The following is a 72,089-nucleotide window of genomic DNA, read 5'->3' as shown; positions in this document are numbered from 1 at the left end:
TGGTGAATCTACTGAAGAGGAGATTGAGAATCATAGGAAATGGGTAAAAGCAGATGAGATGGCGTGGTATTACATTTTGGCTTCAATGTCAAATATGCTGCAACATCAACATCAGGATTTACCAACAGCTTATGATATAATGAACAATCTCAAGGATCTCTTTGGTCACCAGGATCGGACCGCTAGGAAAGAAGCTATGAGAAAGTTAATGACAGCCACCATGTCAGAAGGTACTCCCGTAAGGGATCATATCCTAAAGATGATGACTTATTTGAACAAAATACAAATCCTTGGAGGTGAAATCGATGGGGAAACCCAGATCGATATTATTCTCCAAACGTTACCCAGAAATTTTGAGCATTTCTGCCAGAACTATAATATGAATAAAAGGATGTATTCATTGGCGGAACTACTGACATAACTTCAGGCAACAGAAGGGCTATTTCATCAAAATTCTCAGATTCACTATGCTGAAAATAGTACTTCATCTAAGTCGAAAGGCAAGAAGAAGAAGAAATGGGTTGTTTCAGCAAAGAAGGTGAATAAACCTCTGGGTACAAGACCAAAATCTGGAATGAAGAAGCCGAGGGGCAAGTGCTTCATCTGCAAGCAGGCTGGACATTGGAAGGCTGACTTTCCTCATAGGAAAGAGAACAATAAAGGTATATCTCATTCTCTAGTAGTTGAAACATGTTTAGCGGTGTTATCTACCAGCACCTGGTGTGTAGATATGGAAGCCACTGATCATGTCTGCAACTCTTTGCAGGGGTTCTTGGAAACCCGACGACTATTTGAAGGAGAAATAACCGTCTACATGGGTAATGCTACTAAGGTGGCGGTTGTTGCAGTGGGAGATGTCTACTTGTCTTTTGATAGGAATAGAAGTTTGGTTTTAAGAAATTGTCTTTATGTACCCAGTTTTAGAAAGAATTTAATTTCAGTTTCTAAATTATATTTGGATGGATATTCTGTTTCTTTTAGTAACAATGTGGTTATAAAGAGAAATAGGGTTATCTGTTTTGGTGCATTGGTTGGCAATTTAAATACTTTAAATCCAATTTCTCCCACAAAGTAACAAATGAAAATTAATAACACATCTTCTAACTCTAATAAGAGAAAAGAACCTTCGAAAATGAACCAAACATATCTTTGGCATCTAAGGCTTGGTCATATTAACTTAAGCAGGATTCAAATGCTTATAGCCGATGGACTCTTGGGTTCATTAGAGTTGGAAAACTTTCCAACCTGTGAATCTTGTTTGGAAGGTAAAATGACCAAGAGACCTTTTAAGGCCAAGGGGTATAGAGCCAAAGATGTGTTAGAACTAGTTCATTCTGATTTGTGTTGTCCTATGTTTATCCAGGCAAGAGGTGGTTATGAATATTTCGTCTCCTTTATAGACGATTATTCAAGATACGGATATATTTACTTGATGTGTCGCAAGTCTGAATGCTTTGATAAGTTCAAAGAATATAGGGTTGATGTGGAGAAACGTCTTGGTAAAAGCATCAAGACACTATGGTCTGACCGTGGTGGCGAATACCTCTTTGGAGAGTTTAGGAATTACTTATCAGAAGCTGGGATCCAATCCCAATTATCTACACCTGGTACACCCCAACAGAATGGTGAGGCAGAACGAAGGAATAGGACTCTTATGAAAATGGTTAGATCGATGATGAGTTATTTAGAATTACCAAATTCGTTTTGGGGATATGCTCTAGAAATAATAGTGTACAATCTGAATATGGTACCTTCGAAAATAGTTCCTTCTACTCCCATGGAGATGTGGAATGGGCATAAGCCTAGTCTGAATCATATCCGGATATGGGGTAGTCCAGCACATGTGCTGAAGGGAGATACTAACAAGTTGGAATCACGTACAGAAGTTTGTCTGTTTGTGGGATATCCTAAGGGAACGAAAGGTGGTTTGTTTTATAATCCTAAAAATTAGAAGATCATTGTTAGTACCAATGCTCGATTTTTAGAGGAAGATTATGTAATGAACCATAAGCCCATGAGTGAAATTGTTCTAGAAGAAATAAGAGAGGACACGTCTACTTTAGTACCAACAGTACAAGATGAAGTACCACAAAAGACTGCAACACGTGTCACAGATGATGCATAGTTAAAGACAGTGCCTCGTCATAGTGGGAGGGTTATGACGTAACCTAAGAGATTCATGTTTTTGGGAGAATCTTTAGATTTGATCCCAGGTAAACATGAACTTGATCCCCGGACATATGACGAAACACTCCAAGATAAAGATGCAGTATCTTGGCAAAAGGCAATGGATTCTGAAATAGAATCTATGTATTCTAATAAGGTCTGGGAGCTTGTAGAACCACCAAATGGTGTAAAAGTCATTGGATGCAAGTGGATCTACAAAAGGAAAAGAGGGGCAGACGGGAAGGTAGAAACCTTCAAAGCAAGGCTTGTTGCGAAAGGGTATACTCAGAAAGAGGGAATCGATTATGAGGAAACTTTTTCGTCGGTAATCATGCTTAAGTCTATCCGGATACTCTTGTCTATTGCCGCTTATATGGATTATGAGGTTTGGCAAATAGATGTCAAGACAGCTTTCCTTAATGGAAGTCTTGAGGAAAACATCTATATGAAGCAACCAGTGGGGTTCATTGAAAAAGGCAAAGAGCATCTAGTGTGCAAGCTCAATCGATCCATTTATGGATTAAAGCAAGCTTCAAGATCTTGGAACATCCAGTTTAATGAAGTAATCCAGTCATATGGATTTATTCAGTGCCCGAATGAGTCTTGTGTATACAAGAAATGTAACGGAAATGTGGTGGTATTTCTTGTACTATACGTAGATGATATTTTGTTAATTGGCAACAATGTCAAAATATTATCAGACATAAGGGTATGGTTGTCCAAATAATTTGATATGAAGGACTTAGGAGAATGTGCACACATTCATGGGATCAAAGTCATAAGGGATCGCAAGAAAAGGATGTTGTGTCTATCTCAAGCTTCATATATAGATACAATCCTTGCTCATTTTAGCATGCAAAACTCCAAGAAAGGTTTCTTACCTTTTAGGCATGGAGTAGCTTTATCTAAAGAGATGTCTCCGAAGACATCAAAGGAGATAGAGGACATGAAGGCAGTTCCTTATGCTTCGGCTGTAGGAAGTCTAATGTATGCAATACTGTGTACGAGACCAGATATCTGTTTTATCGTGGGCATGGTTAGCAGATATCAAAGTAACCCTGGATAAGGACATTGGACTGCGGTAAAGCATATATTAAAGTACCTGAGAAGGACTAGAGATTATATGCTAGTATACCAAGCAGATGATTTGCTCCCTATGCGTTACACGGATTCAGATTTCCAATCAGATAGGGACAATAGTAAGTCTACATTAGGCTATGTATTTACTCTAGGAGGTGGAACCATTGCATGGAGGAGTGTTAAGCAGAAATGCATTTCAAACTCAACCATGGAAGCTGAGTATGTGACAGCCTCTGAGACAGCCAAAGAAGTTGTATAGCTTAGGAACTTCCTAATGGACTTAGATGTGATTCCTGGTTTACCCAAAATCATCACAAACCATTGTGATAATAGCAGTGCAGTTGCAAATTCGAAGGAACCACGAGCCCATAAGGCGAGTAAGCATATAGAGCGCAAGTACCACCTGATACGAGACATCGTCAAGCGAGGAGAAGTTGTCGTCGCCAAGATTGCATCAGCAGATAACCTGACAGATCCTTTCACTAAGGCCCTTCCGGCGAAAACTTTTGATCGGCATGTGGAGGGGATGGGAATCGGATGTATGGCAGCAAATATGGCAGCTTAGCCTTTTAGTATAAGTGAGAGATTGTTAGAGTGTATACTAAAAGCCTAGCTTTTTATAAACATCTATTTTTGAAATAATAGAATCACATTGGTCAAATGTCTATATATATTTATTAAGTGTAGTTGTTCAATTAATTTATATTGTAGATAACATGTTGTGTGGTGTCACACACAGAAGATCATGTTATCAGTTCTTTATAAATTATAAGCAGTTGCTCATGACTAAGATGGAAAGGAACAAACTGTTGGAATAGTCATAGTATAATTAGGTATTAGTTTATCTTGACTAATAAATTACACTAGTACACTCTAAGTGTATTGAGTATGATCATTTAAGGTAAGTTTTTTTGTACTGACTAAATAAAAGAATAAGACCTTAGTTATTATGGAAGTGTATGCTCTTAATCCTAATATGATAACAAACATATATATTTAGTATTTATTTCTTTGACTTATCAAAAGGTGAGATTTAGCTCGATAAATCAAAATGCCCGATAAGTTGAGAAATGATATTACTTATAGTGTGTGTTGTTGATAATAGAAGAAAATTGTGTCCTAGAAATCTAGGTTGATAATGTCCCCAAGAGGAGCTCATAAGGATTGTCATGTTAAACCCTGCAGGTGGACTTAGTCCGACATGACGATAAGGTTGAGTGGTACTACTCTTGGACTAAGATATTAATTAAAATGAGTTGTCAGTAACTCAATTAATTAGTGGGCATTCGACATCTTAAACACATGGAGATTAACACACTCATAATAAGAAGGAGCCCAAAATATAATTTGGGATTGGTGCGGTAGTTCAATAATAATTCTTTAGTGGTATGAACTATAATTGATGAAATTAAGTTGGGTGTTCGGGGTGAACACGGGAAGCATAATTTCATCGGGAGACCAAAACCAATTCCTCCTATCAGTCCCTATCATAGCCACTTGTATATAGAGAATTATACCCATCTATACCCACCTTCTTACCCACTCTTTGGTGGTCGGCCAAGCTAGCTTGGAGCCCAAGCTAGGGTCAGCCAAGACCCAAAGATTGAGCCAAGTAGGGGTCGACCTATGCTTGGAGCCCAAGCATGGTGTGGCCGGCCCTAAGAAAAATAAAAGGATTTTTATTTTAAAATTTTTCTTATGTGGATTCCATGGTTTTAAAAAAGAGTTTAAAATTTAAATCTTTCCTTCTACAAAAGATTAAGAAAAGATTTGATATCTTTCCTTATTTGTAGATTGAGAGAAAGATTTTAATTTTGATAAAACTTTCCTTTTTGTAACCATGTTTATGATTTAAAAATAGAGTTTTAAAATTAAATATTTCCTTTTATAGTCTTCTACAAAAGATTAAGAGAAAGATTAAATATCTTTCCTTATTTGTAGATTGAAAGGAGATTTTAATTTTAGAGATAACTTTCCTTTTTGAAAATCAACTACATGTTTAAAAGAAAGATTTTAATTTATAAAATTTCCTTTTATAACCAACCATGAAGGGATAAATTATTAGAGAAATTTTAATTTTAAAATTTCCAGAAACAAATAAGGAAGTTTTAATTTTGTGTTTAAAACTTTCCTTATTTGGAGCATGGGTATGTGGTCGGCCATAGCATGGTTAAAAGGAAAATTTAATTAATTTTTCCTTAATAACCAAAGGCATGGAATATAAGGGAATTTTAATAACAATTAAATTTCCTTATTTGCCAAGACCAAGGAATATAAAAGGGGTAGAGGTGCCTTCACCTAAGAACATCTATTCTATAGTTCCTCCTCTTTTCTTTGGTGTGTGGCCAACCCTATTCCTTCCTTTTCTCTTCTTCTTTAGTGGTCAGATTATCCTTCCCTTGGAGCACTTATTGGTGGCCAGTTCTAGCTAGGATAAGAAGGAGAGAAAGGAGGCTTTGCTCTTGCATCCCTTGGAGCTTGGTGGTGGTGGTCGGACCTCTACTTCTCTTAGAGAATTGGTGGTGGCCGAATCTAGCTTGGAGAAGAAGGAGCTTGGTGGTTCTCGTCTCGGAAGATCGTTGCCCACACAACGTCCGAGATTAGAAGAGGAATACGGTAGAAGATCAAGAGGTTATTTGCTTACAAAGGAAGGTATAACTAGTAATTGTTTTCCGCATCATACTAGTTTTTCTTTGTATGAATTTCAAACACAAGAGGCATATGATTCTAGAGTTTCGAATTTGTGATTCGAGTTTGTGTTTTTTTTGTTTTTCGAATTTGTGATTCGATTGTTCTTTTTGGTTAAACCTAAAGTTATATAAGAAAATTAAATATTAAATTTCTTTAAAAGGCTTTGTCTAGGAAGTGGTGGTTGCTCCCATATCCAAGAAGGCATAGTGCCTCGTCATGTTTAACCTGGAAGCCAATTTTAGAAATTAATATTTAATTGAATTTATAACATAGGTGGATTTGGATCAATAATATTAAGCATCGTTTGCGATCCTAATCTAAACCATTAAGAACAGATAAGTTAAATTTGGAATCAATAATGTTAAGTTCTGTTTGTGATTCCTAATTTAATTTCTAAATAACACAATAGGTTGTTTAGGAAAGGTTCGACACTTGTACAAAATTTTTGTACAGTGGAACCGGTACGATCTTCCTAGGACCAACCAACAAGAAAACAACCTGCTGGTTTCTTAACTACACAACACATTGGAGGACATCTTTCAGCTGAGTGAGAAACAAGTGCTAAAGGAAAATGAAGAAATAGATTTTAAAAACTATTGTTGGAAGCTATATTCACAAAGCAATAAGGGTAGCAATAAACAAAACAGAATTCAATTTAAATTGTGTATCAAGTGTGTACCAATCTTTCATCACTAGTCCTTAAGATCATTGGAAAATTAAGTGAAACTCATGTATTCTCATAAGGAAATGTTGTTTACTTCCTTTCCATTTCTTCACAAACTTGTTGGACAAAACTTTAATAGAATCAGATTGCTGGAAATGCTCCAAGCAGTGAGGAGAATACAGGAATAGTGGGTTTTTATGGCTGCTAGAATTTATCTATCATGAATCCAGCTAGGATTTCTTTGAATTCCTGGTTCTGAAACTAAGAACTGAGTTACAAATTTTGGAATCCATTCATGCATTCTGAAATTAATCTATGAAGTTGTTGGTCTTTGATTGTTATTTGATGTTCTTCCCTTTTCAAGTCTTTTGTGTGCCAAATGTTGGGGCTGTAAGGAATCAAATTGCTGGATATTTTTGAAGCTGGTAACTGAGTATGCAGTTTTTGAAGTTTTCAGAAACTGAATCTGAATTCCTATTGCAAATCTCAAGCAGTGAGGAACCTGACAAGCCTGAGTTTGAATCTGCAAAACAGAAATAGAAGAAGTGGTTGATTTGAACTTGTTTTTAGTGCAGGAAATGCAGAATTGATCTGAATAAATGTCCTTCCAATTAATCAACATTTTTGGAAGGGGAAAACTATTTTAACAGTAAGAGCATAACTCATTTTTGTGCCAATTGTAGATGAAATTTCTATTAAGTATTGTTTAGAACTCAATCTATTGTTTATTCAGTGTTAAATGAAATGCATGGACAAGCTTAACTTTTCAATTCTCAAACCAAGATTACTTTGAATTCCAAGGTTTGATACATTATCAGAAGTTGAATGTTGGGTGGAAGTGTATCAAACATGCATTTCTTTGACCAATGTAGCTCCTTAGTTTGCTGTGGAATCTTGTTATGCAGAGCATTATTTTAGATGCTGATTGTGATCAGTGATTATTGGAAGTTAGCCTCCTATTATTCTAGTTCCAGATGAGAATCTGAAGTGATGAATTTACAGGTGTCTCTGGACTATGGAGATGTGTCACCTACTTCCTATTTCTAGGCAGAAACAAAATCAAGCTTTGTTGTAAAGAAAACCAGCTATTAGTGGAAGTTGTATCTGCTTAATTGAATTTTGTAGGATCTAAATGAAGTTACTTTGAAATTCTAGAATACTAGTTCCTGAGTTCTTAAAATTACAGAATACATTTTGTAAGAAAACAGAATCTGATTTCTGAATCTGTGAATTCTGGAGCAAGAGGAGCAGGAGCAGATATTAGAATAGGTTGACATGTTGTTCTGAAATTTTGGACAGAAAATGATAGGAACAATGATTTTGTGTTGTTATGACCTGCACCAATTTGAATTCATCTTCCTATCATCTCAGTGCTTAATGATTCCTACTTTCCAGTTGAAGTTGTATTGAATTGAGTTGAAGTTATATTGGAATTTCAATTTTGAAATTGCCCAATGATATGATGGCTATGTATTCCTATGCAGAGTTCTAAATTTGTTTTGGAGCTTATGATTTGCAAGAACACTTTAGAATTATGCTGATGAGAAAATTTGAGTGAATCACATTAGTGTGATCATTGCCCGAGACGCCCAATGTTTTAAATGTAGGAGAGGGAATTCTTCTTCACAATTTGAGATTGTTTTAGCTTCCAAGTGATGGAATTAAAAAAAAACACAGTGAAAAGAAAGAAAAAAAAAAAGGAAAAACAAGTGGCAAGCAAAAAAGTATCAAGTGGGAGGCAAAGTATCAAGATTTTTGGATAGTCATCAAATTGAAGGAGAGGTTAGCTTGATATTTGGAATTGCTAATAACAAATGGTATTCTTCACTTAACACATTCAAAATGGTCAACTCATCAAGTATATTCTTCCAATACTCTCATCTTCTCATTTTCTTCACTAAATTCTTTTCTTTTGCCTATTTTATCCACTTCACTTGTTTCTCTTGATTCCATTTCAATTATTGTTGATAAAATCCTTTTGATTCATGTATGCTATGTTTTATAGTGGTGGAGAATTAGAAAATAAGCAAGCTTATGGTAGTGAAATGTTGTGAGTGACATTGAGTTAGCTCCACTTATATGCATTTTTGAGTGTGAGAGTTAGAATAGGTAAAAACCTTGTGAGATTGCATCTTGCTAATTTTTCAATTGGATTGAAATTATCATATCTACTGATTATTGTTTGGATTGTATTCATAATTGTTAGTGATCTTTTAGATGGTCTTAGTTAAATTTCTTTTACTATCTTCTAGGTATTGCTAAGAAATTTGTGTGGAGATGATTTTTAGTTTTCTTTACATTCACGGGACGTTCAAGAGTAAGTGTGGGGGATTTGATAATCATGATTTTGCTATATTCTTTTGATTCATAATGCATATTTTTTATGGTCTATTCATAGTTTAAACTCACATTTACATTACATTTCATAAATTGCATTTGATCTTGGACTTAATTGTAAATTAGCCAATTATCATGGTATTTGATGCTAATATTTTGATTATTATTTTGTAGGCATCAAAAGGGGCATGGGCCCGATTAGATCAGACCACACTTGGATTCAAATCTAGGGCTAAACAAGACGATCAAGCTTCAGAGCGTTATGGGCCGTTCATCCAAAATCAAGTAGATCTGAGTCATCCATTGAAGATCCGACCCATCCAACCTAATGAGGAGTAGATCTTGTCCATTGATGAAGATGCAGAAGATTTGATCCAGATCTGAGATGTTCTAACCGTTGATCAAGCCCAAAAATAATTTGGGTCGTCCGATCAATTTTGAGGTTGATTTAAATCGTTTGAGAAGCTACAGTGTCTTCGAGCTCGGTTTCTCCTCGCAACATCGCCACTGTGCTTTATCTTCTGGCCAACGCTCCCGTTCCACAAACCAGATCTAAGAGCAACCCTTTCCACCGACAGTGATCAATTAGCTACTGGTGATCAGCATCCAAGGTTTAGAGTGCCGCAGAGGGCGTTCCCCAGCCGCGATTTGGATTCATGCATTCATCTATGAGACAAAAAATCAGTGGTTGTTCCCCGATTTGAGTTTCCGACATCCAACGGATGTGCCAGAGGGCGTTCCCCAGCATTTCCGACTCCACTTCATCTTCGCGATTCCTCATCGACTGATCAATCGATTTGGATAAGCAAGTAGGACTTCAATTCCTCTGATCTTCAAGTGCTGAGTGTTTCAGTTGGTTGCGTGCTTTAAGGGTGTTCCCAGGAGCATTGAGCATCCTCTGTAAGCAGCAAGGAGCTCAGATCGTCTTCGTCGATTGCTTAACGGGCATTCCCAGATGCAGCTCTGTTTCACAGCAGAGAGGAGATGTTTGGACCTGGATTTGATTGTGGAATGCCATTTAGGTTTAGTTTCTTTTATCTTTGTCTTTGAATTGTTCATATTCCTGCTCAGATCCTCAGATCTGATTCATTTCTTTGCCATTTCATTTTGTTTGAATCTCTTTTGTAATTTCATTTCTGTTTGAGTTCTACAATCCGAACATTGTCTTAATTGTTTGCAATTTATGTTCATTTAGAACGTACAATTCTGTTTAAGTTAGATTGATAGTTTTGGTTATTAGTTGGCAATTCCTTAATCTTTACATTCTTATTTGCTTTTTATCCATTCCTATATCAAAATCCCTTGAACTTTATATTTGATCTTTATGACTGTGAACATGTTTGAATGATAAATGTTTTAATTGAGATTTAAATTGCTACTGTGATCTTGTTTAAGAGTTGAATGCTAAACTCGAGTTTTTTATTGTTACTTCTATTCAACATTATTGCATTTGAGCTTTTAATGTTTAATTGTTGAACTAGATTATGATAGTGAATTGAATGCAAATTCGGTTTCTAAAAGTTGTTGAGCTTGAGTTTAATTGCTACTGTAATTGTTAGTTGAAGAAATTGATTCATTGATGCATGATTGATGGAAATGCCTAAAAAACTTTGTTGATATAATAATTCAATTTGAATAAATTCTAGGATTCACACACTCACTAGTTGTCCTTGGAAAAAATACGACTCGTTGCTACAACACTTGTCTTAATTTTAGTTGAGTTCCGATCTTAATTAATTTGATGTGCCAGGTGACATGCAAAAAGGTCAACACCAAATTTTTTGAATTAAAAATTTGTAAAATGGTAGCAGAACTAGCATTTAACTGCAGCACATGCAAATTTCAAATGCATTTCTCATCTTTCTACAGATTCTTGTTTGTGTATCCTACTCTAAACGAGTCTTTTCTTTGACACCAGCAATGTGCAGATGCAATCATATCCACTATCATTCCTTCAGTCTTCCATTACTCCATAGTTGTAGTATCTATTTCTGTAGAATTCAGCACAGCAGCATTTTCTTTGCACTGTCCTCAGTAACCTACACTAACCCAACTTCCTTGCTTCAACTCTCTTATCTCACTTGAGGATTACTAATAACCAAATTCTCCAAAGGCTATAGCAAAGCTCCTGATCAGCAACTCCAATAGAATTTTCAAATTTCAGCATTTTCAACACCTTCTTCCAACATATATCTCTTAAAGTTTTGAATGTTTCAACATAGTATCAAGTCTTAAAATTCAAAGCAATTGGAGTTTACTATTTGACATGATAAAACTCAAGATATGGATACATTTAGCACAGAACATTTAGAGACATTCATTCACAACCAAATTTTCAAAATTTTACACCTTAAACATCTCCTAAAATCAGCCCTTGCTCAAACATTTTCCAAACCTTGATCCATTTCCGGATTGTACAGAATTCATACACCTCCCTCACACTTTATCCTTTGTCCATCTAGTCAATCACTCATCAAGATAATCACCCAAAACTCTCAATAAAAGAAAAATGACAAGCAAAGAAGATCAAGAATAAGAATGTTAGATGAAAATGTTTCAAGAAAATTGTGGAGAAGGAAATGGAAAATATGTTGGAACAAAATGACAAATATCCTTTATCACCATGCACGCAAATGCTATTGTGACCTTGAAAAAAAACTAAGCAAGTTCTAGAGTTCAATTGTTGTGAATACATGCCACACAAAAGTATAATAGAAATTAGGCTTGTGGTGGCCCTCACTAGGTAATTTTCATGCAATCCAACTCAATTAATCAATTTGGAATCCACCACCAAACTAACCAACATCATGTAAGTAGAGAATCCAATCATGTCAACTGATCTAAAATTAATAGTCAAATTTAAAAAATAATTACCATTTTAAAAATATTACTAGAAAATTCCCATAGAGGCTTTTATTCAAATGGCATGCTATATATTAAACAAAATTCAAAGTATGGAAACAAAGTGCAAAATGTAAGAAAGTGCAACTAACGAAATGTATAAAGAAAAAATAATTTATTAATGAAAATACTAAACACAATGCATGAATTAAAATGCAAAAGCAAGCAAAATTGAAATCAACTCCCCTTTAATTTCCGGTGGTTAAAGAAGATTTAAAAGAAGAAGCTACCCCGGAAGTGGAGTAATCTTGGTTGCAATCAACTTCTTTTTATTAATCTTTTTTCCCTTGAAAAATTTTTCTGGAGGTCGGAGGCGGTTCAGTTTAAGCACCCACTCCAGGAGCTTATGTTCTCCTACAACATCAATCGAAGAAAACTTATCATGTTGATAGGTACATGAAGTGGTGATTGTTACCTCCTTTTCATCAAGTACATGCTCAAGCTCTTGTTCTGGTGAATGTTCAGGTTCATGTAATGATTCTTGGGTGCTTGGCTCCATAGCACAAGTCCCTACACTTACATTCTCTATTCTTGGTGATTCTTGATGTAATGCTTCCAGTAAGCATTCCCCTACACTTAAATCATCTTCTGCATCAATACCTGCATCATTCCCAACATTTAAAGCAACAACATTAGTAGAATCAGAAATTTGAACAACTACATCATCATCACAAACAATACTAGATAAATCTTGTGAAGAAATGGAAGTAGGGTCAGGCCTGACAGAATCTCTACTTTCCATCTCCCTACTAGAGTTTTGTGCTTGTAACTAATTAATGGATGATGCAATTTCATCTAATTGAATCTATATGTTCTGTATTCTCACGTATTGTTGCTCTTGATACTCACTCATTTGTTGCATAATTTCATTGAATTTCCATGTTGACTCTTCAATTTGTTTTTGTGCCTCCTCATACTGATAAAACTGAGTCTGAGCCTGATAATAATGTCTCTCCCTCTAATCTCCAAAATACTGATAATATAGATCTATGATAAAAAGAATTTCCTATTCTTACACTGAAATACTAGCAAATAAAATCAGAAGACTCAGAAATCAAACACATGGATATATAATCATGAAAGCAATCAAAACAACAAAATTTTTAAAGTTTTCCAAAATAAAGAACAATCCTAAAATTATCAAACACCGCTACAAATGTTCCCCGGCAACGGCGCCAAAATTTGGTGTTGACCTTTTTGCATGTCATATGGCACATCAAATTAATTAAGATTGGAACTTAACTAAAATTAAGACAAGTGTTGTAGCAACGAGTCATATTTTTTCCAAGGACAACTAGTGAGTGTGTGAATCCTAGAATTGATTCAAATTGAATTATTATATCAACAAAGTTTATTAGGCATTTTCATCAATCATGCATCAATTAATCAATTTCTTCAACTAACAATTACAGTAGCAATTAAACTCAAGCTCAACAACTTTTAGAAACGAATTTGCATTCAATTCACTATCATAATCTAGTTCAACAATTAAACATTAAAAGCTCAAATGCAATAATGTTGAATAGAAGTAATAATCAAAAACTCGAGTTTAGCATTCAACTCTTAAACAAGATCACAGTAGCAATTTAAATCTCAATTAAAACATTAATCATTCAAACATGTTCACAGTCACAAAGATCAAATATAAAGTTCAAGGGATTTTGATATAGGAATGGATAAAATGCAAATAAGAATGTAAAGATTAAGGAATTACCAACTAATGACCGAAACTATCAATCTAACTTAAACAGATTTGTAAGTTCTAAATTAACATAAATTGCAAACAATTAAGACAAGGTTTGGATTGTAGAACTCAAACAGAAATGAAATTGCAAAAGAGATTCAAACAAAACAAAATGGCAAAGAAATAAATCAGATCTGAGGATCTTAGCAGGGACATGAACAATTCAAAGACAAAAATAAAAGAAACTAAACCTAAATGGCATTCCACAATCAAATCCAGATCCAAACATCTCCTCTCTGTTGTGAAACAAAGCTGCATCTGGGAACGCCCGTTAAGCAATCGACGAAGACGATCTGAGCTCCTTGCTGCTTATAGAGGATGCTCAATGCTCCTGGGAACGCCCTTAAAGCACGCAACCAACTGAAACACTCAGCGCCCAAAGATCAGAGGAATTGAAGTCCTACTTGCTTATCCAAATCGATTGATCAGTCAATGAGGAATCGCGAAGATGAAGTGGAGTCGGAATACTGGGGAATGCCCTCTGGCACATCCGTTGGATGTCGGAAACTCAAATCAGGGAACGCCCACTAATTTTTTGTCTCGTAGATGAATTCATGAATCCAAATCACGGCTGGGGAACTCCCTCTTCCGCACTCTAAACCTTGGATGTTGATCACCAGTAGCTAATTGATCACTGTCGGTGGAAAGGGTTGCTCTTAGATCTGGTTTGTGGAACGGGAGCATCGAACGGAAGATAAAGCACAGTGGTGATGTTGCGAGGAGAAATCGAGCTCGAAGACACTGTAGTTTCTCAAATGATTTAAATCAACCTCAAAATTGATCGGGCAGTCCAAATTGTTTCTGGGCTTGATCAACGGCTAGAACATCTCAGATCTGGATCAAAGCTTCTGGATCTTCATCAATGGACAAGATCCACTCCTCATTAGGTTGGATGGGCCGGATCTTCAATGGATGACTCAGATCTACTTGATTTTGGATGAACGGCCCATAACGCTCCGAAGCTTGATCGTCTTGTTTAGCCCTAGATTTGAACCCCAGTGTGGTCTGATCTAATCGGGTCCATGACCCTTTTGATGCCTATAAAATAATAATCAAAATATTAGCATCAAATACCGTGATAATTGACTAATTTGTAATTAAGTCCAAGATCAAATGTAATTTATGAAATATAATGTAAATGTGAGTTTAAACTATGAATAGACCATCAAAAATATGCATTATGAATCAAAATAATATACTAAAATCATGGTTATCAGCGCTCCCTCATTTGAACTCGCTGTCGGCTTTATATTCTGTGATCTAGGGCTCCCAATCGATTGAATCTCCTCCCAATCGATTACGACGTCAGATCCCAGTAATCCCAGCCATCCAAAACCTGCATCCTGCGCAACGGTCATATCCCAATCGATTGGGGAGGCTTGAATCGATCGACCGATCGATTCAGAGCGCCTCTGTGCTCTCGCTGGAAAAGCCCTAAATCGATCGATCGATCGATTCAGACTTCCTCGTATTCCTGCGAGAAATTCAGCCCCAATCGATCGGCTGATCATTAGCATGGCCTAATCGATCGGCTGATCGATTGGGATGCTTTCACTCACAACACAATTTCAATCGATCAATTGATCTATTGGGCTCTATTTCAATCGATCACCTGATCGATTGACCAACCCTAACTTGCCTAACTCAAGTTTAAGGTTCCCAAACCCAACATCTAGTCAACCTTGACCTGTTGAGACTCCTCATTACCTAGCATCTAGTCAACCTTGACCTGCTGGGTCTTCTTCACCAAATGTCTGGTCAATCCCTTGACCCACTCGGACTTTTCTCCTTATGCCAAGTATCCGGTCGATCCTTTGACCTACTTGGACTTCCAATTACCAGATGTCCGATCATCCTTGACCCACCTGGATTTTCATTACCTGACTTCACTCACTAGGACATTCTTACTGCCTAGCTTCACTCACTAGGGCTTTCACCTGGCTTCACTCATCAAGATTTCCATTTGCCTAGCTTTACTCACTAGGTCTTTCACCTGGCTTCACTCACCAAGATCTTCTCACTGTTTGGCTTCACTCATCAGGACTTTCAACACTAAGTATCCGGTCAATAATGACCCACTTGGATTTCCCTCTTCTGCCAATTTTTTCGTTGGACTTATCTATTGGTTAGTCCTAGGAAGATCGTACCGGTTCCACTGTACAAAAATTTTGTACAAGTGTCGAACCTTTCCTTAATAACCTATTGTGTTCTTTAGAAGTTAAAGAAGGAATCGCAAATGGAACTTAACATTATTGATTCCAAATTTAACTTATCTGTTCTTAATGGTTTAGACTTGGATCGAAAGCGGAACTTAATACTATTGATCCAAATCCACCTACGTTATAAATTCAATTAAATATTAATTTCCAAAATTGGCTTCCAGGTTAAACATGGCGAGGCACAAGGCCTTCTTGGATATGGGAGAAACCACCACTTACTAGACAAAGTCTTTTAAGGAAAGCTAATATTTAATTTCCTTATATAACTCTATGTTTAACCAAAAAGAACAATCGAATCACAAATTCGAAAAAATAAAAAAAAAACACAAACTCGAATAACAAATCCGAAAAACTAGAATTTATTGCCTCTTGTGTTTGGAATTCTAACAAAGAAAAAATAACTAACATGATGCGGAAGAAAATTACTAGTTATACCTTTTCTTTGCAAGCTAATGACCTCAAGATCTTCTGCCGTATTCCTCGCCTCGCCTTGGACGTCGTGTGGGCGATGATCCTCCAAGATGAACACCACCCAAAAGAGCTTCTCCTCCTTGTAGTATTCGGCCACCACCACTAAAGAGAAAAAGAGATCGCAAAGGGAGAAGAGAGGGAGGGAGGGTCGGCCACTTGAGGATCACCAAGCAAGAGAATAAGAATTGTGTTCTCATGAGGCCTCCTCACCCCTTCTTTTATATTACTTGCCCAAGGCAAATAAGGAAAGAATTTTTATAAAAATTAAAATCTTCCTTTTGTTTTTCCTTTTCCCTTTTTATTTTTCCTTTTCTTTCCTCTTGATTGAATCAATCACCAAATCAATGATTGGCTTGATTTAATCTTGGTCGACCCCTTGCTTGGGCACCAAGCAAGGGTGGCCGGCCACTATAAAGAAAGAAATAATTTTTTTTTTGTAAAAATTTTACAAGCCTTTATAAAATTTTACAAGCTCTCTTTTAATTTCTTAAAGTGGATGTTAAAAAGGGAAAGTTTTAAAAAAATTAAAACCATGTTTTAAAATTTAAAACTTCTCTTCAAAAAATTTTCTTTTTTAACATGCTTACAAAAATAGAAAATTTTAATTTTAAAATTTCTCTTCCTTTTTTTCTAAAACTATGAAGATGGTTAAAAAAGAAAAGTTTTAGAACTTTTAAAACTCTCTATTAAACCATGTGGCCTAATTCATATAAGGAAAATTTTTAAAATTAAAATCTTTCTTTTAAAACTTGTAGTTTTCTACAAAGAGAAGATTTTCAAAATTCAAAACACTCCTCTTATTTGAATTAATTATGGTCGGCCCCTACTTGCTTGGTCACCAAGCAAAGGGGGCGGCCCCCATAGAGGAGGATGTGGACGGCCCTTGCTTAGTCACCAAGCATTGGACCAACCCCCTTCTTGGACACCAAGATGGGCTTATATTTGGATGGACTTGAGGCTTTAATGAAGCTACGACAGGGACCTAGAAGAGAAATTGGTTTTGGCCTTCCGATGAGCTTGAGTATCCTGTGTTCGCCCCGAACACACAACTCAAGTTCATCAACAATAACTCATTCCACTAGAGAATTATTGTTGCACTACCGCACCAATCCCAAATTACATTTATGGGCTCCTTCTTATCATGAGTGTGTTAGTCTCCCTGTGTTTAAGATAACGAATGTCCACTAATTAAGTAAGTTACTGACAACTCAATTAATATCTAAGTCCAAGAGTAGTACCACTCAACCTCATTGTTATGTCGGACTAAGTCCACCTGTAGGATTTAACATGATAATCCTTATGAGCTCCTCTTGAGGACATTCTCAACCTAGATTACTAAGACACGATTTCCTTCTATAATCAACAACACACACTATAAGTAATATCATTTCCCAACTTATCGGACCTATTGATTTATCAAACTAAATCTCACCCTTTGATAAGTTAAAAAAATAGATACTAAATATATATGCTTGTTATTATATTAGGATTAAGAGTACACACTTCCATAATAACTAAGGTCTAGTTCTTTTATTAAGTCAGTATAAAAAGAACTTACCTAAATGGTCCTACTCAATACACTTAGAGTGTACTAGTGTAATTTATTAGTCAAGATAAACTAATACTTAATTACACTACGACTTTACCAATGGTTTGTTCCTTTCCATCTTAGTCGTGAGCAACTGTTTATAATTTATAAAGAGCTGATAACATGATCTTCTGTGTGTGACACCACACACCATGTTATCTATTTTATAAATTAATTGAACAACTATATTTAACAAATAAATATAGACATTTGACCAATGTGATTCTTTTATTTCAAAAATAAATGTTTACAAAAGCTAGGCTTTTAGTATACACTATAACATTATCCTTGCCTAACCTCTAGTTAGGACTTTCCCAGTCAAGTATCCGATCAACTTTGACCTACTAACTATTCTTCTTGTCAACCTAGTCAACCTTGACCAATCTCCCAAACGAATGATTGCTCCTGCAATCTCAATACATTGTCAAAACAACCTTCATATATTGTCAAACATCGAAACTCACACATTACAATTCAAGCTTGAGCCAATTCAAACTTAGTCAATCTGGTCAACATTGACCCAAGGGATATTGTGTTGGTCCCTTTGGAGGCCGGCAAGAGGGGAGGGGTGAATTGCCCTACAAATTAAAACTCGAACCTTTCTCGGATTTCAACTATATAATGAACACTTGTAATAAATAAATAAAAGAGACTAAGTAAAGAAAAACAGACACCAGAGTTTTACTTGGTTTGCAATCAGGGGATTGCTAATCCAAGGAATGTAAGCGCACTATCTGATTCTCCTCTGGGTGGAGTAGCCTCTTTACAACGTTGACAGCACAAATGAAAAGAACAGAATTGAAAGCACAGAAAGAATTGATTACAAGTGAGTTGTTTTTAAGCTTCTGGACCAAGGCTATATTTATAGCCTTGGTCGGGGCGCCTGGAAGGGTTCCGGGCGCCCTGGGGGGGATAAAACTTATCCCCCAATGTTCAAATCGAGTCAAAACTCGATCTGGTCAATTTTACTGCTCAGGGCGCCCCGGAGGGTTCCGGGCGCCCCGGAGGGCTCCGGGCTCCCCGGAGGGCTCCGGGCTCCCCGGAGGGCTCCGGGCGCCCCGGACTGCTCCGGGCACCCTGGAGCCCAAAGTCAACAACGTTGACTTTTTCGCCTCTGGTTCAGCTCGTCTCGGTCCGGGTCTTGTTCGCTCCGGCTCCGCTAGCTTGGGTGATCTCGGCCATCCGGAATAGGGCTCACCCGAACCCAAGTTCCAACCTTCTCCTCGAGCAGCCTTCCTTCCCGGTTTCTCGTCCCTCGAACGCCGCGCACGTTCTTCTCGTCCACCGGTGTACTCTTCCGCGCTCACCTCATCCCTCGGACGCACCGAGCCCGTCGGCTCTCTCCCCGTGTCGTCCTTCTCGCTATCCGCGTCTTCCGCTCGACTTCCTGTGTTCCTAAGCTCCTGCATACGTAGACACAAGGGTTAAACAAACGCAGGACCTAACTTAGCTTGTTTGATCACATCAAAATACCTTGGGGTTCCAACAATCTCCCCCTTTTTGATGTGAGCAACCCAAGTTAAGTTAGGGTAAATATATGCAATAAAAACAATTTATATTTAAATAAGTCCAAATATTTTTCAATTGAAAAATTATAGTACCTCCCCCTAGACTTAACATACTTCTCCCCCTTTGATCACATAAAAATTGGGGTTATAAACAAGTCTAAGGTAAATTCAAACAAAAACTTTAAGTGTAAAATATTTGATAATGTCTAAGTAAAGACACTCTTCAGAATTTTTCTTTCGAAAAAAAAAAATTAAGTAAAACATTTTTCAGATAAAACAGTCATAAGTGTTAAAAAAAATTTAAGTTTAAAACTTATCTCAACATTTCCAAAAAAAAAATTCTAATTAAAAAAATTCTAAGTTAATATTCATAAAAAACAATTCTAAGTCAACTTTAAGAAAAATTATAAGGCAATATTATCATAAAAAAATTCTAAGATAAAAAAAATTCTAAGTCAATTTTCATAAAAATTTCTAAGTCAAGTTAAAAAAAAATTTAAATATTTTCTAACACAAATTGAATAACTCTTTTAAAGCATTAGGTAATTTAAATTAATGCTTTTTCAGTTAGTCAATTAAACTTTTCATTTCGATACTTGGCTTCCAGGTCGTGGCGAGGCACTAGACCTTCTTGGTTATTGGAGCAACAACCACTTCCTTAGACAAAGCCTCATAAAGAAATTAGTTATTTAATTTCCTTGCTGAAAATGCTAAGTCTGATTTTAATTTTAAATTAAACAGGTTTTTGGAACCCAGTAGAGGTTCCTACCTACAGGATTAACCAAGTATTTCCTAGGTATATAGATTGTTGATATATTTCTAATTTGACTTTGATGAAATCTATAATACCAATTTAAACCTCTATAATTCCTAAAAGTAGAAATATTTAAACCATTAGATTTTTTCAATCTTTCTATTTCTTCTTTTAGTTTTTCATTTTCAATTTTCAATTTTTCAAAATCCTCTATAAGACATGATTTTGCCAAAATTCTCTTTGTATCTAAAATTTCATTTTCTAATTTGGCATTTTTATTTTCTAATTTATACATAGATTTAGTCATAGCTTTGATACCAGAGTAAAGTTCATCAGGGGGTAAGAGGCATACCTCACTTACCATATCAGACTTGAAGCCTGAATCTCCCCCTGCTTCGCTACTTCCATCTGAGGTCGCTCCCCCTTCATCGATGCTGGGTTCTGATGTACTTTGTCCTTCGTAGCTTGCCATCAGTGCTATCCCGGCAAATTCTTGAGCTTCTGATTCGGATGAAGAACTGTCGTCCCAAGTTGCTTTTAGGTTGTGTTTCTTAGGTGCCTTCATTTTGACCTTCTTGAGTTCTGGGCAGTCTTCCCTTAGGTGTCCCTCCTTCTGACACTGGTAGCACCGTATCTTTCTTCTACCTTTTTTATTCTTTTTATTCTGCATTTTAAATTTATTAGATCTAAAAAACTTTTGAAAGTTTCTTACCATGTACGCTTCTTGATCGTCTTCGGAGTCTGACTCGGGTTCATCCTTATTGGTTGCGTTCAGCGCCATAGTCTGGGTTGTGTCCTTTGATATCTCTGCACATCTAGTTTCGTGTAATTCAAGGGTAGAGAACAACTCTTCTAAAGTACTTACCTCCAGGTCTTTTGAGATGTAGTAAGCATCGACGATTGATGTCCATTCCGGAGTTCTTGGAAACGCATTGAGCGCGTAGCGTATAGTGTCCCGGTTTGTTACCGTTTCACCAAGGTTCTCGAGACCAGTAACTAGTTCTTTTACTTTTGCATGTAGACCGGCTACTTTCTCACCTTTCTCTAGACGGATGTTCATCAGTTTGTTGCGGAGGATGTCCCTTCTAGCGAGCTTTGCTTCGGACGTGCCTTCGTGGAGTTCCAAGAACTTCTCCCAAAGTTCTTTAGCAGATAAATAGTTTCCGATGCGGTTGACCTCTTGAGGCGGTAACACGCTCAGCAGGTGATGTTCCGCACGGCTGTTTGCTACCGACTCATTCTGCTCCTTTGTCCAATCGCTCTCTTCTTTTTCTTTTCCATCTTTATCTATTGGAGCTACAAAACCATATTTCATAATAAACCGAATTTCAAAATCTGTTTTTAGGAATACCTCCATACGACGCTTCCAGTCTGCGAAGTTCCCCTCGAATTTTGGTAGAACGATGCTTGGTCCGGCCATCTTATTGCTTCGATCGGCGGTTAGTCCTCCTGAAGCGCCTTGCTCTGATACCACTTGTTGGTCCCTTTGGAGGTCGGCAAGAGGGGAGGGGTGAATTGCCCTATAAATTAAAACTCGAACCTTTCTCGGATTTCAACTATATAATGAACACTTGTAATAAATAAATAAAAGAGACTAAGTAAAGAAAAGCAGACACTAGAGTTTTACTTGGTTTGCAATCAGGGGATTGCTAATCCAAGGAATGTAAGCGCACTATCTGATTCTCCTCTGGGTGGAGTAGCCTCTTTACAACGTTGACAGCACAAATGAAAAGAACAGAATTGAAAGCACAGAAAGAATTGATTACAAGTGAGTTGTTTTTAAGCTTCTGGACCAAGGCTATATTTATAGCCTTGGTCGGGGCGCCTGGAAGGGTTCCGGGCGTCCTGGGGGGATAAAACTTATCCCCCAACGTTCAAATCGAGTCAAAACTCGATCTGGTCAATTTTACTGCTCAGGGCGCCCCGGAGGGCTCCGGGCGCCCTGGAGCCCAAAGTCAACAACGTTGACTTTTTCGCCTCCGGTTCAGCTCGTCTCGGTCCGGGTCTTGTTCGCTCCGGCTCCGCTAGCTTGGGTGATCTCGGCCATCCGGAATAGGGCTCACCCGAACCCAAGTTCCAGGCTTCTCCTCGAGCAGCCTTCCTTCCCGGTTTCTCGTCCCTCGAACACCGCGCACGTTCTTCTCGTCCACCGGTGTACTCTTCCGCGGTCACCTCGTCCCTCGGACGCACCGAGCCCGTCGGCTCTCTCCCCGTGCCGTCCTTCTCGCTAGCTGCGTCTTCCGCTCGACTTCTTGTGTTCCTAAGCTCCTGCATACTTAGACACAAGGGTTAAATAAACGCAGGACCTAACTTAGCTTGTTTGATCACATCAAAACACCTTGGGGTTCCAACATATTGCACCAACAAAAACTAGTTCCTATGTGTTCATTTAGTTCTCTTGATTATATATATGTCCTCAAACATTAATTTGACCAATATATTAAGGGAAGTGATTTTTTGAACACGAATATATTTGAAAATTTTAATCCATGTTTAAAAAATTATTACACTCAATATATTGGGTCAAATTTGCATTTGAGGGCATAAATATAATCAAGTGAACTAAATGAACACATAAGCGATAGTTTCATGTCAATTCGAGATCGTTTGGTCCATCAACCGATTTTGGACAAAATCAACTGATAAACCAAATGACCTCGGGTTGACATGAAACTAGCTCCTATATGTTCGTCTGGTTCTCCTTATTATATGTATTTCCTCAAGACGTCAATTTGACCCAATATATTGAGAGTAGTGATTTTTTTTAACACAAATTAAATTTTTCAAATACGAATGTTCAAAAAACTACTGTTTTTCGAATACGAAGGTTGACCCAATATATTGAGAGTAGTGATCATCTTTAGGATATGATCCCTCACAGGAGTACCCTCTTGCATGGTGGTTGTCATTATCTTTCTCATGGCTTCTTACCTAGAGGCTCGATCCTGGTGACCAAAGAGTTCCTTGAGATTGTTCATAATATCATAGGCTGTTGGTAAATCTTGATGCTGATGTTGCAATACATTTGACATTGAAGCCAAAATGTAACACCGCGTCATCTCATCTGCTTTTACCCATTTCCTATGATACTCAATCTCCTCTTGGGTAGATTCACCATTGGGTGTATCAGGGCAAGGTTCAGTCAGTACAAACTTATAGCTTTCAGCAGTAAGAACAATGTCCAGGTTCTTTTTCCAATCTATGTAGTTAGGGCCAGTAAGTCTGTTCTCTTTTAGTATGATGGTCAGTGGATTGAAAGTCATCCTAAGAATCACAAATAACTTTTGGTCAGAACTCTAAATTTAGAATAATATTGATTACTCAAATAATACTATTTTAAATTAACCAACACCTTAAAACATCGTGAATTTTGTATGCCACGATAGTGTGGACGTATACAAATTCAACATTTGTAAAAGGAGGGTTTTACCCATTAATTTTATTATCTTGTCAACCTAACTTTTTGACAAATAAAATTAATAGTTGGTTTACTTTAGTCACACAAATAATAGCAGTAACTCCGATGGGGAGGGTACTATTAAACATGCCTAAGTGTGTACCATTACTTGACACTAAGTCCATTAATAAGATTGTGTCCCTTCCGATGGAGAAGATCACACGTTCTTAATTAACTTCCTATAGTCATCCAAAAATGGAAGTTTAATCTAGTGATCCGCAAACAAGCTCATCCGATATGGAGGAAGGCACTCAGAGCCAACGCGCAAGTTTGTTGCATCACTTATAAACCAGTAATGGAGACCGTGGAATTTATTTAAAATCCCTCTCCCACTTAGTTATTTAAAATGAGGAATTTTGACTATGCTAGCCTACTAAACATGTATACTAACATGCACACACAGCACAATATAAAAGTAATAAATAGAAAAACTAATTTTCAACTATTATGGCTTTTATCTATTGTTGTCCTCCGTGTGTCACCAACCCTAGCTGCTGCCATCTTTGGCCACTGCCACCGGGTCTAGTTGTCGCATCCATCTTGCTCCTTATTCCGCTGCGTCTCTGGTTCTCAAAAGGTTCCACGCCTTGCAAGATTCGATCCGCGACATAAATGAAATTTTACATTTTTCGATCCTATATTGCTCGAAGGAATGTACATGTGAACTAGATCGAACATAAAATAAAAATTTACATCCATCGATCCTATATTCCATAAAAGGAATGTACATGTAACTAGATCAAAAAAATAAAATCCTAATAAAACTAAATACAGCTCCTGCTGTATTTTATAATATAATCATGCACACACAATAAATGCCCTTGACATGTCTAAGGGTCCAATCACACACATAAAAACTATAAGCCATAATAGTTGGATCCTGCATCCACAAAGTTAGCATATCCTACTATTAACCTGCCTAAATTATGTATGGCATGTGCATAATTAAACTAATACCAAATACACAGAGGCAAAACCCTAGCTCTGATACCAATTGTTGGTTGCTACTCGGAAAACCTAATGGTTCCACTGTACAAAAATTTTGTACAAAGGTCTGAACCTTTTCCTAGCTACTATGTGTTCTTTTAAATTAAACTTGGATCGCCTGCGGAACTTAACACGTTTGATCCAAAGTTTAATCTATTTGTTCTTTTAGGTTTAAACTTGGATCTCCTGCGGAACTTAACACGTTCGATCCAAATCACCTAGGTTATTAATTTCATTAAATATTAATTTCCAAAATTAGCTTCCAGGACTGCATGGCGAGGCACATGACTTTCTTGGATATGGGAACAACCACCACCGCCTAGACAAAGCCTTTTAAGGAAAGCTAATATTTAATTTCCTTAAATAACTTTAGGTCAACCGAAAAGAACAATCAAATCACAAGGAAAAGAAAAACAAATAACACAACATCGAAAACAAATTCGAAATACTAGAATCGCATGCCTCTTGTATTTGGTATTTTTTACATGAAGATAAAACTAGTATGATGCGGAAATAAAATACTAGTATACATTTTCTTTTGCAAGCAAAAACCTCTAGGTCTTCTACCGTATTCCTCTTCTAACCTCGGACGTTGTGTGGGCAACGGTCTTCCGAGATGAGAAACCACCAAAGCACCTTCTTCTCCTCCTTGCAAGGTTCGGCCAAATCAAGTGCACCTCCAAGGAAGAAGAGAAACAACCAACCAAACTCCAAGGGATGAAAGCTTTCTCTCCTTCTTCTCCAAGCTAGAAACCGGCCACCACTTAATCTCCAAGAGCAAGGGGAATTTCGGCCACAAAGATGGAGAGAAGAGAAAGGATGAGGTCGGCCACACCAAGGAAGAAAAGAGGGAGAAGAATAATAAAAGTTGTGTGTCATGAAGGCACCCCAACCCCCTCTTTTATAATCCTTAGCTTTGGTAAATAAGGAAATTTAATTACAATAAAATTTCCTTAACTTTCCTTGACATGAATTAATTAAGAAAAATTAAACAAAAATTTCCTAAACCTTCATGTCATGGCCGGCCACATCAATAAGAGCACACAAGGCAATTTCAATCAACAAGAAAATTCCTTATTTGTCTTCGAAAATTTTTAAAAAATAAAATTTCCCTTTAAAATTCCTTCATGGTTGATAAAAAGAAATTTCTATAATTTTAATTTTTCAACATGTGAATAATTTACAAAGAAGAAAAATAAAATATCTTTCCAATCTACAAATAAGGAAAGAGATCTAATCTCTTTCTTTAATCTTTTATAGATCCTTTTAAAAGAGATATTTTAATTTTTAATCTCTCCAATAAATTATATCTTTCACATAAGAAAAATTTTAAATTAAAATTCTTTTTAATTTAATGGGGGCCGGCCACCTAAGCTTGGGTTCAAGATAGGGCCGGCCACCCATGAACCAAGGCTTGGTCGGCCCTAGCTTGATCCATAAGCTAGCTTGGCTGGCCCCTACATCATGGGTATGAAGGTGGGTATAGGTGGGTATAGTACTCTATAAATAAGAGGCTACGATAGGGACCGAGAGGAGGAACTGGTTTTGGTCTCCCGATAAAATTAAGCATCCCGTATTCGCCCCGAACACACAACTTAATTTTATCAATAATAATTCATTCCACTAGAGAACTATTATTGAACTACCGCACCAATCCCAAATTACATTTTTGGGCTCCTTCTTATTATGAGTGTGCTAGTCTCCCTGTGTTTAAGATGTCGAATGTCCACTAATTAAGTGAGTTACTGACAACTCATTTAATTAATATCTTAATCCAAGAATAGTACCACTCAACTTTATCGTCATGTCGGACTAAGTCCACCTGCAGGGTTTAACATGACAATCTTTATGAGCTCTTCTTAGGGACATTATCAACCTAGATCACTAGGACACAGTTTCCTTCTATAATCAACAACACACACTATAAGTGATATCATTTCCCAACTTATCGGGCTTATTGATTTATCGAACTAAATCTCACCCATTGATAAATTAAAGAAATAATATCAAATATATGTGCTTGTTATTATATCAGGATTAAGAGCACACACTTCCATAATAACTGAGGTCTTTATTCCTTTATAAAGTCAGTATTAAAGAAACGACCTCTAATGGTCCTACTCAATACACTCTAAGTGTACTAGTGTAATTATATAGTGAAGATAAACTAATTCCTAATTACACTACGACCTTCCAATGGTTTGTTCCTTTCTATTTTGGTTGTGAGCTACTGTTTATAATTTATAAGGTACTGATAACATCATCTTCTGTATGTGACGTCACATACTATGTTATCTACAATATAAATTAATTGAACAACTACAAACAAATGTAGACAATTTGACCAAATGTGATTCTTTATTCAAAATAAATGTTTACAAAAGCGTAGGTTTTCAGTATACACTCTAACACCTTCGACCCCCTTCCACGTCTTCCTCTCCCTTGAGATGTTGCAGTCGGTTGAGAGACCCTAGATCCTGAAATGGATGCATCTCCGAAAGAAGATAAGCGATGTCCACTTTGCTCATCTCTACCCGTAGGTCGACCTCTATGTTCTGTGTTGTATGAAGGAGCTCGCAATGTACTTTGAGATGGATCTATCATATCAAGAAACTTCTCTATCATATGCTCTCGCATTTGTGGATCCATCCCATCTAATATCTCAACAACATGGGATGTCCTGTTAGGTTCTGCTCCCTCATCATTAAACTGATGTACGTGCATTGACAATATCCTCCAATGAGCGTTGATACTCTGAAGCGGAATTGGAATAGAAAAGTAACGGTAATGTGTAAGATCATGCTCACATGGCAATCCGTATACAATTTTGATAGAACAGTTGCATCTGCCGGCTAGCTGGTGAGATGCTTCCTCAATACATTTTAGCTGACTAGAAATCAACTTCATTGCCTCTAATGAAATCCGACACCTTATTTGACAGAAAATATCATCATGTAAATGTTGATGGCGTGGAATGTTTAGAGATTTTTCGAACGACTTCTTAATATCCCCGAACTGAATTCTCAACATCTTATGTATTTTTTCAAAAGTTGTCTGTAGGGATGACATGGTATCTCCCAAATATAACTTCAGTCTCGCATGTACAGATTCTGCCCTGTAATAAAAAATGCATTATGTTTAAATACTGAAAAGAATTGAAATACTACAATAATGAACAAAATTTAAATAATAAAACTATAAAGTGACTATACCTTTGATTTGAATTGCTCCCGAGGTGCATACATGTATCAACCTATGCTGAAACAAACCGCTCTTTGTAAGGGTGTAACCATGTATCCCAAAGGTAATTTAGAACACCCTCGAATCGTTGATACTCCTTGTGCATGACATCCCACTTCTGCTGATAAGACCATTGTGTCGATGAATTAATGAGTGAGTGTCATGATGCATAAAAATGTTGCCACTCCAGACCAAGCATAGGGGCGCATTTCTTCATTACGCACTAGTTTATGTGTCAAATACAAAGGATGTGACGTGCATTGGGAAAACATGTTTCAATTTCATTAATAAGCGCTAAATCCCGATCTGAAACAAATATCAATGGCAACGATGTCTTCTTTTCAACCATCCACTTCTTTAAGGTACCTAATGCCCATGTCAGTTGCTCTGTCTTCTCATTACTAAGATATGCAAACATAAGTGAGTAAGTTCGCATTGTGGATGTGATACCCACAACCTCCAATAGTGATATCTGATACTCATTGGTCTTGTATGTGACATCAATGATCAACACGGATGAAAAGTTGACAAACGGCTCTAGACTTTTTGGATGAACCAAAAAAATATCTATGATTTCGTTGGTGTCTGGATTTGTACGGTAATTATGGAGGTATTCTTTCTTGATTAATTGGTCCAAGACATACTGAATAGAATTTAGGTTGCCCCGTTTAGCGGATTTATTTGTGAAAATAGCATTATAAATGTTTTTGATCCCTGTAGTGTTTGACGGGTCTCTTTCCTTCAAAATACTAAGAATTTCACGAGGTGTTGTGTTGTTGGCCATGTCGAGCACAAATTCTTTTTCTTTTGGTTTTAACCTACTCGGATACTCATGGCCATCAATATATTCTGCTAATTGATGATTATGAAAACCACAAACAATCCTTAAACCCCACATCACATCATCTGGAGGTATTGGTATACCTCGTAGCTCAAATGGGCATTCACAGTTTTTAGTCCTAGTATTTCTTTTTAAGGATTGTCCATCAACTAGATATCGTGGCGGTTTGTACTTTCCACCTCTTTCACACATAAGATGATACTTTGGTAGCTTGCCACCTTTTAAATTAGCAGAATTTTTAATAACCACTACAATACCATTCTTTAGACCAACTGTCTTTACCCAATTTATCATATCTTCTCTACTTTTAAATATCTATATAAAAAAATATAACAAAGATGTATAAGTATGGCACTATCAATCTTAATATAATTTCTCTACTTATAAAATAAATAATGAATATGCATAAAACAATGATAATAACTAACCTGATCTGTGGTAAATTCGATTGTATAATCGCGACTATTGTTGGAGATATCTTCACTATGAACATCATTCTCAATTGACCAACTATTTAAAAATAAACCCAAATAGTCATCCATATTTTCAGGAAGAGAGAAGGAGAGGCTGAGAGAGAGATAGCAGTGAAGGGAGGTGTGAATGAAGAGTGACTAAAAATGAAGTGTAAGAGGAGGATTTAAAGGGAGAGGTTTTGACACGTGTCAAGAGTTGAAGGGTGGGTAATTTAAGGAGAGGAGAGGTTCTGACATGTGTCAAGAGTTGAAGAGTGGGTAATTTAAGGGGAGGGGAGGTTCTGACATGTGTCAAGAGTTAAAGGGTAGATAATTTAAGGGGAGGGGAGGTTCTGCCATGTGTCAAGGATTGGAGGATGGGTAATTTAAAGAAAGTGAGAAGTTCTGACATGTGTCAAGAGTTGGAAGTGGGATAATTTAAACGGATGAGAGATTTTAACATATGTCAAGGGTTGGAAGGGGGTCATTTAAAGTGATGAGAGATTTTGACATGTGTCAAGGGTTGGAAGGGGGGTCATTTAAAGGGATGAAAGATTTTGACATGTATCAAGGGTTGAAAGGGGAGTAATTTAAAGGGAGAGGAGGTTCTGACATATGTCAAGCGTTGAAGAGAGGTAATTTAAAGGGAGAGGGTGTTTTGGCAGGTGTCAATGGTTGGAGAATGACGAATTTAAATGGAGGGAGTGTTTTGACAGGTGTCAATGGTTGGAGGATGGGTAATTTAAAGAGGGTGAGAGATTTTGTCAAAATTAAATAAAATTGATTAAAAAATTAAAAGGTAATTTACAGGAAGGGAGTAATTTAAAAATTATATAAAAAAAAATAAAAATTTTGATAAAAAAAATAATAAACAAAATTGATTAAAGAAATAAAATTAAATAAATATTAAAAAATAATAAATAAAATTAATTAAAAATAAACTAAATAAAAATTAAATAAAATTTTTAAAATATAATTATTAATGAAAAATTAATAATCAAAATTAATTAAAAAATAAAATTAAATATATATATAAGTATTAATGAAAAATAATAAATAAAATTGATTAAAAAAATTAAAACTAAAAAGAATTTTAAAATATATAAGTATGAATGAAAAAAATATTAAATAAATTAATTTTAAAAATAAAACTAAAAAAAACAAAAAGGATAGAGGGCAGAACGGTCAGGGAAGTAATTTGCAAAGAATATAGGAGGAGAGAAGGGAGAAAAGACAATAAAATAAAAAAATAAAAATAAAAGAGAATCGCAGCGTATACTTTTGATCACAAGTGACCTCCGCTAGAAGAGGAACGTCTCTTTGCTGGTCATCTTCCACAGTCACTCGATCCCCGATGGAATACCTCCCGGTCGGAGATCACAAGAGCTCACCCTCGCAAGGCTGTCGGCCCCTGCGAGTGCTTGCCCTCGTGAGAGCCACTAGCCCCACGAGCGCTCGCTCCGTTGTCCCCTGCGAGTGTTTGCCCTCGCGAGAACCACTAGCCCCACGAGCGCTCGCCCCGTTGCCCCCGCAAATGCTCGCCCCACCGACCCCACAAGCGCTCACCCTCATGAGGGCCACCAGCCCCGTGAGCACTCGCCCTCACAAGGGACGCCAGTGCTTGCCCTCGCGAGGGACACCGACCTCGTGAGTGCTCGCCCAAGTGAGGGGCACCGGCCCCGCGAGTGCTCACCCTTGCGAGGCACGATAGCCCCATGAGCACTCGCCTTTGCAAGGGACGTCGGCCCTGCAAGTGACCTCAAGGTTGCTTGCGCTGGCTGGGCTGCCTCTTCCTTAACGCTCGTGGCACCCTCATGAGCTAGTCGATAGAAAGAGGGCGTGGCATGGCGCAGTTAGATGAGGTTAATTACAGCTTAAAACGTTGAAGGAGGAAATTATTTTCTGTCCGATTTGAACGGAAGTAAAAATGATTAAAAAAAATTATTCATCAATAAATTTATAAATCTATCTACCAGTTAGGTAAAAACAAAAGAAAAATAACTTTTTCTATTTTTCCATAATAAATAAAAGAAAGGAATATAATTCATATTTTTTATAAACTACAAATAGATAATTTTTTCCGCATAAAAATATTTCTGTAGTTTTTATTTCCTTCTGTCCCAAGTACAGAGAGCCATCACAAAATATCAGATATCATGTCATTAATTTTTTACAATTCAATTTAGATATTTCTAAAATATAAATTATAAATTTCTGACGTAAAAAACTAATTTTTAAAACCAGATAATTCTATTTGAAATTAACTTGGTATGGCTAAAATTTAAATGTTTTTTATTATTTTTTAGTTATTCAAGCTTCCAAAACACATATCTATGTTTGACAAAATATTTAGTATTTAGGTATATTCAGTTTTAAGGACATCTTATTTAAACCACTTCTAGTACCTAAAAAAGCGTCATTAGGTAATTTTATTCAATTTCTACCTATAAAGTTCATAAAATTAAAAGCACCCTCCTTATTTTCGTTATCCCTGAGAATGCATGAACATGCCCTATCATAAGTGTTGGTAATTACATTAATTATAGTAAAAGACTATTAAGTTCATCTTAGGTATCCCTCACAATCTAACCCCGGAATATAGAAGATAAATAAATCACAGAATCAACTTATAATCAACCGTCACTGTAATTACACTAATGATTTTAGTGACAACGGCTCTGCAAAATAGGAAAACAGCCTATTGCATTTCTGTGGAATTAAATGGATCCGCACCATTCATTTGTGAATCCGAAGCAGGTTGATAATTGTCTAAACCATGACACTTTACAAATGTATGAACTAATCTCATACTAAGCACTGAATAGTTATTAAGCGAACGATCACGGGTGAGATTTCCAGGCCGGCAGACTATTATTCAGCAGCATCCCATTAGGACACTTTTAACATAGTAATTGTGGTAAGATTAAGAGAGGCATTCACTAACTCAACGTGCCCTAAATAATATGCATCAAAGAATGCATTGCATAAGGAAATTGAAAATCCTCGAATCACATTCGACCAGCATCATGAAGAAATTTTAACCTTGTAAGCAGCTGATTAAGCCGAAGTGACAATAAACAACTTTCTCGAATGAAGATAAAAGGTGGATAACTTTGCTAAACTTTGACCGTTCTGCAGTCAACTACCGATAATTCATCACAAATTCATTTTTGGCCTGAAAGCAAACCATATCTTGTCAAATGTAATTCATTAAGTATAGTATCTCAAAAAGAAGCAATCCAGGTACTTACAAACTTTGCTACTTCACTTGCTTTTTCATCGTCAAAACCTAGGGAAGCCAAGATCTTGTGACCAGCTGATTCTTTCTCATTCCATATACCGAGAAGTATATGTGCTGTTGTTATCTCTCCATCCTCACCTGCTACCATTATAAGGAAAAAAGTATTCATGGTTGTTAAGCTGGCAATGAAATAGTTAATTTTTTTTTAAAATGAAAATAAGAGAGGACTGAATGTTGAAACTGATTATCATCAATCACAGATGCTAAAACCATCCTTTTCAGAAAATTTTTTAACTAGTGGCATCCGGAAGATGCAAACAAGTACTGATATGGCTATGACTCAATTAACGAAAGTTAAAGCGAACTGGTACAACAAAATGCTTTTCGCTCAAGCCGCTATGTCCTTCAGTTTCATGTCTCCAATGAATCTATGTCCTTCAGTTTCATGTCTCCAATGAAAGTCTTCGGCTTGCATTGAATTAAACCATGAGTTCCACTGCTTGTGTGGGCCTCAGATCAATTTTTGAGTTTCATTCAAGCGAACATACTTCCCAAACAGGATACTTAACAAATTAGCTATAACCTACAGGCACGAACATACTCCCCAAACAGGATACCTAACAAATTAGCTATAACCTCAAGGCACAAATTATGCTTTAGAATGAGAGAATTTTGAATTCAGCTTTTTTATCTGTAGGCAAGGAAGCTATGAGTAATACAACTATGAATCTCATTTCAATATTTCACAATCATATCTAGAATAAATGAAAATAAGACAAGATGTGCCAAAACTAAATAGTACAAAAAGAATAAAAAACTACTCTTGTTACACAACCACCCTTTGGAGGAAGGGAAAGTAAGGGGGCATGAGTAGGAGGAGAAATGGAAGTTTGGGCTTAGCAGGATTTGGTGTTGCTGATATTTTACAAAAGATGTTTACTTTGATAATATTTAAGATCAAAAAAATAGTAAAAAACTTTATTCAGCATGGTATACTCAATACATGTAGGAGAAGAATCCACCTCATTATTATTTAAGAAAGAGGAGAAGCATATGATATCTAAGTAATTTTCACTAGCATTTCAATTTTAGAGATCATTCATATCTAAACATTCACTATTTAGTTGGAAATCCACCTGTTACATAATAACGAATTACAAAACACAACAATTTGGTAACACAAATTTATTGGTCTTCGGAACCATAATTGAGAATGTTATAACCTGCGAAATGAGCAAGAGCAGTGAATTGAATGACATTTTTCAAAAATAGAAATATGTTTAATGCAAAGATGCTTCCCTGTTCTCCAGAAATTGCGAGTTATTTGTTTTGTTTAAAGAGGTGCAGATAAAATGTATTTATTGTTCTCTGGGTAAGAGACACCTATTATATGGTAACCAAAATCTTGAACCTAAAACATCAAAATCTGAGACTAAACCAACTCCATACCTAATGACAACCACTATATGTAACAAATCATTAATACTCTCAAAGTAGAGGATGGATACAATGTGTCCAACTTGTTGTGCAAAACCAAGAAAAAGGAAATCACAAAACAAAAGTAAAACTAAGGCATGAAAAAACAAGTAGGTGTCAATTCCTTTGACATCTGATCAACCCATTGATGAGATAAGACCCACGAGACTCTCTAGAGGGCTTCTCCTAAAGCGGAAGCATTGGCAACACAAACAAACATATGAAAGGGGAGAAGAAAAGAACTCAACAAGAATCTTAGGATTGACTAAGACGATAATGCCTCATGGGACACAAAAGTGCATAAAGGAGAAGCCGATCAGAAATGGAGGGAAGATGAACAGCATATTGAACATAACAGGCTGAGAACAAGGCATTTTCTTCAAAAGAATGAACATGGTTCTGGCCTTCACAAGTTGTCAAGATGATCCAAGAGATTTTGAGATGAAACCAAAAGAAAACAACAGCTTGTAATCCACTTGCAAAATAATTGATTTAGAGAACATATCTAGAGCTACGAAGGAGAAGAGCTGTGGAGACGTTCATCAGATACAGTGTAAGATGAAAGCCATATATGGTGGACAATGATGGAAAATACCTTCCTAGACAGAGGAGTTGTTGTTTCTGCGGCAGTGAATGCAGCCAATGAGGTATATGTCATGACACTGCAGCAACCGAAGTGGTGAAGCAGATGGTTTGTGTCCATCAGGATCTCTTGACAAACACCAAAAAGGACAGCAGTAGAAATGCATATCAATGACAAGCTCAAGTAAGATCTACTTTGTCTGGGATGATGACAACAGAAGAATTGAGTGCTGAATAGACCTGACCACGGTTCGGAACCGTCGGTTCGACGGTTCCAGGCAGGTCGACCCTTAACCTTAACCGTCCAAGACGGTTACGGTTCACGGTTCGGAACCGTCGGTTCACGGTTCGCCACGGTTCAAGACTATTATGTTAAAAAAATTATAAATTATAAATTATAAATTAATCATTAAAAAATACAAATTACAAATTACAAATTAAAATTTATTGGAAAAAAAGGATTTGCACTTATTTAAGTTGCCTACGTATCCCCTTAGGGGAATCAAAGCTCACATAGATCTTTTACATTTTTATTCTTTTATATTTTCACTCACTTCCATTTTCCGTTCCTGTCGTATTCGTTCCTTCAGTATCAAAATCTTTAACTTCGTCATCTGAAAGTTGCATTCCTTGGATTCTTTTCTCCGCTCTGATTCAATCGTCCAGTAATGCTTGGGCTTCCAATGAGTCGGGAGACCAAGTTGATCGTCGTTCATCTAATATGTTGCCGCCGACACTGAACGTCTGCTCCACAGCAACAGTTGACACTGGACAAACTAAAAATTCTTCGGCGATCATGGAGAGGACGGGAAAGCTTTGAGCCTTCTGTGACCACCACTTTAAGATATCGAAATTTTCGCTATCTGCTTCATTAAAATCAAAAGAAGTCGTAAAATAATTCTCAAGTTCCTGTGTGGAACTTGAGGATCCTCGTGGACGTTTTGTCCGTTCTTTTAATAAAAGTTATGCTTTTGTAAGTTTTAAATTACTACTAGTAGTTTGTTGTATTTCAGAAATATTAATTTGTGTTCCATATTTTGCATAATATTGATTATAAATATCATATAAATAAATTCTAATATTATATATAATATTGACTGGATCAGAAGAAGAAGAATCTTTAATTGGAATTAAAGCGTCGTAATATAAAGTTAACATTTCTTGTAAAACTTCTAATTTAAATCTAGGATCTAAAGTAAATGTAATTAAATAAATTTCAAAAATAAAATAAAAATATTTTTCTCATTTAGTTTTCATAGCTAAGATGCAAGGAGATAAAGATTCATTATTAATATGTTCATTTAAAACAAATACTATATTAGAAAAATTTTCTAAAACTAATTGAGCAGTGGGATAATAAACACCGGAAAGTTGTTCGGTTGCATCATTAAATACTTTTAAAATTTCACAAATACTACTACAAATATTCCATTGTCGTGAAAATAAATATATATTAGTATTAGTATTTTGTGCAAAAAATGAACATAATAATTCTTTGTATTCAAATGAATCTTGTAATAATTAGTATGTTGAATTCCAACGTGTTGGTACATCACATGAAAATTTTTTAGGTCTCATTCCATTAGTTTTACAAAACCTACCCCATTGTTTCATTATAGATGGATGGGACCATAAATAAGAAATTGCAATTCTAATTGGTTTAATATAACTTTCTAAAATTTTTAAACCATCTTGAACACATAAATTTAAAACATGGCATACATAACGAATATGAAAAAATAAACCGCCAATAATAGGTTGACAAACAAATTTTAGATCATCTATACAAGCGGTATTGGAACTAGCATTATCTAATGATATTGAAAATATTTTATGAGTTAAAGTCATATCCTTCTAAAATTAAACATAATAATTGTGCGATGTTATGAGCATTATGTGATTCATCAAAAACTCTATAAGCTAACAATCTTTTTTGGAGGTTCCAAGAGTTATCGATCCAATGGCAAGTCACACTCATATACGAATGTGTTTGCCAATGATCACTCCAAATATCGGAACATAAAGAAACTTTATTATCTAATTTACTAAATTCATCAATTAAATTCTTTTTTCCTTGTTTTACTAATTTTTTAATTGTAGTAAGTGTAGTTCTAGGAACACGTTTAGCACATGGATTAAGAGATTCTTTACAAAAATCTTCAAATGTGCATTTAGATTCAAAACTAAAAGAAAGATGTTCTACAGAAACAAATTTAGATAATGATTTTTTTAATTTATTATCCGAATATAAAAATAAACCGGAATCGGTACTACCGCTAGTTGAAGAAAGTCTTGATAATTGTGTTTGAGAACGGTCGAGTCCAAATTCCGTCGGGTGCTTTGTTTCTACATGTCGTTTCAAAGACCCATAGCCGCCGCCGGCTTGGAATTTGTAGGAAGCATTGCAGTGCTTACATTTTGCACGCATTTCTCCCGACGGAAGAGTGACCTTCTCAAAATATTTAGTGAAAATAGAAGACTTTAGAGAAGGAAGTTCCCGAACCTTAGAAGTAATTGCATCGATACTTCCTTATGTTTCGTGTGTCGGATTCGGAAGATGCTCGATCTCATCATCGGTGGATTGAATGTTGGGGTCCTCCTCCCACGGATTCATTATTTCCTTTCCCTTCCAAACTCGAGATGACGCACCTCCGCGGCCTCCTTCCATTGTAATTGAAAATTAGAAACGAAAGCGTGTAGAGAATACGAAATTGAGATTAAGAGTAGAGAAGATGTGTGTGAAAATGATGAAATAAGCTTTCTATTTATAGAGTTTTGATAGTGACGGACACTAAATAATAGTCATTGATCAAAAAACGGTCAAATGATCCTAACCATTGAAAAAAATACCCAAACCCACCCCCCCCCCCGGTTAATCGGCGGTTCCAACGGCTATGGACCGCCAGTTAACCGGCGGTTCAAGCCGGTCCAAAAAAAAACAAATGTTGAACCGGCGATTAACCGGTGGTCCGCCGGTTTTGCACCAACGGAACCAGAACCGACCCGGTAACTTGTCGGGCCAGTTCCGGTTCGACCCAACGAACCGAGTCAACAGGCAACCGGCCCGTTGACTCGATTACAGGCCCGGGCCGGGTCCGGGCCAAACCCAGCCCGAGGTCAGGTCTAGTGCTGAAGTTCAGCACAGGAGAGAAGCTGGTATTGACTGCTTGCTCATGGGAGGGACAAGATGGACATATGACATCCCACGATCAGTAGAAGAAAGGTTGTAGCATGTAGCTGAAGAGGAATTGATTTGGCACCTGTCCCTAGTTCAGTGCTTGGATGTTGAGAGGAGTTGAATAGGACGTAATACAGGAGAGCAGTGAGGATTGTGCATGAATTCTACAGTTGTACAAAGTAGTATATAGTGGGAAGTGGCATGAGTTCTTGAGCGGTGGGGTTCTTCTACCTCTTAACAAAGGGAAGCAGTGTGTAATTGGACACAATTAGATGCCTAGACATGAGATAGAAGCAGTTGTACGGCCACTATAGGAATAGAAGATGAGAGGTACCAAGAATTGTCAGCATGTGAGATGACTGGCATGGAACTTTGCCTAGATGTGTGTGCAGTTTCAAATTTGGCAGCATTGATGAACAAAATCTGTGGTGATGTTGAATCATGAGGGAGGATTAGGGCATATTTGGACTAAAGAGAGGTCCATGGAGAGCTGGAAAATAGAAAACCCCAAACCTAGAAGAGGGACCATGTAGAAATAATACTCTATTGATTGTTGTTCTCTTAGTAACAGACGCTTATTACATGGTATATATAGGACCAATAAACCATAAACCTGCAATGTGAGACAACCCCTTACACACAACTAATCACTCATAAAACTAAACCATATTTTCAAAATAATAATAATAATAATAATACCTCTCACATGTTTAAAGGGACAATAATATGGAAGGTACATGGATAATTGAACATGGCCCCTGCAATCTGATAGACAACATATTCCTAGCTTCCCAATAACTTTTCCACCACAAAAGCTCTCGGAAAGAAATCCATACTTTCTTCTTTATATAATGATGACAGGGTCATTATCCAAAGATCAATGCAATCCCAGTTTTGTGGTAATTTACCTTTCCTCCACAAAAGCTCTTCCATAATGACAACAAGTTTACTATCCTAGATCAAGATATGTGATCTAGAATTCTCAAGGGGCATTTATGAAGAACAAACAAGTTTGTGACCTGGATTGTCAGGTCCACAAGATCAGTGATCTAGGCCAATTATGACCCTTGGTCCTCATGCATGGAAGTATGGAATCAGACAGGACAAAACTCAAAACACTATTTTGAATCCCTAAAATGCAATGTCATAAATTTTGAACCAACCTCTCTCTTAAGCCTAACGCTGCCTAACTTTGCTCACTCCACATTGTTCGGTGTGTTTCCACAGCAGCCCCTTTCTTTGTTGTATCATGTTATCTCCCTTCTTGATTTCTCTCTCTCTCTTTTTCTCACTGCAGCACCCTGCTGCCCTCCGCACTAGTAGTTCAATTGCATTGGATGGCAATAAACGCCACTTATTGCAACCCTGTTTGAAGTAACCACCTCTTTCAAACCTTCAAAGATAAATTTTCCGATCATGTGTACAGTGACCATCATATCAGAGTTCTTTAGGTTTAGAGGCATATCTCGAATCTGCTGCATCTTCCTTCATCTGGAAGAATTTATGAGACTAGTCTCTTACTTTTTTTTTTTCTTTTGTCATCAGAAGAAAAAACTAGTATTATGGTTGCAGAGCTATGGTATGATCACATTTAGTTTATGTTGTCTGGGCAAGAAAGTAAGATCCGTCTGCATTAACTCCTGTGCATGCCTATCTCCAAATCAGACAAATTTATTGAAGTAAAACAATTGTTCTGAGAAGAAAGACATTTTCACTTATGAAGCGTCTGACATTGCACTAGTTAAAACAGAAACACCAGCATCATACATGCATTCTTACTAATAATTGAAGTAGACTACATTGAAAATATAAATGCCATTTTCTATATTTTTCATTGACTAGAATATTGTAATTTTGATGAAGTAACATAAAAAATATAATGGTATTTTGATATTTGCCTAGACAATTTAAGTCATGATGGAAGTCAGATAAGCAATGTTTTTTATGTTTCTTTTCTGCATTAGTGTAGGCGTGCATGCTATGTTGGTTGATGGTCTAGTTTAAAGTCATTCCCCAACGCGAAGAATAATATGTGGATTAAATTAATCACAGGAATGCTTTAGCAATTGCAGGATAATTTCTTGTCTAATGCACATATAAAGATATGTTGCACTAGATGAGGGTTTGAAAATTTGTTCACTGCTATTCAATCTAGACAAGTTAATAAGTACTAGTTCATAGTAACTTACCTGATTTCAGTTGCTCATCAACAGCCCAATCTAGTGCCCTTTGTGCTGGTTTGGTCAAGGGAGGAAATTCTGGACTGAAAAAATTCATGTTTGATTTGCCTAGTACTTTCACAGTTTCGTCACGCACATTAAAAATTGTAATCCCATTTGCCCGTAAAAATTTTGCTGCTTCACTTGTTCCTGAAATAGATCAAGCAAGCACTGCTGTAACCAAAAAGCCCAAATTTTCAATATCAAAATGTCATTTATTAATATATCATCAGATGAGAAATAACAATCAAGCTGTACAAAAGCAGCCAAAAGTTGAGACTATAGCCATCCTGAAAAATATTTCTTTCTAGCTGATTTTAAAGTTCCACAAACTACAGGATCATTTGTAAGCCCCATTTTAGAAGCTCTCAGAGCAAACTCACAAAGAAACAAATTACAATAGGATTCCACTACATTAAACCTACACAAGTGACTGAAAATTTAGAAGTATGCATAAAAAATAATTTAATTTATTTCTTTAAGGCATCTTTAATTACTTAAATAGTTTAATTTAGTTGAAACACATGATTTATCAAATACTTACAATCTTTTGAAAATTTATTATACCATGTTATTAACTTGAGGATTTTTTTGGTTGAAAAATGATTTAAATTCACTGATTATAGACAACTTAGTTTCTGTAAATACCCCATAGTAATTTTGATGTAATCAACCAAGTCAAGTTAGGTCCTGTTGTGTTTTGATGCCCTGTGTCTGAGTGTGCAGGAACTTAGGAGCACAGAAGGTCGAGCGAAAGACACAGCCAGCAAGAAGGATGACACGGGAGAGAGTCAACGGACTCGGTGCTTCCGAGGGATGAGGAGCTACAGAAGAGTACACTGGCGGACGAGAAGAAAGTGCGTGGCATTTCCAAGGGACGAGAAGTCAGAGTAGAAACTTGCTCGAGGAGAAGGTCGGAAAATAGATTATGGATGAGCCCTATTTTGAATGGCAGAAATCACCCAAACGAGCAAAGACAGAGGGAGTTGACTCTGGTCCGGGCATCCAGAGCTATTCCGGGCGCTTGGACCCCGGGGCAGCCAGGGCGCCCCGGGCTCGCGCCCTGGTCGAGGGCTTGGTTCAGCCCGGTTTGGGCGCCCAGACCCACCCAGACTATAAATCTTATCAAAACGCTAGTTGTTGCGATCCATTGCATCGTGGATAAAATTTTATCCACACCCAGGCGCCTAGAACCCTTCCAAGTGCCCGGATCAGTGTTATAAATACAGCCTTGATCTTAGTAGTCAAAACAACACTTGAAAACAATCTTCTTTGCTGTTCTACTTTGTGATCTAGTGCTTTAACTGTTGTAAGAGGTTTCTCTGCGCGAATGAGACTTGACAATGAGCTTTCAACATCTTGGACTAACAATCTTTTGATTACAAACTAAGTAAAAAGATTTGCCTCTTCTTTCTCATTTTAATTAGTTTCTTTTTGTACAAGTGTTTTAATCAAGCTATAAGATCGAGAAAGGTGTTTGTTTGTTTTATATTTTGCAGGACAATTCATCCCCTCCTGCCGACCATAAGGGACCTACAAGTGGTATCAGAGTCCAACCGTTTCAGAAGGACTAACCGTCGACCGAAGCACAGAAGACGATGGTCGGACCAAGCATCTACCCATCGTAGTTCGAGGGGAGTTCGCAAACTAGAAAAAGAAGATGGAGGTATTCTTCAAAATGGATTTTGAATTATTAATTATTATGAAGTATGGTTTTGTAGCACCAAAGGACAAAGAATAACATCAGTGGATTAAAAAGGAGCAAGCTGACTCTGTGGCAAACGACAAGGCAGAATTCCATCTGTTGAATGTATTACCGCCACAAGAAGTCAATCGGATTGGAACCTACGAGTCAGCCAAAGAGTTCTGGGATAAATTCTTGGAACTACACGAAGGAACCTCGAAGGCAAAACTCGCGAGACGAAACCTACTCCGGAACCAGATCAGCAACCTCCGGTTGGAAGAACCGAGATTCGCTAAGGTACGCGCTTAACACATTTCCTAGGACTCCTGAATGGGCAACCTTAGTAGATGCATAGGACTTAGAGGTAAGTAATTTAGAAGAATTGTTTTCAACATTTGAAATTCACGAATCTAGATATGCAGATCTAAAAACGAAGACAAAACAGAACATTGCCCCAAAGGCAAAAATGGATGAACCAGAATCCAAAACTTCACTCGATAATGACGAAACGACATTCATGGTAAGGAAGTTCAAAAGTTTTTTAAAAACTAATAAGTTTAATCAAGTGCAGGGTAAAAGAAGGAAAAGAAAAGTAAGATGCTACCACTGCAATGAAAAGGTCACGTCAAAGACAACTGTCCAAAATTAAAAAACAAGGAGAAGAACAAAAAGCCGATCCAGACAAAGCATGAAACCTAAAGGTGACGTGGGACGAAATGTCATCAGAGTCAGAGATTGAAGCACACGCTAGACTTGCGCTGATGGCAAGTCATCAAGAAGAAGAAGACGAAGCAAACTCATCCGCAATGAGCATCGAGAGCATCGATGAAGGGGGAATAACGTTAGAAGGAAGCAACACTACAGGAGGAGCTTTAGATCAAGGGATCGACGAGGTAAGCCAGGTACGGTCTCCTAACCAGTTGTACAAGTTTATAAAAATCTTGTCTAAAACTTCATGTCAATTAGAAAATGATAACAAAAGATTATTAAAAGAAAATAACAAGTTCAAAGGAACCTTAGCAACATTTTGTCAATTAGAAGATTTCGACAAACTAAATATAGAAAATGAAAATTTAAAAGAATAAACACAAAATTTGAAAAATTCTACATGTCTAAATGTTATTCATTTAAATTTTAGAAATTCTCAAGGACTCAATTGGCATCTTAGATATCATAAGAATCAAATCAGAAAATTATCACTAAAATGTATTTCGAAAAAATTTCTTATTAATCCAGTGGATAGGAACCTATATTGAATTTCAAAATCATGCTTAGATTAAATTTTTATGCATACCTTATTTTTAAATTGAATTAAAGTTTTTTTAATTATCTAATATCTTCAAATAAATTGCTTTGCATGATTTCTGTTAGAAATCAATTAAAATTAAATTTTTTCGAGAAAGAGAATTTTATCACTTAACTGCAGGAAAAATTTTAAATTTTTCTAACCGTTAAATTATTTTTTATGAATTTTTTTAACAAAAATTATGTTTTTCAATTTAAAAATAATTCGCAAAGTAATTTTTACAAACTTCATTTTTCTGTGAACTCTTATCTTATCAATCAAAAAAAAAATTTCGAATTTTTTGATCGTTGTATTATTTTTCTATGATTTTTTCTACAAAAATCATATTTAGAATATTACAAATTTGATTTTCGTTCAATTTTCGAAAAAAAAATTGTAAAAATACTTGCTTTATTACATTTTTCAGAAAAATTTTCATGATTTTGTTGATCCTGGAAACTATTTTTAAACATTTTTTTGGAAAATTTAACTTTTTGTAGAAGATAAATTATTATTGCTTAAATCAAATCCATAATTTCATAAAAAATTTATCACAGCTTTGGATATATCTGCCTACCTGTTGCAAAAAAAAATTAATTTTTGAACAATTAAACATAATTCTAAAATTATTTTTTCCAGAAATTGTTTATAAATAGTAAAAATCCATATTTTCAAAATTTAAACTTGATAATTTTTCTGGATACTAGTCACTATATTTTTATCCCTTAGACTTTGTTTTAAATATATTTCAAGTTACTTTCATGGCATATCCACTATTTTTAATATGATCAAAGAGGGAGAAGTAAAGGTTAAGTTTAGGGGGACATCTTGATTTTTGCACATCTTTTTAATTACAAAATTTATACTTGCTATTTTCCTGTTATTTGTTTTTAGTTTACCGTAACTTAACTTGGGTTGTTCACATAAAAAAATAGAAGATTATATGTACCCCGTAGTAGTTTTGATGTGATCAACCAAGTCAAATTAGGTCATATTATGTTTTGATGCTCTGTGTCTGAGTGTGCAGGAACTTAAGAGCACAAGAGGTCGAGGGAAAAACGCAGCTAGCAAGAAGGACGGCATGGGAGAGAGTCGACGGGCTCGGTACATCCGAGGACGAGGAGCTGTGGAAGAGTACCCTGGCAGACAAGAAGGAAGCACGCGGCATTTCCGAGAAACGAGAAGTCGGAGTGGAAGCTTGCTCAAGAAGGCCGGAAAATGGGTTCGGGTGAATTCTTTTCCGAATAGCAAAAATCACCCAAGCGAGCGGAGCCGGAGTGGAAGACCCGGACAGAAAGTCAACACGGAGTTGACTCTGGTCTGGGAGCCCGTAGCTATTCCGGGCACTCGGACTCCGGATGCCTAGGCTTGCGCCTTGGTTGAGGGCTGGTTCAGCCCAATCCGTGGTCTACGCGCCCGGACCAGAAATCTTATCGAAACGCCAGCTGTTGCGATCCATTACGTCATGGATAAAATTTTATCCACACCTAGGCATTCGGAAACCTTCCAAACAACCGGATCAACGTTATAAATACAGCCCTGATCTTAGTAGTCAGAACAACACTTGAAAACAAGCTTCTTTTCTGTTCTACTTTGTGATCTAGTGTTTTAACTGTTGTAAAAGGCTTCTTCGCTCGAAGGAGATTTGATAGTGAGCTTTCAAAATCTTAGACTAGCAATCTTCTGATTGCAAACCAAGTAAAAAGATTTGTCTCCTCTTTCTCTTTTTAATTAGTTTCTTTTTGTACAAGTGTTTTAATGAAGCTATAAGATCGAGAAAGGTGTTTGTTTGTTTTATATTTTGCAGGGCAATTCACCCCATTCTTGTCGGACACAAGGGACTCAGTTAACTTGATCAAGATTTGCCATCAGCTCTGAATACATGGTTAAATGGGGATTCAAGGAATGAAGTCTTTTAGGGCAAGATGTTAGATGCTCTTCACAGGGGCAGTGTAATGCCCAATGGGGGCTTCAGATCACAAGTTCACAACTTGTATCAGCCTACAATAAATGATAATAAGTACCATTGAATACACACGCACAGAGAGAGAGAGAGAACGTAATTATAGAAAAGAAAAACATTTTAAAAACACAAAAGGGGGAAATGAATAACTGAGCTCGACTTCCTGTGCCTCCATGATATGAGAAGAGTTCTACCTCTTGCCACATTCTAAAGGAACTGGGGCGTAGTTCTCAGAAATGGAGTGGACCAGCCAGTCCGAAAAAAAAGGAAACTGAATCAGCCCATCAAGGGAGGCATGGTTATATTACAGTATTGGTCTTGCTCACAAACATAGAATGTTGCAGCACTATGGAGGTGGGGTGATGGGTGCAACAAATAGTGAAGACAGCATGGATGGAGAATGATGAATACATGAAGGAGTTTGTGTTGTGTGTTGACGGGCGAGGAAGAGTGGTTGGTGGCAGCCATTAGGAGTGATGATGGGGCAATTGTGAGATCATAGGAATGGTAACGGGATTTAGTGAAAGTGGAAGACAGTGGCATTTTAGAAAAGACTATGACCAATTGCAAGATTGGAAGAAGTGGATTGGAAAAAACTAACAAGGAAATAGAGGATCAAAGATTGTGTAGCATGGACACTCCAAATTTTTTTTGTTTTTAAGTGTCAGACACGGACACGACACGCAAATACGCATGTTGGATATGGCAAAAACCATGTCATTGACTTTTTTAAAGTTTGACCAGTTGGATACGGCTAGGACATGGATGAGACACGTTTCGGGATACATTTGGTTCAATTGCAAAAAATTAAAAGTTCAAGGGTTAAATTGAAAAATAATAAATTTGAGGCTTTATTAATAAATTAATTAATTACTAATGAAGGCGGTGTTGGTGATGAGACCGATATGGATGTTTAATTTTTTTTTACTTGTTTAAAATGGATTTAGTGTTTTATATTTTGTTATGTGTACTTTTTGTTTGTAACGGATATTATAGTTGATATAATATGGATTTTTATTCTAGGATTTTTAATATATATATATATATATATAATATTTTTATATTTTTTAATAATCACCGTGTCCTAGCCGTATCATGTCTTATATTTTTGTATTGTCATATCCGTGTGGTGTCCGATACCATACCCGTACTCATATCCATGCAACATAGATCAAAGAAAGGGGTTGCTATTCTATGGAGGTGGGGTGGTGAGTGCAATGAATTTTGATGAGTGCAAGAGGATCATGGATGAGGAATGGTGAAAGCAAGGACGAATTTGAAGTGCATGATGATTAGTGGGGAAGGGTGGTTGAAGGCAACAATTAGGTGTAATGATCGAGAATATCATGGGGATAGTAGAAGGATTTGATAAAGGGTGACAAGATAGTGGCATTTTGTGAAGGGTGTGGACATAAAGAGCAAAAGTGAGTTTCACTTGTGTGCCCAAGGGTTCACAAAAGAGAGTTGCACTTCTTTGCCAAAGACTTCAGAATTAACGAGAAACAATTGGCACAAAGTGGCGCTTCGAGGAACAATGAGATAGACAAAAAGGAGGCCAAACGAAGAAATGTAAGAGATGAGAGAAAGATAGGAAAGAGGAGAATAGGAGAGAAGGGACAAAGGATCTGATAAGAACTTAAAACCTACCTCATATATATATAGGCTTTGCACCAAACAATAAAAGATGGAAAATATAAGAAAAAAAGTAAATGGTGTGGATCATGCAGACCGTCACCTATTAACTACAACCCCCTATTGAATGGAAAAGAAAAAGTAACTTTCAGAAAGTCTGTATTTAAAAGGCCTTTATATTGGTTTTCACTACCACAGGGCAAAGGCCAAGCTGATAGATTGATGCTCTAAAAATTGGCTACACGGTTGCTTATACAGACAGATGATGAATGGAAAAGGGGATATGTATGAATGTTATGGTCGGCTGAAATGCATATCTACACAATCACAAACTAAACAATTTATATTTTGTGATGAAATGGGGATTTGGGAAAAAAAAGAGGAAATAAATCCACTGATGTTAACTTATGAAGCACGCAAGCTGACAATGAGAATTTGCGGCGGTGGTGACATGCTAGAGTGGAGACATTATCTCCAGTAACTCACACAGAAGAGAATATATATGTTTAACCCTATAGGATGGTGTTAATAAACAAGGACTTCAAGATCACGAAAGTGCTTCAGCTGGAGAATGGTGGCAAAGGGCATGCAAGAGATCTAGAGAAGAAGAGGTCAAGGGGTATGGCACAGGAAAAGTGAGAGGGTTTTGGCTTAAAGTTAATTTAGTTTAGTTATATGGATTAATTTCCAAGAGCAGTTCAAGACTAGATTTATTTGACTATTCAATCAACTGTAACTTATAAACTAGTAACTCACACAGAAGAGAATATATATGTTTAACCCTATAGGATGGTGTTAATAAACAAGGACTTCAAGATCACGAAAGTGCTTCAGCTGGAGAATGGTGGCAAAGGGCATGCAAGAGATCTAGAGAAGAAGAGGTCAAGGGGTATGGCACAGGAAAAGTGAGAGGGTTTTGGCTTAAAGTTAATTTAGTTTAGTTATATGGATTAATTTCCAAGAGCAGTTCAAGACTAGATTTATTTGACTATTCAATCAACTGTAACTTATAAACTAGTGAGTGGACATAAGCGATTGGGATTTGGGCAGCTGGCACTTTTTTTATTATATATTACAATGGGATAAATACCAAAATTCCACATACTAGCTCATGGAAGTTGGGAGATGTCTACGGAATGTATGAACTTGGTAAGGTGTTCTACTTGGTAAGGTGTTCTCGTTATTTGAACTATCACGACCACATGGTACAATGAAAGTGTTCAATCTGTCAGAGCCTCATAGTACAACCAGAGTATAACACGTGGTTATCCCAAACTAGCACCACAGCTCACCACATCTCGAGCATCAGGCACTATATTAAATGTAACTTTTTCCTTGGCCCACTCGTTTTAGTCCAGTAAAGTACACCTAGGCCAGAAATTGAAGCTCAGCCACCATTCTAAACCCAGTTCAATTGAACAAGAGGTAGATAACTATTATTAGTTAAAACTTGGCCCTCAATGTAAAACCTTCAGACAGATCCAGACATGTGCATGGCCACCTCTATCTTACCTCAACACCTTGAAGCTAAACACCTATACTCACCTCATCCACCTTGCACCTTGACTGGTCCTACAAACTGATACAAGCTCTATTCACCTCAGCAATTCAGTCCATCACTCAGCGCTCTCTGAAGTAAAGCATTTCCTAATACACGTTCAGAAAAACACCTCTCATGTCTATACCTGGACTCTCAGTGAGGCAGGCCAATTATTGGTCAGGATTTGACCAAACAGATTAGTGTCCTTTGTGGACCATCATAAGGGATATAGCTATTTTGATCTATGTAAATAGTCTTAATATTTTGAGTTTTCTTAAATGGATGTATGAGTTTCTTAGGATAAATAAAAATACAAAGATCAAAAAGCAGTTAGTTAGGCGAGAAAACACACATCAGAGGGCTCAGGCGAGGCCCTTTGATACTTAAGTCACCATGTTAAATAAAACGGTAATAGAAAAGAAAGTATGTAAAGAAATTAGGGTTAGATACTATAGGTTTGATCTTCATATCGCCGACGACTTTAATATTTACATAAAATTCTTCTTCCAAAACCCTAACCCTAGGTATGTTGGGTCATAGGGATTGTGGGCTATGGATCATGTGGGGCCATGCCCAATTATAGCCCGCCGAGTTGTGTGAGGAACTCGAAAGCTTATCTAACCTAGAGCAAACCTGTCTAGGCATATTCTGCTAAATTGGAGTGCGATCGAAATCAACAGTATCATCAGTCCCCACTCAAGTCAAGACAAATTATCTGAGACTTAATTAGGGTGTTTAGGTGGATGTTGAAGTGGGCCTGAGTAGTTAGATGATGGTATAAATACCATACTGTGTCAACTGTCGAAACATATTTTTCCAATAAATCACCAAAACTCGATACCACTAAGCATCAAGATTTAAAATCTTAAGTCATGTCATAATTTTGGTCTTTAACCGAAGAGATACTCATGCCAACGCTCCAAGAGAAAGGAGATAAAACAAAGGGAGGAGACATTGTCTGTGCTAAGTGATATCAAGTTTCGATAATTTACCTGAATGATATGTTTCAGCTGTTTCACCTGGTATGGTACAAGATTTAAAACCATACTCAATACATACAATGTCTCCTTCTTATACTTCATCTCCTTCCTTCTTCAACTCCAATGCATTACCGGTACCATGCATTGAAACATCAGTACGATAACGAAATAATATCATTCAAATTAAAAGACCAAAACTTTGACACGACTCAAGATTTTGAACCTTAAATTGGACTAAGCTGAAAATAACCCAACTGGAGAGGAGCTAGAGGAGAGCTTTCCCTGATAATGACGCAAAGAGGACAAGAGGTCAAGTTGGAGAAGTCGATTACCAAAAATCTTTCCTTAATAGTAGAATCGAAAGGGAACAAAAGTCGAATTGGATAGGTTGACCATCAAAGGTGGATTGTCAAAGAGAAGACTTTCCTCTAACGAATACTGAGCTTCCATTAACATGCATGTAGTAAAGCAAATCCCTAGTCTCAGATCGAGATATCCCCCAGCAGATCGAGATATTCCCCCCTTAGCATCAGTGGGTCACCTAAACACCAAAGGGGTTAACTCTGCTATCTCTCCCAGACTCTCATTTCGGATCAAGATATCCCCCCTTAGCGGCAGTGGATCAGCTAAACCCCAAGGGTTCGACCAATAATCTCTCTCAAACCCCTAGTCTCGAATTAAAATATTCCCCTTTAGCATCAGTAGGTCACCTAAATGCTATCTCTCCCAAACTTCAGTCCCAGATCAAGTTATTCCCCCTTAGCGTAAGTGGGATACCTTAACGCTAAGGGGTCAAATCGGCCTTCTCTCCCAAACTTAGGTAGGTCTTGGAATCGAGCTCTTTTCCCCTCTTAGCACCAGTGGTTCACCTAAACGGATCAATTTGAATATCTCTCCCAAACCAACACTCTCAGATTGAAATATTCCCCTTAGCATGAATGCCACCTAAACGTTAAAGAGTCAACTTGGTCATCTCTCCCAAACCTCCGACCTCAAATAAAGCTATTCCACCTTAGCCTTATTTGGCTCTAGGGTCGACTTCTTCGCATCAAATTTCGTTGTATTAAATTAATTTTAAACATAATCATTGTCTTTGTCCAAACAAGTTCCTCACATATTTGTTTGAACTCACATTCTAAAACCTAGTTGGGCACTAAGGCTTCCGCAGTACACTTACAATTTAGCATTGGCTCCCAACTCAGCCTACTCCAGCTCTACTCTTTTTGGGCCCAACTCTGCCAACAGGAAAGCTTTTTAGCAATTGACTACTCCAACTTGGCCTCTTGCCCTTTCGGCTCGAGCATCAGAGAAAGCTCTCCTCTAGCTCCTTTATAGTTCGGCCATTTTCAACTCAGCCTCACTACTCAGACCCACTTCGACATCTTAGTGACCTAAACACCCTAATCAAGTCTCGTATACCTCAACTCAATTTAACGAGGGGACTAATGATACCAATGATATCAACCCGACTCCAAGTTAATAGGATATGCCTATATGGACCTACTCTAAGATCGGGCTCCCGAGTTCCTCATACGACCCGGCCAGGCCATAATTAGGCATGGCCCCACACGACTCATAGCCCACAATCCCTAGGGCCTAACAAACCTAGTGTTAGAGTTTTATGAAAAGAATATTCTATAAATATTAAAGTCAATGATGATATAAAGATGGAACTTCTAATATCTAACCCTAGTTTCTTTACTACTTTATTTTCTATTACCATTTTATTACTTTCTTGGCTCTATGGTGACTTACGCATCGGTGGAGCCTCGTTGAATAACTCCAATGCCTTCTGACGCATGTTTTTAGGTCTACAAGCTAACCTCCATCCTCGACCAAAGCATCCATTTTAGCATACAGCGAGGGGCTAGTTTTCAGCCACATCTGGGGTAGTTGCAATATACTATAAAATTAGATAATATAAGTTGAGATGGTATGGACATGTTAAAATGTGATCAAGATTTTAACTATATTGAAAGGTGCATGGGTAGAGCAAGACTAAAGAAAAAATTAGCCCATCTGCTAGAGCACCCAACTGTTGGTGGCAGTATATGTTAGGGTTCAAAAACTCAGAATAGAGAAACATACAGAATTATATTAGGGTTAACACAAACAATTTGGTAAGGAAACATTCTCCACCGGCCAAAGCCAATGCTCTCTTCTTCTTCTGATAATAATCTTCCCACAAACTTATAACCATACACATACTCTAAAACATGTTAACATAACTACCACAAAGATATGACTAACTCTGAAACAGAAACTGTCAACTATATAATAATTATATTCAGGCCCTTAGTGTTTTTTCCCTCCTGAAATATACAAGCCATGTTTTGGGCTTCATTCCCCTGATCCAGTATGTTTCCCTCATAATCGAGCACCTGATCCACATTTGGAACTTGGTTCTTATCATTACCACCTGTTGCAACTCTAGCCTTGTCCTCAAGGCTAAAATAAGGAAATTGAGATCTAAGAGTGAAATCATCCTCTCGCGTTGCGTCAATCATCATGCACTTCCAATTGACGAATCATTTCGCTATTATAAACAATGTCTCTACTAGCAATCACATATTCTGGTTCCGCATAATCTTCAAGTGCTACCTCCAATCCATTGGTTTCTTAAGTAATGATACATGAAAGATGGGATGGACCCAAGAATGAGGTGGAAGTTTAAGCTTTTATATGCAACCTCTCCATATTTGTAACAACCTAGAAAGGTCCATAATATCTTTCTACCAATTCCTAGAAACCATGTGCTACCTATGGAGCTTGAACTAAAGAAACACCCATTCTCCTACTGTAATTGCAAGGGTTTCCACTTTTTATCAGCATATCCCTTCATATATTCTTTGCGCACGAGTAACATTATATTTAAGTTGAAGGAGAGCTCCATCCCTGTCAAATAACTCCCTTGCCACTGCCTCAACTTTAGTTTCATTTGGTAAGAAACGAGTTAAAGTAGGAGGTTTTCGACCATAAACTACTTCAAAAGGAATTTTACCAATAGATATATGAAAAGAAGGATTATACCAAAATTCTGCCCACGGTATCCAATGAGCCCAATTTTTAGGTGGTTTAGAGGCAAAACAACGTAAATATCCCTCCAAACATCTATTCAAGACTTTAGTTTGTCTATCTGTTTCAAGATGGTAGAAAGCTAATCTTAAGCATAGTGCCCTGCAGCCGAAAGATTTCTTTCCAAAAGTGACTGATGAACATGGATCTCGATCACTAATAATGGATTTAGGAACTCCATGGAGCCATATAATTTCTCTAACAAATAACTCAGCTATTGTCTTGGTTGTATAAGGATGTTTCAATGAAATAAAATATGCATATTTAGATAATCGATACTACAACAAAAACAATTTCATGCCCTTTTGATCAAGTCCGATGATAAAATCCATAGAGATGTCATCCCATATAAGATCTAGTATCGGCAAAGGTTAGAGTAGTCCCCCAAGAGCAGTTGCAGCATATTTGTGTCTTTGGCACACATCACCAGACTGCACAAACTCTTGTATACAATGCTTCATATCAATCCGATAAAGATTACCTTTCTTCTGTAAGTTTTCAAGAAACTGGAATGTCCTCCTAAAGGGGAAGAATGAAATTCCTTTAGGAATAATTGTATTGAAGGAGATGAAGCAGAAATAGCAAGTATGTTGTTGTAGTATAGAACTCCTCGTTGCAGCTCAAAACTTGGATGAGAATTCGGATTGTTGGTCAAATCAGCCATAATTTTCTACAATGGATGGTCATGTTTAGCTTCTTCAATAAGATTTTCACCTTCCTCCCATGTAGGGTAAGACACCAAAGCATGATATTCACCTTCTTCATGTATTCTGGATAATCAATCAACAACTTTATTTTGCAAATGACTTCAAATGAGTAACCCAATAACTTAGCCATCCAACATCGTTGATCTATAGTTGTGATTCACTGCATGCTTAAGGCTCTTTTGATTAATATACACTATAAAAGATCTCTCAAGAAATTAGGGACGCCAATGTTGCACGGACAAAACCAAAGTCATCAATTCCTTTTCATATGCAGATTTTGACAAATTTCCTTCTGATAAAGCTTTACTAAAATAAGGCCAATTCCCCTTCTAGAGATGTCACACTCAACCTCAAAAGGCATTGAAAAATAAAGAAGGGCAAGATCTAGAGGACTGGTCAAGAGTCTTTTAAATTCCAAGAAAGACTCTAAAGAAGTAGATTCCCAATGAAAATTATCCTTCTTAGTCAACTCTCTTAAAGGCTTAGCTACTTTACCATAATTTTCTACAAATTTCCTATAATAACCTGTCAAACCTAGAAAATCTCTTACTCCTTTGACATTCTTTGGAACCGGCCAATCCAAAACACATTGAGGTGGTGTTTGGTTTAGAGGTTTGGGAATGAGGGAATGGATTCATTCTCAAACCTTGTGTTTGATTGATGGAAATGGAATCAAGATTTTGGAATGAAACCCAAAAATTTGGGTATAGATGAAACTCATCCCCTCCCTTGGGTTTTGATGGAATGGAAATAAGAATTAAGTTTGGACTAAAATACCCTTAGTATATTTGTTCAATTTTTCTTTCATTTCACTCTCTCTCCTTGTTCTCTCTCATCATACTTTCTCTCTCCTCATTCTATCATCACATTTTCTCTCTCAACATACTTTCTCTCTCTTCATTCTCTCTCATCACATATTCTCTATCATTTTCTTTCTATATTCTCTCTCATCACACACACTCTCTCATTATTTTCTCTCTTCATTCTCTCCTCATTTTTTCATCATATTTTCTTTCTCATCATACTTTCTCTCTCCTCAATCTCTCTTACCATACTCTCTCTCCATATTTCCTCTCATCACACTTTCTCTCTCTTCATTCTCTTCCATCACACTCTCTCTCCTCATTCTCTCTCATCACAGATTTTCTACCATTTTCTCTCTGTATTCTCTCTCTTCATACACTCTCTCATTATTTTCTCTCTCTTCATTCTCTCTTTATTTATTCATCATACTTTCTCTCTCCTCAATCTCTCTCTCCTTATTTTCTCTCATCACACTTTCTCTCTCTTCATTATCTTCCATCACACTCTCTCTCCTCATTTTCTTTCATCATACTTTCTCTCTCTTCATTTTTCCCATCACACTTTCTCTCTCATTATATGTTTCTCTCACATTAAACTTTCTCTTCCATCTAATTTTTCCTTTTATTTTCCTCTAAGGGTAAAAAAGAAAATTTAGGTTCATTTCGATTGAAAATATTCAACTAACCAAACATTATTTTTAAGAATGATACCCAAGCTCATACCCATTCTCATTCCACAATACTATGATACCCATTCCCACTCCGATTCCTAAGAGAGAACCAAACTCCACCTGAATTTTAGAAGGATCAACCATGTCTAGAAATGATATAGAAAACCTCTTAATCCTTTGACATTTTTTGGAACCGGCCAATCCAAAACACATTAAATTTTAGAAGAGTCAACCATGTCCGAAAATGATATAGAAAACCTCTTAATCCTTTGACATTCTTTGGAACCGGCCAATCCAAAACACATTGAATTTTAGAAGAGTCAACCATGTCCGAAAATGATATAGAAAACCTCTTAATCCTTTGACATTCTTTGGAACCGGCCAATCCAAAACACATTGAATTTTAGAAGAGTCAACCATGTCCGAAAATAATATGACCCAAATATTCCACCATCGTGGTGCCAAAACTACACTTCTTGGAGTTAGCCACAAGTTAATTTGACTCAAATTGAGAGGACTGATCAGCAGAAGTGGATGCCCCTTTCAATGGTGTTGCTTCAACCATTGTCCCTAATTGTTTGTTGATCCCTTGTAAAAGAGAACCATGTTATATTTAAGACATCAGTCGTTGCATAATACCTCTCATTTCTTCCATATTTCCTTCTTGTGTGGCCATCCTTTCTTCCAAAACATTAACCCTATCTGACATCTTTGACATTCTTTATAAGCATATAACCTCTCTTATATCCGGCAGGTCGAACCAATGTTAGGGTTCCAAAACTCAAAATAGAAACACACAAAGTTATATTAGGGTTAACACACAATCTAGTAAAAAAACTCTCTCTACCAGTCAATGCTTTCTTCTTCTTATGATAATAATTCTCAGATTCCCTCCCCTCTAACTTCCCACAAACTGATAACCACACATATACTCTAAAACATGTTAACATAACTGCTATAAAGATATAACTGACTCTAAAATATAAATTGCCTACTATATATTAATTCTATTTCGACCCTTTGTGTTGTATCCCTCCTAGAATATACAAGCCATGTTTTGGGCTTATTTCCCCCATGATCCAGCATGTTTCCCCCATAATCCAACACCTGGTCCACATCTAGAACTTGGTTCTTATAAGTATAAAAGAGCAAGTTTCACCCTTCTATAAAGAGAAATTTGACTACTTTCTCTGTCGACCTATAACGGAGACCGCATTGTGCTTATTTAGAGAAGAGAGAAATCTATCTTTATAAATAAGGAGGCAAATAGAAAATTAGAAATGAAAACAACACACTATTGGAATTCTAATTACCAAATATATAGCTTGCATATCTCATGCATCTGAGTTAATCCCCTACATACACTAAGAGGATACAATTACCACCACTATCATTCTCAGGACACCACTTCACTATTACGTACCACTTGTTCATAAAACTTACTACCTACCAATATTATTGCTAGCTGTTATTTTTCAACTATTTCCTTCAATCATATTCTGCACTATTAAGCCCTCCTTCTATGTCCTATTTTTCCATTTGCTATATATGCTTTTATAACTTGAGTTACCATGTCACAAGGGTGTCCATTTCAACTTCTATCACCAATGCATTCACTATGTTCCAAGAGAGTTGCATAAATGACTCTATGAAATAACAAAATTGTCCTAGCTCCCTAAGAGGATGGCCTAGTCATCTCAATTAAGGACAAGGAATGGTAGTCAGTCACCACAGCTACCATAGGAACCATGCATACAGCAACAATTAAACAAACTTTAAAATTTTGAGTTATGTTGGAGTTTCAATCTCTCGCCAAAACCATACAATTCAATAATGTATTGTGTCAGTACATGCCTTGTCAGTACAATTTTGTTACTTATTAATTGTATTACTAAAAATACCAGTTAACTTTTTATTATAATTAAATGGTTACTTGATAATCAAATAGATTGCTAATATATTCAAGTCCTTATATTTGTTAATTAATTTAATCACCTCACTCTTCCAATTAAATTTGCTTACAATCAATTATATTTTGATTTTTAACTTTAGTCATTTGTAAATTATATGCTTTTGTTTCATAATAATTTATATATAATTTATTTATTTTAGGTAAAATGTTGTTGGAATGATCAATGAGAAAAAGAGACCTTGGTATTCTATAATTGGGTCATAATTTCTTTTCAAATCCTAAAACATTAGAGCAGTTTTAGTTTAAAGACTAAGATATGTAATTTTATTTAAATGAATGTATATTTTTATTGTTTTATGTAAATATGTTTGAAATTTATTTATTAGCATTTAATAAAAAAAATGGTCATTAAATACAATTTTGTTTCATGTAATTTTTAATAAAACTCTTAGATGAAGTAAATAATTTAAAAACCTAAGTGTTTGATTTTAATTTGGTTTTATTTGTTTCATGTAATTATAATTATTAAAATGTACGAAAACTTAAGAGATACAAGATTTTTAAATTTCAAAATATTATTTTTTTAGATTTAAATTGTATTTTAAATTTTATAATTAAATTCATTTAATATTATAATTAAATTCATTTAATTTTAGAAATAAAAAATTCTACTTGAATTTGACTCAAACAAATTTGAAACTTTTAGATTCAAAATTTTTCTTTTGTTGAAATCAAATTTAAATTAAGAAAAAAAATATATTTCAATTTGAACTAGATAGAGTTTTCTTAAAAAAATTAATTTAATCTATACTTACCAAGCATCTCCAATGAAATTAATTAAAATAGTGAAATAAAATGAATTTTTTAATTTAATCAAAGTGTCATAAAACCCTAGTTTTCAATCGCTCGCTCACACAACCTTTCAACATCATAAAAGTTAGAACACAAAAAAAATGCTAATGCTAGATACTAAATATTATCCTATTTAAATTTTTTAAAAATATTTTGCATTTTAAATTATTTTTTAAAAATTTTTAGACGACTTACTACAAAATTGAACTACTATTTTAAATTTTAGAGGTCAAGTAAAAAATCAGTTTAAAATTTGGTGGAGTTTATCTAGTAGACATGACGATTATAATTAATTGGGTTTGATTTAGATTTATTTTGGTAATAGTTAGATTCAATTGATAAATATTTGATAATGGTACTTTCTTACTTTTTTTTTTTTCTTCCTTATTCTCCATTCAACTCCACACCAACCCCACCGTGACCTTCGCCGATCACAGATGTTCACCTACCGCAAAATACTCCTCTCCTCCCCTATCCTTTTTTTCCCTCGGTCTTTATCCTCTCCCTCAGTTCTGTCCCATTCATCTCCTCCTTTATCTCCCTTGGCCTCTTTTCTCTCCCGATATTTCCATTGAGCCAACATGCTAGAGTCGTGACGTCTGGATCCTTCATGAGCGCCTAGAAGTTGACGTGTGCTAGCCAACCAACCCTACTAACTCAGCTGCATGATGGGTTTGGGCCTATCCAAGTCTTGGCGCTTGGACTTCTGGGCACCTTGAACATATCCAGGCACCTTGAACCTTCCGGTATCCGAAAACTTTTCCAAATCACTTGCTTTGTTTAGCTGCATCACATAGTTAGTACACAAGCATAATATGAAAGCAAACATAAAATAATTTGGCAGTCTCATACTGGTCCTAACTTTTGGATTTCCTGTGAAACTCTAGGTCAAACTGACGCCTATTGTTCCCTTCAAGGGAACGCATCCTCTCCTACTTCTCTCATAAGAGTTTACCTGATTTGCCAAACATCCAGTCCTCCAGGCATGTTTAGACTTTCCACTCGGTATCCGATCCTCTGATCCCTAAGAATTCTTCTCGATCTCTAGTCCTCCAGACCCATCGAACTGGTAGACGTCTGGTCCTCTAGACCCATCTAGACTTTCCGCCTGGTGTACTCGATCTGTCAAGTCTTCCTACCGAGTCCGACTAGGATTTCCTTGTCTAGATTTAACTAGGACTTCCACTTACCTAGCCGCAACTAGAGTTTTCCCTTTACCTAGTATCCACTAAGACTTTGCCTTGCCTAGTATCCAGTCAACTTGACCTACTAGGACTTTCTGGTTGAGCTACCTGCACACTTAGTCAACCTCATAAGATCATAATGAAATTTAACTATGAAACTTTGCCAACACAAAATCTAGGTTCATCCCTACACCAACATAAAGTCCAACCAAATTAGATCCACCCATAGGAAGTCCCACCTTGGGCAAATTGGAACATTGCCCTCCCTTATAACTTGAATGATGTACATGGATGTAAGAACCAATGACGTGATGATTTTCCCTTGATTGATGGTAGACAAGAGTTCATTGTTACTTCTCATTAGTGGTGATAATGTAAACTAGAAGGAACGTGATCCACATCTAAAGGAAGCGTTGGTGGAGCTTCAATATTGCTACTCCAAGAGAATCCTAGAGTCATGGCCAGTATATCAAAAGGCAACCCACTTCCTCCACATCCACAATCAAAGTTAGCATAACTAATGGGCCCTCTTAAGATTCGGAAGCTTACTCATTGAAAGGTGCATGAGATACTAAAGAAGGAGATGATCATCGACCACTTGACAAGGAACCCCTCATCCTAGTGAAGTTCATTTCTTGACAAGAAGCAGGCAAAGTCATCAAAAGCAAGAAATACAAAGCCAGAGAGGGCATTCAACTAATCTCTGCCCTAGCAACCTAGAAGGGCAGGGCTAAGATATGCTCTAGCCAACCATCCTTGTTGACATAGATTGAGTGCTTAAATCCCAATAGGTCCTTCTTCAACTTGAGAGCACCTCTTAAGGAGATTTGAAGGAGGGAATAGCTCCAAGAGTTGCAATACATGACATTTAACCGAGAACTCCACTCTCCTCCAAGTTGATAGACAGAGCAAGTAACCTTTTCAAAAGCCTTCATAGAGCTCAAGCGCTAAAACTTAAAACCTTGAGAAAAGTAAAAGCTTGGTGCACACACAATCCTTCAAACAAAGAAAAGATAGAGAAAAGCATTGACCAATGTATTCACATTCACATCATTGCAAATTACCACAAAATTGACCAAGACCCTCTAATTGTTAGGAGTAACTTGAGATGAAGCATGTTGGAGCATGTATATAGGACATTATTGAAGAACAAGTGGCCATGAAGTTTAAAGTTGACTTTAATCATGTATTTATATATAAAGAACAAAATCACAAGAAGAATTGAGATGAGCGTGAGGAAGAGGGGCAGAAAGGGCAAAGAAATCATTTATAAAATATTAGTTCCTAAAAATGAAACTAACACCTCTATAACCAGGCCATAGATTAAATAGGGTTACCTCCTTGATGCCTCTCATCCAAATTGAATCATCTACATAAAAGGTTTCCTCAATGGAAAAATTTAAGACAAAGGATGAAGAACTCTAGTTAGTTCTCGCTGTCTACTCTCTTAAAGTTTCCACCCAAACAGTGATCATCTGTTGATCAAGATATAGGCTAGCCTATCTATTGATACATGCAAGACGCACCACCTCTAAAGGAACTTCAACCAACCTTAGGAGAGTAGTCACTTTTATTACTTCAGAATCACTATGTTCCATACCTAAGGAGCAAAGTCTAAAAAAAGGGTGTTCAAGAATTTTATCATTCAAGAGTCGAATCTGAGCACATTCAAAATTGGTGCAGTGTGATCTCCCACTATTTATAGGACTGAACTAACCATTCACCTTCTGCAACTAATAGCTCACGTTGCTAACCCTACATCTCTCAAGAGATACTACATGGCATAGTTTAGAAAGATGATTGAAGATTTTTAATATGGATGTGTGCAATAATTGCAACTAGATTTGTAGAAAGTTGATAACAAACGGAGCTAGTATCCCTATAGCGAATAGAAATCACCATGCAACTAACCAATGACAACTTTGGATTTTTCGAATAAATCCAACTCTAAATGATACTTTAGAGGAGAGTAATGATAGGGTCCAATCAGTACAGATAGTGAGGAAAATCCCTAACAAAGGGTAGATAGACCTAAAAATCAGACATTCTCACTTTCAAATGAACCTATAACACCCTTACTTTCCTCCTGCCAACAGAGAACCTTTGTAGGTGGGAAACCCTCCAGCCAACAATATCCACAACTAAGGGGATCTACAACTTATGATGCATCAAATGTGATTGTTGATTGTCTCCTTGCTTAATGTGATTTGTCCCATTACATTAACTATCTTGGTCAAATAAAGATAGAGTGGTGTTTCTTCTCATATACTATTCCATGGACTAACCATGTTGATCGCCCATAGAGGGAGCATCAAGACCATGCTACAATATCCTATAAACAAACATGTAAACTGATGGCTTAGGGTAATGTCAACAATGCCTCTAACACCTGTGCCTAAACTTTCTTAGCTTCTTACTCAAACTAAGACTGATCTGAGCATCCAAGTGACCCTACACCCAAACATTGGTCTTGTAGTCAAGAGGTAGTTGAAACAGATAGTGGGGATCAACTCCCCCAGTTCGAGTGCTGAAGTGTTTGCTGATCCAAACAATTTTTTCCGTTCAATCACTGAGGCCAACGGACCTTTTGAACCACGAACATTAACAAAGGCATCCCTGAATTGACAAAGTCTGTCCCTATTGATAATATGTTTACTAACTACCTTATAATTACGGCGAAGAATCCATAAGGCCCCCATGCAATCTAGTCTATCTACTGCAGATTCGAAAGAACACTAAAAATGCATCCAAGTAAATCAAGAATCAAGGATGTCATATATCAAACTAACCCTCCACCAAGATACCCATGAGGAGGGCTTCCGTTCCTGTGCTGGGATATTTGAGCTTCCGTGCCTCCAGTTCTGCCATGGCGAAGGACTTTATAGACCTGAGCGACCATCTGCGCCGCACATTACCACCTCGATTACAACTCAAATTCAACTCTTATCGACCCAAAAACAAATTCCAATAGATACACAAACCAAGACCCTCCATATCCTACCTTGGCTTCTTCCCAGTGGACGCTAGCTCCGGTTTCCTGATCCGAAGGCCAAAAAATCAAGTGAATCCAAGGTAAAAATAAGGAGAAGAGAAATGGAGTGGGCAGGAGTAGGCAGGGGCTTACGCTGTGGGGAGCATAAATACAACGGTGGCGGCGGTGGCAGAAGATCGGAAGTTTGACCTCGAGAAGAACCGCGACGGCGCGAGGGAGATGGGAGTGGCCAGGAGAGAGTTTCGCAGGAGGGCGACGCGGGGGGTAGCCGGCGAAGAGAGAGATGGGCAGGTGGAAATTCGATTTGGGACAAAAGAGGGGAATATAGCAGCCATCTCGCTGCCAACAGCGGGAGAGGTGCGCCAACACGGGAGTAGCGACGGAGCGAAGAGGATATGATTCATTTGGGTTAATTTCCATCTTCCCCTATTTGGAGCAGTCGTATGGAATTAGGATCCGATTCCAACGTTCTTGTTGATTTTGTTATGATCAGGGACTTACGCATGAAATATTATTATTATTATTATCATTATAATATTTAGGATTTGGATTAGTATAGCTGAAGTAAATGTATTTTTTTTATGTGTTAATTATTATTCTAAAGATTAATAGTCGTTTATGATTTATTTTCATTAGTCCTGAGATAAATTAACGAAAGAGGAACATATTCATTTTTTTACCACAATTAATAAATCATAATAAATCTATCATATTATTTTAGTTTTATTAAATTATTCAACAAAAATTGATTATGTTCCGTCGTCCCTTACAATTCATCCTAAATTATAGGAATGGGTTAGCTTATTAAATTGGTATTAGTTGTTAAAGTATTGACATGTCACCATATCAATTTATACATCTTATGATTGTTATTCATTTCTTTGAAGGTTAATTGTTATGTATCTCCATTAAACTATTTTCATAAAATTCTAATAAATGGTATCATAGCATGCAAAAAGATCATAAGTTGACCTTGGACTTTCTATACCGTCATCCTCATGATTATTTATAGAGAGATAAATTAAGAAACTATAAATAATCTCCTATATCTATGACTTTTATCCGGATTCAACTCTTACTGAATACAGCAAATCTATTCCATGATGTTACCATCTCAGCCATGTCGAAGAAAAATTAATTGTCAAATATGTAATTATCTTTGAAGGAAAAGTATTGCATTACAACTCTAACAAGTGTTATAAAAAAAAGGATATTGTTCACGAGATAATGCGAAAAATTCAAAATCTAGATTAAATCCGATGATATTCATTCATAGATTTGATGGATATACATCCATTCACAGCTCCAAAGAGTAATCGTTGTATTTCTGTATACGTATCAAATTGTCAAAATATAATCCTCACGCCTTGAAGATAACTATAAGTTAATCCTAAGTTCTAATACCAATTCAAAACACTATAATGCATATATTAAAACTTTACGAGGCAGGTAGAGGATCTAATTATCATCGTCTATCTGATAAAATGGACATTGAATGCAATGACAAATTGAAGGGCCGAATTGCTCTTATTTATTGCCAGAGGAGTTCCTACAAATGTAGCGAAGTCTTTTTCAAAAATGTACAACAACCAAAATCCTCCTCTTAATGAGGAAGAGTTCCAAAAAAAAATCAACAAATCACAACAGGCTCAGATAGATTTTGATAAATGTATCATATTATTTTAGTATTAAATTGTTATTAGTTGTTAAATTATAGCCAAAAAAAAATGATTATGTTGATTTCAATCGTCCCGCCCAGTCCGTCTGATTATGCAAATGGGTCAGATTATCAAATTGTTATTTGTTGTTAAAGCATTAACATGCCACCACATCAATCTATCCATCTTATAATTTTTATTAGTTTCTTTAAAGGTTAATTGTTATTTATCTCCATTAAACTATTTTCATAAAAATATAATAAATGATATTAGAGTGCGGCAAAAAAATTTATACGCTGACCCTAGGCATTTCACACGATTATTCTCACAATTATTTATAAGAGATAAATAAGAAAACTATAGATGATCTCTCATATCCATGGTTTTTACAGGGATTTGACATTTACTCCATGCAACAAGTCTATCCCATGGTGTTACCATCTCAGCCATGTCTAAGAAAAATTAATTGTCAAATATGCAATTATCTTTAAGGGAGAAGTATTGCATTACAACTTTAATAAGTGTTATCAAAACAAGGACATTCTTCATACGAAAAATTCAAAATCTAGGTTAAATCCTAGGCTATTCATTCATAGATTAGATGGATATACATCCATTCGCAACTCCAAATACATACCAAATTGTTGAAATCTAATCTTCACGCCTTGAAGATGACTATAAGCTAATCCTACGTACTAATTGAAAGCACTATAATGCATATATTAAAACTTTACAATGAAAATTGAATGCAATGGCAAATCGAAAGACTGCCTTGAATTAAGAATTAATGTCATTGCTTCTTATTTGTTGCCAGAGGAGTTCCTACACATGTAGTGGAGTCTTTTTTTAAGAATATACAACAACTGAAATCCTTATCTTAATGGGGAAGAGTTCAGAGAAGAAGAAGAGTCAATAAATCACAGCATGCCCAAATGGATTTCGACTCTTAGGGTTCATCCATCATAAAACTCATAATCGATTAACAGTCTACCTATTAATATTAAATAACTGGATTATTAAAACTATACATATAATTTACATCTAATATCTTAAATACCCTTCGTACCACCATGTATGTATTATATTATGCAATTAGTATTTAAACTTAATGATAATTATTGTGTACTATTAATTTTAATATTGATGAAGACAGATTTAATACTTTATAAAATGTCCTTGCGGTTATAATGTCGTGATAGGATATTTAGATTGTCATCCAGGTACCCATAGTTCGATCTCCAATTATGGTGTATGTATTTATGAAACTTTTTCCTCTATATGGAAGGTGCAACCAAAGGATGTTGGGTTTTTGGGCTGGTCAACGCGTGTACTTTTCGATTTATCCTAATAATCGGTAGGAAATTTTTATGGGGGCAAATCAATTATCTCACATATAGTCAATGAGATTAATTGAAATTATCAATTTTTTTTTAATACTTTATATGCACTTTGTCAACAAACATCCCTTGGGCTTGTGTACCAGCAATTTAGCATTGTTGAGATCTAAGCAAGGTGGAGGAGAAGATCAAACAGCCAAGCTCATACTCTATTTGCGTGAGTTTGATTTACCATCTCGTGAGGGCTCAATGATAGTAAAAGACATCTAGCGGTTCTATAAGGTCGGTCCTACAATCATTTGTGAAGAGATAAATCGAGAAGCTGTAGTTGACCAATGTAGAAAGGACTTTTTTTCTCAGTTTTACCGAGATTAAATCCCTTGCCCTATGATAATAATTTTGTCTCATACTAACTAACTCAATCTAATCTCAAGGGCATCCAGGGTTCGAGAATAATAAGTTTGCGATCTAAATAAAGTTGGCTAGTTTAAAAAAAAATGATAAAAATAAAACAAAAAAAAAATCAACATTGATCATTCTTTTCATCTAATAATAAGAAACAATGTTCCGTCCATCAAACAATTACTCTTGTAAATTTATATTTTTAAAAGCATGATAAGTCCTTAGTATTTTAAAATTTTACTATTTTATTAAAAATCTCCCCTTTTACTAACTAACTTTGGTGAAGCCTAAAATGAATTTACGTTAATATCTTTTTTTCTATTCACACTGAAAATAATTTCAAAATTTATTAGTAATTCCACAAACGAAACAATCAGTGATCTAGAGTTCGAGACTCAGCTGCGGCATATTATTATGAATTTTTCTCATCATTAATTTTCTCTGGTTGTTTTATATAAAAAAATATAGTTCTCTTGTCCCACATCTTAGAATTGACAACACTATGATTAAAGAAGTTTCTATAAATATTTTAGGCCGACAATGTTAAAAAAATATATTTTTCTTAGTTTTTTTTACTAAGATAAGTATAATATTAAATTAAATTAATTTTTTTCATAAGGAAGGCGTAAGGGTGACACTCGAAAATCCAAACAATTCAGATTTTTAAAGATCCAAATAATTCAGATTTTTAAAAGTTAGGTACTTTACCCTAATGACCTACTTTAGTATTTTAATGCTAAAATACTTTAATTAATATAATTTCATTATAAATAGTCAATATGATTTCAATGTATTATATTACACATGTGCGATCACTAGTATAGATAAAAGTTGGAAGAGAGCACGTGATCCATCCTATCTTTCATTCTAAATATATTTTTATTTTATCTTACTTTAACTATTATCATACCAATTATGACCATAATTATTAAATATATAATAAAATTATATTAAATTAATAAAAAATTATTATATATAAAAATATTATTTATTAATTTGATAAAAATCATAAAATTAAAATAATCTCCATAAAGTTGAATGTATAATCATAAATACTAAAATCATGCTAAACTACCCGGGACATCTAGGTTATGTATGATAATAATGTTTGGTTCGAGTTTTTTTTTTATTCTGAAATTTTTCTTTATTTTGAAATGTTAGCAAATGTGGGCATCCAACCCAAAATTAGAATACCTCATGTTGTCTTGATTTTTCTCGATTCCAGAGGTTAAGTAAAAAAAAATTCCAAAATTATCCTTACATCCATCGGACCCGAGCGCGACGGTGACAACAGGCGACGAGTGGCGGTCAACGGGTGACAACAAGCATCTTTGGATATGGTAGCAAATCGCCAAATGACGACAATGAGCGGCGGACAACGGGGCAGGGGGCGGTGGTTGATGAGCAACAATAGATGTCTCCGAAGATGGTAGTAGATCGTCGGATGGTGGCAGCAAGCGGTGAGCGATGGATGGCAGATGGGCAACAGAGGGCAATGGGTGGGGTCAACGGGCGATTGTCTGCTGAGTGGGAGATTGGGAGGAAGAAGATCGATTTTTTTTTTAACTTTAGTATTTTAATTAAAACTTTAGTAAATTAAATCTCAACTCCTATTTATAGTTGGCATAAACTAAATAAACTTAATTTGAAGCCCAATAAAGTTATTTAAACAAATTCTAAAATAAAAAATATTATCTAATTTTATTTATTTATATATATCACTATTAATAGTAATATTATCATTATTATTATATATTTTAAAATTTAAATTTTTAGAAATTAAAATAACAAGGTTTTATTATATTTGTCTACTAAGGGTAATACGGTAAATTATTATACTAGGTTATGTACTAAAACCTCTAAACAAATAAGTTTTTGTTATATTAATTAAGTTGAATCAAACAATATTAGATTATGTTTTATTTCTCATAATCTTATTATGTAATTACTAGATAATCACATAATCAAGATTATATAGGATAATTCAAACCCTCTTTTTAAATTTTGTCCTTAATAATATTGTTAACTCTAATTCCACAAGTATGGGAGGAATTTAAAAAAATACAAAAGTTCAGGGGGTATTTTAAAATATTTTCAATCCTCTCTAGGGTGCTAAACGATCCTCTAGCTCGATTCAATTTATATAGGCTTGACTCGAGCTTGAGTTCATTCAAGTATAAAGAGTTGAATTTAAACTCGAGCTCAATATTATTATGAGCTCGAGCTCAAGTTTAATTTTTTATTATTTTTAATAAATAAATTAATATATTATATATTTTGATCCTGTCCGAGTGTGAGTAGACGGACGCTGGGAAGATGACACTTACGGTGACTGGATGTTGACTAAAGGTGATGCGGACCTCCAATAAGCTAAGCCTGCAACTACAGAGTCGTTAGTCCCGAGCCGAGGAGGGGTTCCTCGGCGATGACCCTCCGACGCTCAAGTCAGCTACCGGCAGCAAGCAAATGAAGTAGAGAAGAAAGGAGCAACAACGTGACTGTAGCTACAGTGATGAAAAGCATACCGCCGATGAAGCTTTGGGGCTTCTTATATAGAGCTCCCAGGAGGCGTGTGCATGCTTCCCGAAGCATGCACGCTTCCAAAAGTATATTTGGAAAGACCGTGTCAGAAAAGCGTGTCTGACGCCATACCTTACCAACCCGAGCATATCCCTGATGTGACAGTGGAAGCTCCCACCGTACGATCCTCTATCTAACCACGTCGTCGACCATGTCGCCAGGCTGAGCGTCCCGAGCGGGAGAGCCACTCGGCCAGTCTGCCGTCCGGGTGATGCAACAGTCGGGCCGAGCGTCCGCTCGACCAATGTTCTGCTGGTTGGCTCCCCCCATCGGGCGAGGGAGCCTTGTCTACCAAGTCGAGGCTGCATCCACTGTTTGGCCGAGCGGGATGGCCACTCGGCCTTCGTGCCTCCCTAGTTGAGCTTCATGAGCGTCGGAAGCTCGGTGTCTGACCGAGCTATCGAAGTGTCGGATCGTTTACTCTTCCTGCTAGCCACGGAGGTAATTGGCCCGATCGGGCGTCCGCCTAACGTTGACCACTTTGACCTCCTGTTGGTCGGACCCTACCTTACCACCGGATCACGTGCCTCCCCCTCATGTCTAGTCGAAAGAGGCTACAAGTCTGACTGACTGGACAAGTGGTCCGGTGACCAATTAGTCAATCAACCAATGAGCTGGTTGGATCTTGATCGGCCCGTGTAGGACTGATCTTTCTCGACTGATCAACACTTTGGGCCTTTGTACTTGGATTTTTTCCTCATCGCCCTCGGAGGGGAGTGAGCCAGGCGGTCAATGCTGACGCCGCCCAAATCTCCTCGAAATACGCGTAAATCACCCCCATTAAGGCCGAGCACGCGCCCACACCCAACAAATGTTACCCTGTGGGAGGACGCCACGTCGGCACAGCCGTCGCACGTCCAAGGTGGCAGCTGCTGATGTGATGTTTGGCGGTTCGAATTCAACGGTCGGATATGTGCTCCGAGTCTTGTGCCCTAGATCGGACGGTTCCTGTCGGCTGCGCCCATCTTTATAAAGCCTCAGCATCGCCATTTCTTCCTCTGCGTTTTCTTCGTGCTCTCCGACGATTTTGCCCCGGCGGTTCTTCTGTGTCCAGTGCTCCGGCGATACTCAACTCTTTGCTACGGCGATTCCTTGTTCCCTGTGGTGGTCTTCTCCCTCTCATAAGCTTTCCCTCTCCATTGTTGCTTTCTCGTTGCTTCTTTTCCGCCACCGTATTTTCCAGCTTTGTGTGTTTTTTGGTCATCTTTCCCCTTAAGCCTTCTGCCTTTTCATTTCCTGGCCATGACAAGCTCTTCGTAGCCGCCCGACCCCGCTCCCGGTCTCTGGTATACTACCATGGAGACCCGGTTTGACGCGGGAGACACCGCGAGTTTAATAAACACCTGTGCCGTCATGTCTGACCATGAAATAGTTTTAGCCTCCCCGTCCGACCGGCCCAATGACTCGCCGATCGGTATAGTTTTCTTTTTCCAAGACCAATTCGTGGTCGGTCTTCGGTTTCTCATCCACCCCTTCATAACCGAGGTCTGCAACTACTTCTGTGTCCCACTTGCTCAGTTCATCCCTAACTCTTTTCGCCTGCTGTGCGGCGTGGTAGTGTTGTTCAGAGTGCACAACATTCCACTAACCCCTCAGGTCTTCCACTACTTTTACTACCACAAACAGTCCGAGCTAGGCACTTACTTTTCCAATCTAGCATCATCTTGATCTTCTTTGACAAAATGCCCTCCTCTAACAAACACTGGAAGGAGTACTTCTTCTTCTTGAGACTCCCCGAGTGGCCAAGCTTCCGGACCAAATGGCAGGCCGGACTTCCTACCCAACCTGACTTGAAGAAGTACAAGACCCGGCCGGACTATCTCTATGCTGCTAATATGCTGGCCGACCTGAAGTTCGACATTCATAAGTTGTTGCTAGAGGGTGTGATGAACGTGTTCGGGCTAAGTCCGATCCGAACAAAGCTCCCGAGCAGCCTAGGTATGAAATTTCTCAACCTTTTTCCTTTGAGTCTAATTGATTCTGTTCTTCTTTTACAACTGACATCATGATGCGCGCTTGGGTGGCTGACATAATGAAGGCTAAGCAAGCCAAGATTGAAGCAGCTGCTGCCAAGGAGATGGAGCGGCTCGGCTTGACCCCTGTCGGCTCACAAGAGGACACAGTTGGGGAGATCGTAACTATAGGTGATGGGACCGCCGAGCGGACGCCCAGTGCAAGAGGGGAGATCGGCCCAAGATCGGTCCGAGAAGCGCCACCCGTCATCCCTGCCGAGGGTTCAGGGTCCTCGGGCGATGAAGTACCGCTCTCCTGTAAGAGACGCCGAAAGGACGCACCTTCTCGTTCCACCACCTCGGTCGTCCAAGCCTCTACAGGGGGAGGCACCCCCCAGCTGCTCCCATAATAGTGGAGGTCACTTCCTCCGAGCGGACTCCATCTTTGGCTGAGCTATCAAAGCCGCTCGTCGTTCAGCCGATCACTTCTTTGCCGCTAACTAGGCGGAAGGTGACACGGTCCGCTATCCTGCCAGCCCCTCCTGCTCAAGCTTCCGACCCGTCGCCCTCCACTCAATCGGTGCCGAGCGGGAGATGATCCATCACTGCCACGCTTCGCCGTCCTACGGAGGACCTTTTAGCGTGGGGCGACCAGCCAAGCTCACCTCAGCATCAAGTCTACATTCGTGGTCGACTCGCCCGCGTCTAGGAGGAAGCAAGGGCATGAGCGGCGGTGAAATCCCTCGGCGCGCTTGCCGATAGTCACCTGGAGATGCCCACCGGGATTAGTATTCTTAACTATCAACTCATGACTTACCTTCGATTAGCACTAATGCTTGCTTGCAGTTCTGGGTGGAGAACATCGCCATGTGCCAGCAGTTGGCTCACGTGGAGGATGAGCTGAAGAAGCTCAAGATTTCTGGAGATTCCTCCTCCCAAGTGTTAGAGTGTATACTAAAAGTCTAGCTTTTTGTATAAACATATAAGAATCACATTGGTCAAATGCCTACATTTATGCTAAGTGTAGTTGTCCATTTAATTTATATTATAGATAACATAGTGTGAGGAGACATACAGAAGATCATGTTATCAGATTCTTATAAATTATAAATAGTTGCACACAACCAAGATGGAATGGGACAAACCATTGGAGTGGTTGTAGTGTAATTAGATATTAGTTTATCTTGACTAATAAATTACACTAGTACACTATGAGTGTATTGAGTAGGACCAATTGAGATAGTATCTTTTTATACTGACTATATAAAAGAACAATACCTCGGTTATTATGGAAATGTGTACTCTTAATCATGATATAATAACAAGCACATATACTTAGTATTTATTTCTTTGATTTATCAAAGGGTGCGATTTAGCTCGTTAAATCAATAAGCCGATAAATTGGTAAATGATATTATTTATATGGTGTGTTGTTGATTATAAAATGAAATTGTGTCCTAGTAATCTAGGTTGATGATGTCCCCTTGAGAAGCTCATAAGGATTGTCATGTAAACCCTGTAGGTGGACTTAGTCCGACATGACGATAAGGTTGTGTCACACCCCCAAAGGAGTCTTTATCAGACAAAAATCCGGCAACATCTCCCCTATACCGGTGACAATATAAAGCATCACTACAAACAAAATATACACCAACCACATGCGGTTGGAATATATACACACAACCACGCAGTTATAATCACAACCCACTCGACTGGAATGAAACAATCACAACCACGCAGTTATATATAAAGCAGCACACACGGTTGCACTAAAAACACAGCGGAAAAACCATAACGGAAAGCCCATACAAAACACATCAACACATTGCTAGCCAGCTAGGCTTAATACAACAACCACAACTACAAATACAACAGCACACCAAATACAGCAAATACCAAATACAAATAAAGCATATAAAAAAAACCCCGAAATGATCTCTGGATATGACGTAGGGCCCGACAGATAGGATACTTCAAGCGACACACCAACCATCTACAAGCTACCTGAAAACATAAATGTATACATGCCGTGGTGAGTATAGGTAACTCAGCGGGTAATAGACAAGATAGTGCATGGTCCATAAACAGTCTCAGTATGGAATAAAAAACATGATCATACTATCATAATCAATGCACCTAAACATATCTGACATAATAACGTGACATATAAACTGTACAAACCGCAACTAACATAATGACAGATACATACCCAATCTGGAATCGACACATGGTACAATGATCAGTAAACTCACCGGATCTGCAACAGATATACCCGTGACACCTGTGCAATATAAATACGACTGCATATACATGTAAAATACATGACATGTATGCAGCATGACAATCATATGCAACAATCATATCTCAAACAAGTGCAATAAGTCACAATCACATGTGACTAATATCTACTAGACATGTATGCAAATATATCCCCCTCAGATGCACCGCGTATCATATACAAAAATGCATGCATGCTCCATGGTCACCCCCGCCACATCTCCAGACACCACGACCCTTGTATGGTCGAGAGGCTTGGGTCTGTGACGACTGTACTACCCTCCAACCCACTATATAGTGGTCGAGGTGGACAGTCCGCTAGTAGCTATCTAGCAACATAGCATCAGGGTCCCTGACTGCTCACAATGCCGGATCTCACAAAACCTCGTGACCGGGTGGCACAACAGGACTAGCGGTAACTGCTCCAGCTACCACTACCCATGAGTGGCCGAGTGTGCGGCGCTATTCCCAAACCAACTGACGACTCTCTCACCACAAGGGAGACAATTATCATCAGATGCAATAAATAATGAACATGATATATATATAATCATGATACAGACTCCGTCATCATCCATGCAACCCCCAAATCCACATACGTACTCTACAACATGAGTATAATCATAATGATACCTCCATGTATCCCACCAAACACATGTACACCACTACACATGTATAATCAACCAAAACTCTCCAATAATCCCACCAGACACATGTACACAGAACATAAGTACAATCAACATGTATCCTCCAATAAACACATCAGACACGTGTATATACAACAAACCTACAATCAACACAACTTCT

General features: G+C 37.1%; 1 protein-coding gene across 4 annotated transcripts; it reads right to left on the bottom strand.

The window, feature by feature from the left end:
• Positions 1 to 31,701: 31,701 nt before the first annotated feature.
• LOC121969732 (ATP-dependent Clp protease ATP-binding subunit CLPT1, chloroplastic-like) lies at positions 31,702 to 61,494 on the bottom strand. 4 transcript variants are annotated; one of them, XR_006108629.1, is made up of 7 exons: positions 61,209 to 61,494; positions 61,086 to 61,121; positions 60,874 to 60,983; positions 39,767 to 39,946; positions 32,352 to 32,482; positions 32,143 to 32,275; positions 31,702 to 32,054 (listed from the first exon to the last, which is right to left on the bottom strand). XR_006108629.1 is itself a non-coding variant. In XM_042519954.1 (6 exons), exons 1-6 carry the CDS (start codon positions 61,478 to 61,480, stop codon positions 32,243 to 32,245), a joined length of 762 nt encoding a protein of 253 aa, XP_042375888.1. In that variant the 5' UTR covers positions 61,481 to 61,494; the 3' UTR covers positions 31,702 to 32,242. The 4 variants fall into 4 exon arrangements, 2 of the variants coding, with proteins under 2 accessions (XP_042375888.1, XP_042375890.1); XR_006108630.1 differs by having other exon boundaries at positions 32,352 to 32,479; positions 61,209 to 61,493; XM_042519954.1 differs by having other exon boundaries at positions 31,702 to 32,275.
• Between the last annotated feature and the right edge of the window lie 10,595 nt (positions 61,495 to 72,089).

This window comes from Zingiber officinale, chromosome 4A, assembly GCF_018446385.1.
Source record: "Zingiber officinale cultivar Zhangliang chromosome 4A, Zo_v1.1, whole genome shotgun sequence".
Classification (NCBI taxonomy): Eukaryota; Viridiplantae; Streptophyta; class Magnoliopsida; order Zingiberales; family Zingiberaceae; genus Zingiber; species Zingiber officinale.
The sequence above is the reverse complement of the archived record's forward strand: the minus strand, read 5'-3'. Positions and strand labels throughout refer to the sequence as shown.

Bases quoted from the DNA above. Each gene is read 5' to 3' on its own strand.
- LOC121969732 (XM_042519954.1), bottom strand. From the start codon at position 61,480: ATGAATCATATCCTCTTCGCTCCGTCGCTACTCCCGTGTTGGCGCACC. The intron at 32,483-39,766 runs GTAAGTTACTAT...TTATAATGGTAG, and splicing joins TGATGAGCAACTGAAATCAG to CAGGTGAGGATGGAGAGATA. The intron at 32,276-32,351 runs GTAAGTACCTGG...GTTTGCTTTCAG, and splicing joins CAAGTGAAGTAGCAAAGTTT to GCCAAAAATGAATTTGTGAT.